This window comes from Aquarana catesbeiana, linkage group LG04, assembly GCF_042186555.1.
Source record: "Aquarana catesbeiana isolate 2022-GZ linkage group LG04, ASM4218655v1, whole genome shotgun sequence".
Taxonomy (NCBI): Eukaryota; Metazoa; Chordata; class Amphibia; order Anura; family Ranidae; genus Aquarana; species Aquarana catesbeiana.
Window position 1 is genome coordinate 153,440,540 of NC_133327.1, and position 72,089 is coordinate 153,512,628.

Consider the following 72,089-nt stretch of genomic DNA (forward strand, 5'->3'; position numbering starts at 1 on the left):
AAAGCCCTCAATTAAGAATTGCGCCATCCCCCGATCTGAGTAACGTTCCAACCATGGGACCATATTTGCTAGCCTCACTGGTGTGAACGCTTTTGGCTTGAAAACTGTCCCGCTGTTGCCCTGACGGACTGGCCCTTTTGAAGCATTTCAAAACTGAGTGAGGACCCGAATAAAGGGAACACTCGTGCCTATAGTTACACGATGCACTCCACTTGCACTGGTTCTCGTTAAACGCATAGCATACACCTTTCCTGAATGGGGAAACATTACTAACGGAATGCTGCTGTTTAGAAAAGGGGGGCTTCTGGGGCACAATCAAGTTCAGCCAGAGGCCTACGTCTTTCATGCCCCATTTTAGATTGGGATAAATGGACCTTTTTTGCCTAAAAGACTCATCGTATTGATACCAACCATTCCCCCAAAAACTCCTGTAAGCTTCCAGCACATTCTCCAAATGCTGAAACAACCCACTACATTTCTCTGGATGTTTTTCCCCTACAATGCTAGAAAAAATACAGTGTGCCTGCAACCAAATATTCAATGACCTTGTAATGGGCCTGCGCCTATCCTCATCCCCTTTCTCTTCAGTTTTTCTATCCGTTTTTGTTAGAAATTCCTTAGAGGAAGGTAAGAGGGACAGCATATCCAAAAATTCACCTTTCCATATTTTCTCTTTCACAGTTGCGGAAAGATGGAAGCCCAGTGGGGATAACTTGCAGGGCAACGCCTCCTTAAAACAGGTTTCAGGCACCGCAGGGTGAACTAACAACATCTGAAAGAGATTCGGCAATAGGGCCAGAATTCTGTACATTCAAAAAATAATTAACAAGAGCAGGTATATTAAGTGAACCCGTTGACATTACTAAGGGATCCCCTGATGCCAAAGGATTAACTGCCGCAGCTGCTGGAGCCCATACTGATGTAGGAGCAGCAGCATTCCATTAGTTGACACACAAATTTTAGCTATATTAGACAATGATGATAAAAGTGTATTAAGCATATGCAACTTGCCAGGAACTCCAGCAGGTGGCGCCATAGCAGCATTGGGATTCTGCTGAGGCTGACTTCCCATAGAGGAATCTGGAGGAGTGGCTACCCATCCATCACAATCTTCGGCTCCTCGGAGGGGCCGCATCACGCCTGGTGCCTCCCCGTTCGGCTCCCCGGAGGGGGCGCATCACATTCGGCTGCTGGGGGCAGGTCCTGGTGTTCTGAAAGAGAGTCACTCCCCCGGGCCTGCCTCTGTCGCATCGGATGGGAGGTGGAGAAAAGGCCTACCTCCTTCTCTTGTCCCGGCGGCCGTGTCTTCCCCAGCACGCTTGCTCTTTGTCACACAGCCTCATGTACTACGGCGCCAACTGCACCAACCTCTGCCGCACCGACCGCTCCATGCTCCACGGCTCTGCACCTTCCACGCTCCTCTGCATCGTCCGCTGACACCACCACTGGACCCACAGTACTCGCACGCTCCAGGGGCCAGCTGCACTGCAGCCTATTAGACTGCCGAGATCCCCCTGCTGAAGCCGCCGCTCTCCTCTGTCGCCTGGCCGGCCATGGGGTAGACACAGATATGCCGACCTCCTCCATAATAGCAACCAGCTGCGATCGTCCTGCTGTTTCTTCCAAACAATGCCATTCCTCTCCACCACTGGTTGCTGCCTTCTCCAAAAGCTGCCTGACGAGTGTCTCCATGTTCTGACGTAGGTGATGAATCTCTTCTTTAACCAGACCTGCAGCCTGTCAGCAAAACTCCTGGGACAGTGGGCCCGTTATATAATGAGCCCCACTGCTTCCAGAGAGTTCCATCCACTCTCATTGGCCCATTCCTACCTGCCCCAGGTGAGCAGGAAGGGCCAAACGTTCCTTGATTAACCTGAATAATCTGACCATCCTAATCAGCTAACACCTGGGGGGAAGGCAGAGGCAACCCCATGCAGGTGCGCCCAAATAATTGTGCCTTCCTTTTACATTCTGTTCTGGTTGGTGCCCCTTATTTACATTAATTGTTAGTACTAACATTGATTATATGTCTAAATGGAGGTTGGGTTTCATTTCCTTTTTCCATTGATCATTTTCATACTATATTTCTGGATGTGGTTTCATATTGTCCGTTGTTGGTCTGTTTGTTTTACAATCTGTGTTCTGCTTGACTCACCATCTCCGTTTTCTGCTACGCTATCACTCTTTTTTCTTTCAGTTTTTCAGTCCTTCTTTGTTTTATGTGTTTTCTTTTGATTATTCTTGGATTATGAGAGACATGCATTTTCATTACATACTGTTGTCATTACCGTTAAGCAGAAAATAATCTTTTTGATATTTATTTCCATTAATTTTTTTTCCCTGTTTTGGCTATACGGCATGATTACATATATGCATGTCTTCTCGTTTGATTTGTAGATAGAGCTTTCTCTTTAAATGTATTTTTTATAGTCAGTTTGTCTATTTTCTGGCACATGTCCACATGGACATTTATATGATAGTTCTTATATACTCAAGTGTTTCCCTCATTTTGAGTATAATGTGTCGATACGTTATATACATTCTATGTTTGCACTTTCTCTTTATATTATTTAGAGTTTGTCCCATAGTTATACCACTAGGGGGTTCTTTTTACACATGTGTTTTTCATATATACGTTTTTATATATGCGACTTTATATATGCGGTTTTCTATATATTGTTTGGTATATATATCTGTATCTATCTCTAGCACTCTAGCTATGACTAAGCACCATATCTGGTGTGAAACGCGTCAGCAGCTGTGCAGTTAGTCTGTGTTGTCCTGTGATTCTTCGATACAGAGCCAGCACCCTGCCTGATTCCAGAGACAGCTGTTCTTAGAAGAGGTGATCACTTTGGAGCGGTGCACTCCCATAATCCCTGTAAATCTGCTACCGTTCCTGTGTTCGTCCTTTGTTGCCGACCTGATCTGCTCCTGACTCTGCCCGAATGCCGCCTGCATTTGATCCTTGGCTTTTTTCTGGACTCTGCCTGCTCCCTCTGCTTATCTGCCTGCTGTTACCGATCCTGGCCTGACTCCTTACTACTCATCTGCTTGCTGTTTTTACCTGATTTGCCAGCTAGTTGCTGACCCGGACTGCCTGACTCTGCTTACGGACTTGCTCTCTGTACCTGAGCCTGTTGATTTGTGCCTGACCCTCACTCCAGTCCACCTGCCAACGAGCATCCAGTGTACCATCCCTGCAATCTCTAGACGCACAGCCAAGCTCATCAGCATCTGCCAGCAGATGTTGGCAGATGCTGATGTCAGGCACTCATGCCACTCTGTGTTCTGGTGCTCCCTGTTACCTTACCAGGGCTCCTGAGCCAGAGCTGTAAGAGAAGCCTACCTCTGCATATCAGACTTCACCACCAGGTACGTGACATCTGCCCAAGGACAGTCAAACCTACAGACTGCCCAGGACTATCTCTTCTCTCAAAAAGTGGTTGTTCTGGTCCCTCTGGAGGACAGGTTCAAATGATTCTCTTCAAATCTCTTAACAGCACCAAAACCCAATGCATTCTATCCTACCTAAACTCCCTAAACAAGTACCTTTGTATTCCCAAGTTTTGCATGGAATCTGCAAGGTCAGGTATTGTCTCTCTAAGAGATGGGCAATACTTGGCATCAGTAAACATTCACATTGCCTATCTCAATATTCCCATTCACCCACCCTCTGTGCTGTGCAGTAGGAGACAAACTCTTCCAATTTGTTGCACTGCCCTTTGACCTATGCTCTGAACCCAGATTATTCACAAAGGTGCATAAATACCCTCTACTCACCCTCCTGTACCTAAACAACCTTCTTCTTAAGGATTTCTCTCTCTCACAACTGTCTGCAAACATCCAAAAGACTTCTTTCTCTAAGATCTCATGCTCAGACCTAAAGATTCAAAAGACCTCCCTCAGAGTCTCCATGAGAGTCTTAGGCCTTATGGTTGCCTAATTTGAGGCAGTTTTCTTCACTCAGAGCCACTCAAGGTCCCTCCAACACAACATTCTGTTGACCTGGAACAAACGCACTCCATCTCTTAATTTTCCCATGCTTCCTGTCAGTCAAGCAAAAAATCCTTAGCTTGGTGGATTGCCAGTCTAACCTTTGTTAAAATTTTCTTTCCTTCAACCGAGCTGAGCTATTGTATTCTGACAGTAGGAGGTTTCCCCACCTTCAGAATACAATGATCAGTAGTGATCATACAAAAATAAAACAACAGGCTAGTTGTACTGAAGCTGAACGATAGATCGACCTCAGTACAACCATCCTGCCCACAGATGGATGAATATCCAGTTGGTTCCTGCCGAAATGGCCTAATTTCGATTGTCTATGGCCAGCTTAAAGTGGTTGTAAAGCCTAAACATTGTTTACCTTAATGCATTCCTTGCATTAAGGTAAACAATGTTTAGGTGTCAGCACCCCCCCTCAAACCCCCTTTTTACTTACCTAAGCCCTCATTCAATCCAGCACCGTGCACATCCGCAGCTCTTCTCTCCTCTTATTACCAGGTCTCGCTGGCTTTGCTGGGGCACCGGTGCTCACGGGGCTGTCAATCAAAGCCAGTGACAAGGAAGCGGGGTGCTTGGATGCAGCAGCGGGGTTCTTGTGCTAGCACGCATGAGTGTCCCCATGGGTAGCGGCACTGGACAGAGGGGAGGGACCAGGAGTGCTGGCGGGGGACCCGAAAAGAGGAGGTTCGCGCCCGCTCTGAGCAGGTAAGTATAGACATGTTTGATATTTTAAAAAAATACCTTTACCATCACTTTAAGTCTAATCATCTCCTGGGCATTGTCCAGCATCCGAGTCTGGCATTCGTGTCTATGGACGCAAATGCTGGACTTGGGAGCCTGCCCGCAAGGTAACCCCCCAGGAGAGCGCTTCTCCTAGGGGGTTATCTGATGCAGGAAGGAGCCTCAAGAGCTGCCGGGGGACCCCAGAAGACGAGGTTCAATGCCACTCTGTGCATAACGAGTTGCACAGTGGAGGTAAGTATGATATGTTTGTTATTTAAAAAAAAACAAACCTTTACAATCACTTTAAGATGTGCCTTCCCTAAGGCTCAGATTTCTTATCAACTGCACCGCAAAATAGAGGAAGAAGAAATCAGTGATTCTCATTGCACAAAGCTGGCCCAAAAAAACCTGGTACACCAACATACTCAAATGTCTAGGACGCGAACATTTGCCTCTTCCAAACAGACCTGACCAGACCTGCTGTCTCAAGGCCCTCTGTACCATCCTGTTTCTCAGTCACTGACTTTAAAGGCATGGCTGTCAAAGCCCAGGTCTTGAAGAAAAGGGGTATATAGGACTGTCATTTTCGCATTATTCAAAGCCAGAGAAGCTAATTTGAGAAAAAACTACTACCGTATCTGGAGATTCTTTTTGTTTGGTGCGAACCAGACATTTAGACCCCAGACACTACTCGATACCTTGTTTTCTGGCTTTCCTGCAGTCAGGACTTGACTGAAACATAGGTCAAAATACTCCTAATGCAGAACCAAATCCTTTTATGCCGCATACACACGAGCGGACTTTTCAGCATCAAAGGTCCGACAGTCTTTCCGACGGACTTTCAAAGGAGTTACGACGGACTTTTGAACTACTGGACTTGCCCACACACGAACGGACTAAAGTCTGTTCAAAGTCCGTTGGTTTGAACGTGATGACGAACGAAGGGACTAGAATAAAGAAGTTCATAGCCAGTAGCCAATAGCTGCCCTTGCGTCCTTTTTTGTCCGTCGGACTAGCATACAGACGAACTGATTTTTCGACCGGACTCGAGTCTGTCGGAAAGATTTGAAACATGTTCCAAATCTAAAGTCCGTCTGATTTTCGACAGAAAAAGTCCACTGAAGGTCCGATGAAGCCCACACACGGTCGGATTGTCCGACGTATTCATTCCGTCGGAGCAGTCCGGACGAAAAGTCCACCTGTGTGTACGCGGCTTTATGCCCCGTACACACGGTCGGATTTTCCGATGGAAAATATCCGATCGGAGCGTGTTGTCGGAAATTCCAACCGTGTGTGGGCTCCATCGGACATTTTCCATCGGATTTTCCGACACACAAAGTTGGAGAGCAGGAGATAAAATTTTCCGACAACAAAATCCGATCGCGTCAATTCCGACCGTGTGTGGCCTGTTCCGACGCACAAAGTGCCACGCATGCTCAGAAGAAATTCCAAGACGGAACAGCTCGTTCTGGTAAACTTAGCGTTCGCAATGGATACAGCACTTTCGTCACGCTGCAATGTTAACAATGGTTTAATACAGCGCACTCTCTTCTTCTTTATAATGTGACAAGAATAAAGTAGTTTTGCTGCTCATATTCACACACACTTCTCACAAACTTATTTCGTTACTATTTATCGTGATTCCCTCAATATATTTTGATTTCTCACATCTGACAACATATTTTTGTATATTTTTTATATATTTTTTGGCTTTAATGTAGATTCTTTTTTTGTGTTTGTATTTTTTTTATGTTTTTTTTTTTTGGGGGATTTTGATTTGTACTCCCGAAAATGTTTGTGTGTGTTTTTTGTGACAAGTTCTCACAACACCATTGATATGTTGTTATATTTAATCTGTAGGAGATTGTTAGGTGTTGTTGTCCCTTGTTAATTTCACATTTTATGTTAGAAATGTACCTGAATCGTCACCAACAAACTGTCCTTTTTGGATGAAAACACACACAGGAGAGTATAATTTCCCTAAAAAAATTTTATTAAGGGCTCACAACTAAACAAAGAGGGAGGCAACGCTGGAGAAACTGCAGAAGTGGGTGAAGCCTTGTACCCCCAGGGCAGAGATCAACTATTTTTACGCAAAATTGGTGGCCTGAGGAGTCCTTATCTAAGGGAGGACAGTCTGGTCCAGAAGTCCCAGAGATCCGGAAAGCAGCAGATGACATGTGCGTCCCCAGGCTTTGGTCATATGAGAGACTGCAGCTTTTGTCAGACCAGACTGAACCCAGGGCCATCACTCTCTTGCCTTCCTTCCACGCTTCCTTACACGCGGTGGCTCTGGTGGTGGAGTTGTGGCAGCAGGAGGAGGAGGATGGTCCAACTCAACCACGTCGGTCTTGGGTGTTAGTTCCCCACTCACCCCCTTACGTAGGACTTTGTACATAAGGTCCTCACAGAGCTTGCGTTGACCCTCCTGCATGCCCTGCAGTTTGGTGGCAACCATGCAGGCAAAGGCCTCTTCAGGAGTTGGTAAGGCTTGTAGGGACGCCGAAGCCTCCTGGATCAGCCTGAGCGCAGAATCCTGCACGGGACTCGGAGTGGCCTTCCTGGCTCGTTTATATGGCAGGCGGAGGGGAGGGACCTGAGACTCAGTCAGGCTGCGACTGGTCCCTGGCTTCTCCTGGCTGACACTTAGCCCCGCCTCCTCCTGGCTGCCACTAATCCCCGCCTCCTCCTGACTGCCACATTCCACAACCTCCTCCTGGCTGAGGTCTTCCTGTGTATGAAAAAGGGACATACTTTTAGTATTTTAGTCATCAATCACACACAATTTTCACCTCCTGACTGCTGCAAATTGAATGTTAACAAATATAACAGACTATCCTTCTGAGCCCAGGATTTTTCATTCTTGTCCCAATTTTGGGTGCCCACTACTGTCTATTGATATGTAAAACACTTTCAAGCAGCAATTAGTGATCAATAATGACATCTAGTAAACATCATTTATTTATTGACCAGAAATCTGTAGAAGAATTCTATACCTGACTCCAGCTGGGCTCCTCCACTTCTTCCTGGCTGGAAGGCCCAGGTTGGACATTGGAAGCCTCAGCTGGGGTGGAAGGAAGAGTGGAAGGAAGAGTAGAGAGGGATTCCCTGACTTCAGTGTGGTCTGACAGAAATCGCAGTCTCTCATAGTACCACAGTCTGGGGACATAAACGTCATCTGCTGCAGCTCCGGATCTCTGGGAATCTGTGACCTTCTTGCGCTCCCTAAAATAAGTGCTCCTCAGGCCACCAATTTTGGCTTTTAAATAGGGGATGGTTGCTGTGGGGACCACCGGCTTCACCAACTCCAGCAGTTTCTCCAGCGCTGCCTGCCTCTTCTATTTGTGATTATAGTGGGGGTGTCTGACCTGCCACAGACAGGGCAGCTCCCTGTATTTGTCAATGAACAGGGGCAGGAAATTGTGGTCGTTGAACCCATCCATTTTCTCTGCAAGACACAACACAAGACAAACCCTAATGTCAGGCCAAACTCCCCTAATCTTGTTACAATATAGGCTTCCATTTCGAAGCAGTATAGGCGCAAGTTTAGATCTTACCTTTGTTATCACGATCGGCGTCTCCGATGCTCCTTCCTCCGCTCACAGATCGTACGTAATACGCACGTGTGTTACGCTTTATACACACTGCGCATGCGTATAACTCCGCCCCTGACGTTCTTTCTAGTCTATTCCCCACCCCTTTTCGTTCGGCGCAGTGGGGGAAGAGCACATGGCGGATAGACAGCAGGTGCATGCTAATTGTAGCAACGAGGACGAGGAGGAGGAGGAAAGGCCAGATCCGGACACGTCCCGATCCAGAAGGAGATTTAAGGACTCAAATATGTCCTTTGGGGAGATGTTGGAGATGGTGGACAACCTGAAGAGGGCCGACTATGATGGAAAGTATGGGCCTTACCCCAACCCCAATGTCAGAAAGGCCAAGATCATGGCGAAAGTGGTCAGGAGTCTGCAATGGAATTTCGGGGTACGACGATCGAAAGATCAGCTCAGGAAGCGGTGGTCGGACCTCAAATTACGAGAACATGAGCAGTACAGAAAGATCCGGAGAGTGCTGCAAAAAAGTAAGTAGTTGTGCTGTGTTCCTATTCTTTATGTTTATTACGTTCGTGCTGCTCCATGTGCTTTTAGGAACTGTTGTACAGTTTAAAATGGCAACTTTCATGTTCATGGGCACATTATTCGTTCGGATCAAACATTTTTCGTTCAAACTATAAAATACCATTGTTTAGCCCATATGCATTTGGCCACCATTTTGACGCCCTATACTTGTCTTCAAAGAATTGGGTTGTGTAGATGGCTTTGTTACTAGAGTGAAATGCAAAATAGATTCTGTGTAAGGAGAGGACACTGAGCAGCTGTTTTCACATCTGGACACTGGAGCACTAGTGTGGGACAAAAGAACACCCTTTTTATTAGGGGGCCACACAGGTGCTCCAGTGTATACTATAGGGGGGGGTTACATCTGTGATGCTTGGACAAAACAGGTAAAGTATTGCATGTTGACAAAGGACACTAAAAAAGCTACATCTTGGAACTCTGCTAAAATTGACAATTGTACCCCACTTCCAAGCAATGTTTCATCTTTATAGTTCTGCCATCAAATATCTGTGTGCTAAGTATACCATTTTTGGTTTACATAGGGGATAAAAGACTCAGAGGACACCCCTCATCCGAGGAGACCAGAGCCCCCCCCTCTGGAAGAAGGGGAAATCCCCCCAATACAAGCTGAGCAGGAGGAAGAAGACGTGGTGGAACTAGTCACCACAACAGGTGAGTGTCTGCGACCACAGGCTCAGATAAGAGATGGATGGCGGCATTTTTTTGAAACCTAATTTATTTTGGGGTTCCTCTCTTTTTAGGTGATCGTGAGGGTGTGGATCCAGATCCTTTCACATCCGAAAGTGCCCAGATCCTGATCGGGAGATCATGGGGTGTAATTTACAATTGGAAATCATCAAGCAAAACATCAATGATGTTATTCCAAAAAATAAAAACATCATTGATGTTTTGGGGCCAGTTTAAAGCCCCTCCAAATCACTTTCTTCTTTTGTGTGCTACAATGTGCGAAATGTTTTTGTGATTTTTCCCAAAGCCAAATTTGGAGGATGCACACAGTGTGTCAACATGTGCTATCTGCCATCACGGGAGATCAATGGAGGCGTTTTGGGAGTGCAACCCTTTCCTCAATAATAAAGTAGCTGAGAGGAAGGGCTTGCTCCCCCAAAACACATCCCTTGATCCCCCATGATGGCAGCTAGCACATGTTGACATTCGTAAATTGGTGTGCATCTTCCAAATTTGGCTTTTCCAGGGGTGATTTCCCCCCATCTGAACGCAATATCAAACACAATTCCTAAATACTCATGTCTGATATTGCCTTCAAATTCGACCAAATGTGACGTTTGTAAGTTCAAGATTTGTGTCTTTTCTTGTTGGTTTTACACATGCCTGTTTTATCTAAAATGGACATTTTGAGTTTGGATAATGCCACCACAAAAATTGGTATACCACAAACATGTTGGTTTGTTTGAAAAACCTTTGGTAAATGCACATGTGATTGTGCAGGTATTAAAAAGATTGTTAATCAAGAATGTGTGGATTATTGTCTCAACACTACAACACTTTTGGGGTGATGTAATTGTTGTTTTCTGCGAAAATGGGGGTTATTTCCTAAGGGCAAATCCGCTTTGCACTACAAGTGCAGTTTCAGTGCAGTTGCAAGTGCACTTGTAGTGAAATGTGTTTTTGCATTTTGTAAATAACAGCCAACAGTGCTTTGTATAAGGTTACACAATCACGCCATTTTCTGCACTCAAAACATTTCTGTCAGGGTCAGCTAAAACAAACACAAGCAGTAAATGTCCACAAAGAATTTCTTTTTTTTTTTATTATAAAAAGGCTTCACAGATTGTCTGGCATATTGATAGCCCCCTACCCGCAAAGAGCTCCAGGTAGCGTAACCGGACATCACGGGCACTCAGGGAGGGCAAGCCAGGACGGCCACTTTCAAGCTCCGTCAGTGTGGTTTGATGTATCATTCCGGCCTCAGGCCCAACAGAGCCAGCATAGTTGGCCGAATGTTTCCTTAAAAAGTTATGGAGAACACAGCACGAAAGTATAATATGGTTCAGTTTATACTCTGCCATATGGATGGGTGTCATAAATAGGCGGAACCGGCTGGCCAGGATTCCAAATGTGTTCTCCACCACTCTTCGGGCTCTGGCCAGCCGGTAATTAAAAACCCCTCTGTTCCAGGGTGAGGGTCTTCATTGGGAATGGCCGCATCAGGTGGTCCCCCAGCGCAAACGCTTCATCAGCAAGGAACACAAATGGGAGTCCTTCAACATTGTCTTCTGGAGCTGGCAAGTCCAAGCTGCCATTCTGGAGACGCCTGTAGAACTCCATCTGGGCGATGACTCCACCATCGGACATCCGGCCATTCTTCCCCACGTCCACATACAAGAAGTCGTAATTAGCCGCCACCACCGTCAACATCACTATACTATTGAACCCCTTGTAATTATAATAGTACGCCCCCGAGTTGGGTGGTGGAACGATGTGGACGTGTTTCCCATCAATTGCCCCTCCGCAGTTAGGAAAGTCCCACCGCTGGGCAAAGTGGGAGGCCACAGTCTGCCATTCCTGTGGCGTGGAAGGAAACTGTTGAGGAAAAAACAATAAACATTACTATTTTTTCACAGAAACATGGCAAGCAGATTAGACACAAACATTATGGGGCAACCTCCAGATAGCATTTAGTAAGCGGAATTTAACAAGGCCAAAGTATAAGGTACACCTATCATACTCCCCCTCCCCCCCCTCTCATGGGCCATTTCTAACATTATAGGGGGGGGAACTCTTGGACAGGTAACCCTCTTCACTTCATTGAGAGATGAATGCCTAAATAATGGGTATTACTTGGAACAGCCCCTCCTTAGTTACACTATTGGCAGACCACTGGACAGGTAAGAAGTGTCATAATACAAAGATATAAATACACATTTTACACATTTGAGGACATTTGGACATTCTGCTATTACCTATCAAGATAATAATAGGATCCAAAAACTTGAAACAATACCATTGGAAAGTATACAGGCAGGCCCTTGCACTACATGCTTTGGGGAATTCATCCATAAATCTGAGCAGAAAAGAGATGGGTATAGTGTGTATGGGTTTGGCAAAGTCAGCAGATAGATGATTGAGGATAGCGAATTGGGATCAGCTGACTTAGCAGTTGGGGGAGGGAGGGTTACTAAAAATTATTTGGGGACACCAACAAAAAAAAGCCTCTGGCACTCTGCCAGAATTTAAATCAAAAATAACATTTCCAAACATTTTAGGGGGTGTTTGGGGTAAAGCACTACTATGGAGCTGATAAAATACATTGTTAAGTGACTACATGAGGTGAATATAGGCCAGGAGACACCATGCTGGGGAGGTTAGTGAAGGGCAAATATGTATGAAGGACCTAAAATAATAATGACATAAAAATCCAGCATGCATGAGGACAAAGGGGACATTCACAGCATATTACAATCATGGTAATTAGGCAATGAGGAAAGAAATACAAGATATTAGGAAACATTCAATACAATAAAATGTGATATTAAAGGATAAAAATCTTACCTTCATATACTCCTTCTGTAGGACCTGTATGATGGCAGAACAGGTCTCTGGGATAATGAGCCTGGGGGGAGATGCCTGTCGAGAACTTCAAGTCCTGCAGACTTCTCCCTGTCGCCAAATACCGCAGGGTAGCGACCAACCTCTGCTCCGGAGTGATGGCTTGCCTCATGCAGGTATCCTGCCTGCTAATATAAGGGGTCAGCGAAGCCAACAGACAGTGAAACACGGGGTCCGTCATCCTGAGAAAGTTCCTGAAATCATCAGGATTATTCTCACGGATCTCACGGAGCAAAGGCATATGAGAGAACTGGTCATGCTGGAGCAACCAATTCTTGGTCCATGAACTCCTCCCCACCCTGTTCATGGACTGGACTTGTGTCGAGGTCAGGACCCCAACACCAAGCCCCCGCACAGCACGAACTCTACGAGGAGTACACATACGCAACATGGCTAGAAAACGGTCGGCTGCTCAGAACGAAGTAACAGAACGCACTGAAGAACAGCAAGGCCTGTGAAGAGTGACCTGAAAAACAGTAATGAACGAACAAGAATACAATGACTACTTAAAGTCACGCGGAACTTGCTTGCACGCACTGAAGAGTAGATACAAACCCACAAGCACAAACGATCTGAAAGCTACGAGTCTGAAAAAGCGCGAATCGTCTCTCACCAAACTTTTACTAACACAAGATTAGCAAAAGGAGCCCAAAGGGTGCTGCGCTTGGTTCTGAACTGGCCTTTTCTAGTCTCGTCCTACGTGGTGTACGTGACCGCGTGGTTGGCGATCGGAAATTCCGACAACTTTGTGCGACCGTGTGTAGACAAAACAAGTTTGAGCCAACATCCGTCGGAAAAAATCCTAGGATTTTGTTGTCGGAATGTCCGAACAAAGTCCGACCGTTTGTACGCCCTATTAGTCTACATTGACTATTTTAAGTCCTTATGATGCTAGCATTAGTAAATAGATAGGAAAGTAGATCATCTTTAAATATTTATTTATTTATTTTTACATAAAAAAGCTATTTTTATTGAATTAATTTAATTTTATTGAATTAAATTCCATTTTTTTAACATGTGAAAATACACCAACTAAATACCAGTTTATAATGTGTGTATCAGAGGCATGACTAGAACCTTTAGGGCCCTGGTGCAAGAAACCATGAAGGACCCTCCCTCCCCCTTTCATCCGAGCCCCTGGCTTCCAGTTCTGGGAGGGGCATCCATGGACATCTTTACAGAGCCCTGCCTCCCACGTGCCACCTGGGGGACTGTCAGTCCTGAATATAGTGCTCAAAAATAAAGTGCACCTTGCCCTTTAATTTGGGCTTCAAACATCCATGGGACTCTCTGGATGTATTAACAACTGTCCTCTAAGCAAATTTGACTGCAGACTCCAAAGAACACCAACACGTCTCTTCCTCAATCCATATTGCTCAGAGAGAATGAAAAACCTCATCATGTAATATGTTTTAAGAATAATAATCTTTATTGCCACAAACCCAATAAAACCAATGGAATTACACTCACAAAAAATTACACAAATGTCCTGTGCACTGGGAGTAATATGCTACCTTAATAATACATTGCATCCTTAAGAGACATCCTCGCCCTGGGGGTGGAGCTACATGATGTTATTACACAACACCCAGAAACCGGAAGTGTTTTTACACATTTTATGATGTGCAGTTGGCAGTTTGTGGTACATAGGAATAAATTGAGGTACTCTACCTGTAGTAAATGAATATAGAGGCTGTTATTGCTGACTTCCCATCTGGAAATGCCCATTTCCTGGCTGTAGAGTAAGTTACACTTGCTTCATTTCCAAGTCACTAATCTGGATCAAGAGTTATGGCTTTGTTCTGTTTTTGTAACCGTCATACTTGTTCCCAGGCAATGATAAATTATTGAAACCAAGCAGCTAGTATACTTTAAAGGAGATCAGTAATGACAGTCCCTGTATTTTTTCCACTACAGGCTTCCTTTAAAGAGGAGGTAAACCCTGATGGGTTTTTCTTCCTCTTTTGTTCCCTGCAAAGTAAAAGCATAATGGGCTAGTATAAATAGCATTCTAGCCCAGTATGTGGCACTTACCTGCAAACGAAGCCCGCGCTGTCCCCGCTGGAGGCTGCATCAATCTTCGCCCCTCTTCCTTCTGGTGATGCGGACTCCAGCTCTGTGACTGACCAAGGTCACATGACGTCACTCACATGCATGCGCGTGGGAGCCGCTAGTCACAGCACTCGCTAGTGAAGAAACAGCGGCGCAGTAGAGAATAAATATCTCCTAAACGGCGCACGTTAAGGAGATATTTACTGTACCTATAGGTAAGCCTATAATAAGGCATACTTATAGGTACAAATTGAAAATGGAGGTTTACAACCACTTTAAAGAGTCATATCAACATTTACAACTAATCATTTTAAGGATCTTTCTATCCTTACACCAATTTTTGCATTAAACGATACATTATTTAATCCCTTCTTTTGCTCTTTAATAATATAGTAGTCATTCAAAAAACAATGTTCCATGGACCTTGATGGACCACTATTTTCATTTCTTCCTTTCACCTAGTGTTATATAGAATACATTGCTTGGCATAGAAGCAGTTGTCTTATTTGCTCATTAGCATTTGCAGTTATGATGAATGCATGCAGCCTTTTTTGGTAAAGAGATTGCTCTGTTAATTGGCCTTGGCATGTGATCAGTTCCTTTTAGAAATGCCATCTGCCCGTTTCTAGTCTAACTTCCTATGTGTTCTCCTTTTCTTTCTGTGACGCTATGAACTTTCGAATGCATCAGTTTTCCAACTGCAAGCCATCTGCCAAACCTTGATTTAATGCTCACAGAAATGTTGCGGTCTCAAATACTTGGAATGTTCTTTTCGTTACTGTCATTTGAAACAGGAAAAGTAAAGATAACAAAACATAGAAATGAAGCTGTATATATGAACCAGTAACTAAACAAAACAGAGGTGGGCCTTATTTCCTGACTATTAAGAGAAACTAAAAAGATCTTGCGCCCAGGAAAAAATAAGATAAAGTGCATAAAATGTGTAAATAAATAACTCCTGTGAATTTAGCTTCTGCGGATTAAAACAAGTGCTATATAATCCAAACACTGAGAAGAAAATATAATAATATAATAAAATAAAAATATAAAAAAATATAAATTTAATAAATAAACTGCCCTGCTCTAAACCTTCATAGATAAAATATAAAGCATGACCATAAAAGACATGCTATAGCAATGCCAAATAACATTAAGCTAAGTATTCATATAAACAGTGAATAAATCCAAGTAAAAAGTCCCAGATAAAAAAGTGCTCGCGCAGCTGTAAACAAATTGTGAGCTCTATTCCTCAGTGCTTCCAGTGTTCCCATACTGACATACTCACCACAAGTTGTTGACCTACTATTGCTAGTCAGGTTAGTAGCGCTTTTGTTTAGGGATGTACCCCTAAGTCTCCAATAACTTGTTCCTATGGGTTCTTCTCAGATGGTGTACCACCATGCATGCAAATAAAATACCAAGGATGATCTCATAGCCTAAAACCATTCCATTTTTTTTAAAACACACAGAAATATTGTAAAAAATTCACACTCACATTTGTAGGTGCCTATAAGAACTGGTACTGAGCATGTATGGATTGCATAGGAAGGGAAAAAATTATGTGGTTGTGTATGTATAGGAAACCAGCATGTGCTCCAAAAGAGAATATGATGTCACCGGAAATGATGTCAGCGTGTAGACCACACCTCCTGATTGGATGTCTTCAGGAAGTTGGTCTACAGCCATTTTGGTGATAGTATTTATATCCATAACTTTAACCCTTAATGTACCAAATAAAGATTAACCCCCTTAAAGATATATAACCGTTGCCATATACATTAATACATGGTGCATTAAGCATACAATGTATATGTGAAATAGACCTCATGGAGTTTACAATTTAAAATTAGTTAAATACCTATGCAGTTAACAAAATCACAATAAGCCTAATTAAATTGTAAAATCAGTGTTGCTACCAGGGCTTTTTTTCTTAAAGAATAGGTGCTGGAACTCACCACGATCCCCTAAAACTCCTCCACACACGCCCACCAAAACACATCAAATGGTGGGTGTGGTCAGTCAAATTTCACAAACAGTAGGAGAGTCTTAGAAGGGCATTAAATACCAGGATTGCATTACATACAGAGTGCATCAGCGGGGTTACACACAGAGTGCAGAGCTGTCACTTGTAAACACAGAAACCGGATTTCTGTGTTTACACGTGATTGTGGTGACCAGACCCCCCAACCCCAAGGGTTTGAGCCAGAGGTGGTGGAACTGGGTTCCACCAGTTCCCCCTGAAAAAAAGCCCCGGTTGCTACCCTCTGGTGATTAAGAGGTATATGTGCTGCGGTGCAGCAGCTGGTATCCCCAGGTGGTCCCCCATACAAGTACTAACCAGGCCAAACCCTGCTTAGCTTCTGACCCAGGGGAGCTGCTGTACTAGCTATGCAATGTTAGTACAGCGATCTCCATGCTTAGCTATTGCGGGCTGACAGGGGGACAGCCACACCGGTCTGCGCTCTCAGCCATTGGCTGAGAGAGCCGATCGGATGCCGGTCGGCAGACCTTTTTCGGGCATGCCCTGTTCGGTCGGCTTCTGTCTGACCTGTTGCTGTACACGTGGGTCGAATGTCGGCCGGTTTCTATAGAACCGATATTCTGCCCATGTGTACAGCCCTTTATATAATAGTCTAATTATAATACATAGTCACACTATTAATTGATGTAAGCCTCAGATGCTATGGGTTATTTAAACTGGATAAAAATGTCAAGGGTCAGCATTGGTTGCCTGACAGAAAGAAAGATGCAAAAACAGTTAATGTTTTAAAGTAGCATAGGGCTAAGTGCACAATGCAGTGCTCATAACAGCCAATCAGAATGCGCTTTTGACTGGTCTGACTTAAAGTGAATTCTGGTTGGTGGGTTATTGCACTTAGCATTTAGTGCTTTGCACTGTGTTGTTTATAAAAGCAAACCTATGCTCACGTGTGCATATCCAACAATCCTGCTGGGATCCATAAATACAGTATACTGTACAAAAGGATGAACTAATCATATCTTTCCTGGAGGAAGTGCTCTTTTCTGGATCAAAGTCTACCTTAATTCCATACACTACAATTATAATATATTGTATATGTGTATAGTGTATTGCTCTGCGTTAGCTACCATCTTACACCTGCAGGCAGAGCTTTCTCACAGCGCTCTGCCGGGGAGCTGCTGTGCAGAACAGCATTTGGTGTCAGATGCACAGATTATTCCTGAAGATTATTCAATCTTTTAGTAGCAGTAATTGGCAGATTGATCTCCTGCCTGATGGTGCCTGTGTAGTCCTGGTCATGACACCACAGTAAAAAGTGGCGTGGGACAAGGAGCCTAGACAAATAAGTGACCTCTGAACACCAATGCCAAGGAGGTTTATTATTACTCCCACTGACACTAATGCTGGGGGATTTTACTACCTCTACTGATACCAATTCTATAGGAACCTTTCTGAATCCCACCAGTATCAATGATGGGTCACCATTCTTTCCACTCCATTTGATGGAGGGCCATTTATTATGTCCCATGACTACTGATGCTGGAAGCATCTTTACTCCTACTGGTCAAAGACATAGGGGTATTTTTTTAACTCCCACTGTCCTCCAATGCTGGGGCATTTTTAATCTTACTGGCTACAGTCTGGCCCCCAAACAATGTGACGGACAGTGAATTAGTCCTTTGATTTATAAAGGTTTTGGGCTGCTTTTCCATATGATAGAGCCAATGGTGTATTCAGGGAAAACTTGAGGTCTGCAGAATTGAACTCCTGACTCCAAAATCTACAGGTTTGATAACACTAACCTCTATCATAAGCACTATAATAACAACCTCTAGCAATATAAGAGTATCTTCATCCACCAGAACCAAATTATTATCTCCCATTTCTACTACCAGAATAAAATCCCCAAGCAATAAAATAGTATTTCGAAACTAACCTAAAAATATTCTGAGTCTGATATTTAGTTCATTCAGTTTCATCCCCATTATAATAATGTTTATAGTCTGTTCTTTTTTGCAGATGGGTCAGTGGTAATCAGACAACTTGCTAGTCAGCTCATCTGTCTATCATCCTATGTTCATTTATGTCCCTGATGTGTCAGCTGGTTCTAATAAGCCTGTTAGCCAAAGAAAACCATTTGTTCTCTTTTGCACATCATTCTGCTTTTCATCTATCTGTCTGTGTCAATAAAATTGAGTCTGTCTGTCAATGCCTATCAGTCTTCCCTTCTGTGTCTGTCTATTCCTTTGCTGATCAATGAGGGTCTGCAACATGTGAATAAGAAAGAGAAATAGTGAGAAGATGGAGCGATATGCAAAGGAACAAGAGAGGGTGATATCTGAAATAAGATAATACCGGCTTCATATAAATGTTTTTTTCCTTGATATATGGATGGCTGAAATGTCCCTATGTTTTTTTTTTGCCTTAGTCTGCATTCAGGGAACAGTCTGCATCTCCAGATGTAGTTCTTTGAGCCTTGGGCACTGGTGCATTACTCACACTTACTGGGTCACTCCTTTGGAGTTACTGTGTTTATGGCTTTCATTGGAGTCACTGTGTTTGTACACAGTTTCCAAAGAATTGAAATAGCACAGAATGTTGGATTCCTATTTAAAAATTGCATGTACAAATTTTGCAATAACTACTGTAAGTAAAAAATAAAATGAGGAAACTGGAAAAGAACAGAAGTCTTAATTTAGTCCACTATCATCAGTTGACATGAGCCTTTCAGAAACTGTACAGTTCATTTAAGGAGCACGAGAACAGAATCATTGTTGGTGTCTGAGAGAGGACCTTTTAACCAATGCTACTAATCACATTGGAAAAAAGGAAGAATAGATGCTATCTATCATCATTCAAGGTAGTCTAGTGCAATGTTTCTCAACTCCAGTCCTCAAGTACCTCCAACCGGTCATGTTTTCAGGATTTCCCTCAGATGAAAAGGCTGTGGTAATTACTAAGGCAGTGAAACTGATCAAATCGCCTATGCAAAATAATGAAAAGCCTGACACATGACCTGTTGGGAGTACTTGAGGACTGGAGTTGAGAAACATTGGACTAGTGCTATTATGTGACTTTCATTTAAAGGAAAACTAGATTTTTTTTTTTTTAGTTATGTTTAAATGGATATATGTTTTAAACTATTTTTTTTTCTAATCTGTTTTTAGTATTTTTTTTTCTATTTTTTTTTACAAATAAATATTGATTACAAGGTAAAGGATTCCCAGAGAACTATGGTCATAAATCATGGGTTTAAATCAGGTGGTGGAGAGGTAACATATCATCTCCTCACCACCTGTCAAGCACACTCGGCTCCCTTTTCAGAGGAGCAGCAGTGCTGCACTTGTGAATGAGCCCTCAGTTGCATTCCGCAGCGGCACCCTTAGGGCTCGTTTGCACGTAAATTTGGGGGGGTAGTAAAACCCTGTGCTTGAGTTTACCTTCCCCAATCCTTACCCCCTTTAGCTGCTGTACACATGCTGCAGCAGGAATTAAACCCCCTGTTGCTTTTGGTCGGTGCTACCGCTTGCAAATCGCAACCCATTTAAGTAAATGGGGCCACTCTGCAAGCACCCCACAACTGCAAGTTTCTGTGGGGTCCAAGGGGTTAAAGCAGGTGATGAGAAAGCCACACAATGCTGCCTGCTTTAACCCCTTGTTTGCTGTACTGCACAATGTTGCAGGGCACTTGTAGTGACCTCTTTCACTTGAATGGGTCATGCTTGGTTTCTGCTGCAACATGTGTACACCCCTGGCCACTACAGCTAAAGGGGGTGCGGTTGGGACAGGGGTGGTAAAAACACATCCTAACTTTGGCATTTTACCAGCCCCCAAACTGCAAATGTAAATGAACCCTTACTTTTCTGAGCCCCCTATAAGGCTGCTTTCACACTGATGTGCTGTGGGTTACCTACACCGTGGGTGCAGCTCAGTGCATTTGCAACTTTCCTGGGTTAGCTGCGCTTTGCCATAGACTTCTATTATATCCTGCAGGTGTGGTCCACTTTCTGAAAGCGCGGCAAAACTCCTGCATTCAGAAAGCGCACCAAACCCGCAGAATATATTAGAAGTCTATGGCTAAGCGCAGCAAACCTGCAGTAAAGCTGCAAGTACACTGCATTGTCATTCATCCGCTCCTCCTCTATTTACAAAACCTGATACATTGTGGGAAAATAGTAGTAAGAGGTCTCTGAATGGTATGGGCAAGATGCAAGACTCTTCATGCTAGAAGTGGCTGCTGTTAACCCATACAGTACTGGAAGATAGCTGTTCAAGGCAATATCCAGCGGCTATGAAGGCTGCATAAAGAGAGGGATTTTACAGGAAACAACAGCCTGCAGGACACAGGATACATACTATTACACAAAACTAATGTGTTTGGTGCTGTATTCAAAAACAAATACTATACTTGAGCTTTAAATATTATGAACAAATAGCAAAAGCACCCTTTAAAACATGCCTTCATTCACCTCTTAACCAATAGATATTGTGGAGAAATTCATATTTAAAGCTAAATGTATAATTACATAGGCCCAGCTTAGATCAATGTAAGTGAGCCTATGCCATACCCATGGAGAACCATTAGAGTAGTTACGTCTACTACAGTGATTGCTACTCCTCTTCTGGATCCTGTGCTGTGGTGAAGAGGTGTTCTCCACCTCTTCCAATCACAGAGTGTCTTGCATTCATTGAGAAGGTTTTCTGTAAATGGAGCCTGTACCTAGGAAGTGCCACCCTGTGGTTACTATGCAGTAGGGCAGTCACTCGCTACAAGACCTGAGACTACAGCAATCATTGTGGTACTGGCAACTACTGCAGTGATTTTCTGCTTCCACAGCAGTCCCACAGATATGGCATATGCATACTTACATTGGTCCAAGCTAACTATGCAATTAAAGTGACTGTAAGGGTTCGTTTAAAAAAAAAAATATATATATATATCATACTTACCTCCACTGTGCAGCTTGTTTTTCACAGAGTTGCTCCGAACCTGCTCCTCTGGGGTCCCTCGGCGGCTCTCGCAGCTCCTCCCCACATCAGATAACCCCCTGGGAGAGCGGGTGTGCTCCCGAGTCCAGCATTCGGCGTCCATAGACGCCGAAAGCAGGACTCAGCAACGCCCCCCGGCGCCTGCATCTTTGGATTTGATTGACAGCAGCGGGAGCCAATGGCTGCGCTGCTATCAATCTATCCCAGGGATCCTCAAACTATGGCCCTTCAGCTGTTGCAGAACTACACATCCCATGAGGCATTGTAAAACTCTGACATTCACAGACATGACTAGGCATGATGGGAATTGTAGTTCCTGAACACCTGGAGGGCCGCAGTTTGAAGACCCCTGATCTATCCAATCAAGAGCCGAGAACCCCAGCTAGAGAGACAGCTCGTCCTGTGGGTCAAGTTCTAGGGCTCAGGTAAGTAAAACGGGGGGGTTGGGGGGCTGGTCACTGGCAGGTGTTTTTTCACCTTAATGCATAGGATGCATTAAGGTGAAAAAACACGTAGGGTTACAACCCCTTTAAGTCCATACCTGGAGTTCAGGAGCTTAAGGCCCCTTTTACATAGGTGGCTGTTCTGCTGCTGTTAAAAGCATGTTTTGTTATTTTGAAATTCAGAGAATCCTGGCACAGCATTCACTTGCAGTTGTACATTGCGATTCGCTGTGTTTACGTGCGTTTACATGCGGCTGCGTTTAGCTGCGTTGGAACATTCTTGCCATTTCTGATGTGCTTCCTGTTGCTTTTCTTTCCTTGTTGCCGCTGCTATCTGCAGGTGAAATAGTACACTGCAATTGGTTGCAGTTATGTACAGATAGCTGCAACAAATCGGTCCTGGATGCAGGCAAATTTATTTTTTCTAACTGCACCAAACCCCATGTAACAAAACCGTTGCTAAATGCAGTGTGTGAATGGGGCCATAGGAAAGCATTGTGTCAGTTTAAATTAAATAAAGTCATTTTGCGCATACAAACTAATCACTAAAAAAATACTGCGATGGGATGTATACACTAAAAATGAAAAAGTATCTCCTAAAAGGAGTATATAAGTGAAAAAACAGCAAAAAGAGGTCAATGGGCAAAATGCAATAAAGTGACAGTGTGCAAAAATTACAATCAAGTGTCCAAAATGCAAAAATAGCTGAAAAAATTAGGAATATATGTGCAAAACAACTAAAAGTGTCATAGTAGTTCCTCCAAAAACGTTAGATAATAATACATCATATATCCACACATCATAGAAATGTGAGTAAATCCCCCCAAAAATATATATATATAGATGATGTTGATAGATAATGCTACATAGTTCTCTGACTAAGTGAGTGAAAAAATAGCTAATGCCATCTTCACAGCCTGCAGGTATCAATAAGCATGTTAAAAAGGAGAAGTGTCCATATATATTTCTGGATGTTTTATGAATGGCTTCTTTATGTTAAAGTCTCCCAGAACTCTCACCTTAATGATGAAAATAGATAGCATTCAAATTGGACCAGAGATCTCCACTATCATCCATAGGTAGGCGGATCCTCCGGTATTCCTCCAATGGGTCTATAAACTGTTCGATTATCCCAGTATATTTAAATGAATTGCCCCAGTGAGCTTTGGAGGAACTGCTGGATGAATCAGGTTCTCTACTATTGTGTCACACCTCTTCAAACAGCTGTGTGTCTTCTGATACTCTTGGCTGGTTAGAGAATTGCTGAAAAACACCGCATCTGTGCAGCCAGTCACAGTGTCCCTGAACACTGTCTCACCAGTCCCAGTGTCACTATAAGGCCTCTTTCACACAGGGCGTATCAATGGCAAAGGGTGAGGGAGGGCTGAGGCCGATATGGATCCATCGCTGTGCAAGAGTCTCTTGCACAGCGATGGATCCATATCGGCCTCAGCCCTCCCTCACCCTTTGCCATTGATACGCCCCTCCTTTTAGAAGATACTTTTTCATTTTTAGTGTATACATCCCATCGCAGTGTTTTTTTAGTGATTAGGTTGTGTGCGCAAAATCACTTTATTTAATTAATTAATTTTATCTCGTGTTGTGATACACTTTTAGATTTTTCTGCGTTTGATTTATTATTTATCACTTCTGTTCTACCACTAGTCACATTTTATTACTCTCATTAGTGCGAGAGACACATACACATTTTAATTGTGTCAGTTTAGCTGCGGTAGGTAACTTGAACCATCCGTAGCTAAAAGCTGAATTCTATGCGCCCGTGTGAAAGGGGCCTTAAAGTTCACAACAGAAGCAGTGAAATCACAGTTCCCTCTCCCCTTTATAACAACAGAAGCTTGGCAACCTGCCAGCCTTCTAATGTAAAACAAACAGGTGCTGTTAGCTACTATCAATAATAAGTTAAAATTGCTGCGCTGTCCCTAATGGTATGTGACACAAATTTGTGATTAATAACAAATTGGTGAATATAGACGGCTGCGACTTCTCTGTAAGATACACACATCAATCAACAATTCCCAATATCAAGTCGCGCTATAAAGTGAGTCCGTGCTGAAAAATAAGATACTTTAACCTTACTGTAGTAAAAAAATGAAATTGATCAAATTATACATTATAAATAGTTCATTCAAATTGCTAGTTGATCTCCACTGTGAAAGTTACACACAATACACCCGAGAATGGTGATGAGAGTATAGGTCTGCCTTCCACCTCCACACACACTCTGCTGCTTACCGACTCCTGTTGATCTCTTAGTTATAGGAGATCACACGCGCCTGTGGCTTGATACCCAGCCAGGGCCTTTAATTACACACAGCCAAGATCCCAGCATCTTCACAGGAGTTGCAACTCATACAGTTGTGTTTTACCAGATGTTTCCCAAAAGAGAGTAATAAAAGGCTACCATAGCGTAAAACCATTGGATATTTATTTCATTAAAAGTTAAGAAGTATTGTACTTACATTTGTAAAAAGCATCACATGCGGTATAAAACATCGAGCTGGCCGTCTCTCGATAGCAACCCGTGTTTCTGGGACTTGCGTGTATTGCGGTGACGTCAGCACATTGCTACTCCCTACGTGTTTCGTCACACCTGTCGTCGTCTTGGGGCATGGGCGGCATGCTGATTCACCACTTTCTATATCAATCCAATAGAAGGCCACACCTTATTCTGGCCTTTGGAAAACATTTATCTGAAACCGTCATTTTAAGAGCGGGCAAATGCCCACAGTATACGGGACAAATTTGAAAGCAAGACAAAACCAAGATTAATGATGAAGAGTGAATTTCACCCAACTAAATGTAAAATACCTAATTAGACGAGAGATAATACCAGCAAATTGATAGCCCAGTAAGCTGAGCGACTGAAGCCAAATCTTTGAAATTAAACGACTGCTATCTCTTTCGGGATTGGACAATGATTAAACATTAAACATCTACAGGAAACGGGATAAATAAATGTAAAACCCGTTTTTTCAAATTCTAGGTTACGGCATCAGAGATTATCTGACTGAACCTAAAGGGAATAAATCATGCTGAAGGGCACACCCATTGTTTAATTGCAACAGCCCCTAATACAAAACAGAAATCATTTTTTTATTTCAAATCCAACAATATTAACGTTAAAGTTGATCAATGAACCCGGAAGGAGATAAAATCTCCTTCATGGGGCACCTACATGAATGCAGCAGCGGTGGTGAAAATGTTTCCCACACATATATTGTGTTAGAAATTTAACGGAGTCGCGTCAAAGGTCACTCAACTTGTCCTATAAGCAACAAGTGTATAACCTTCAAGGGGACTCCTCTCAATCACTTAAGCGGCCCCTAATGAGAAACGGAAAATGTAAATCCACCGAAAATAGGACCAATATATACAATCTATACAACCGGAAGAGAGTACAGTCTTACTCATGGGGACACCCATAGTTATAATACAGCGGCTCCTAGTGGTGACAGAATTTGTTACACATATGCTGTGTTAAAATTAAATAATGTCGTAATAAAATAATGAAATTTCTACACAATGTCTCAAGATTCAGAAAGATCTCTAGTGGTTAAAAAAGAGGCAAAAAAGGGCCACAATAATATTAATTCCCAATAAAGGAAATATATTCAGATATGTACTAGTATAAGTTTTACCTCAATCCCAACTATCTTAAAAGCTATTGGGATCAAATATCAATATGGCTTAGAAGGTTATGATTACTCTCTAAGTAGATAATGTTATTAACCATGTAGCTGTTAGCTACTAGGCTAGGTTTATGCCATACAGGCACAACAGGTGCACGCTTTTCTGAACGTTTTCCACGTGTCGTGTGTAGGGCAGCCCATTGATTTCACTGGGTTTCCCTACTGCGGAAAAGAAAACCTTGACCCTTTTCCAAAAACGTGTGGGGGTGCAACTAACAATTAATGACACTGCTGCATGTCTGCTAAAAGGCAGTGTAGGGAAAACATGCAATTTTTTATGTGTTCCTGACCAGTGGCGGCTGGTGGTATATTTTTTTTAGGGGTGGCAAACAATCCACCCCCCACCCCCGGTTGGTCGGTCACCAGCCCTGGACTTTTCCCATGTAGGTCACGGGCAGCACTTCCTCCGGGCGGTGGGCAGCGTCTCCTCCTTCTTGTGCTTCACATCAACTTCCCCTGTGTCTTCTCCCTTCTTGGCGGCCAATAGGATCGCTTCTCCTCTCGGCCAATTGGACCCGCTTCCTGATTGGCCGGGAGGAGAATCAGGAAGACAATAGCCAATATTAATTCGCTATTGTCACACAACTGGGTGGGCTCGGGGGTACAGTGCTCTGCGCAGCCTTTTTTAAAGCCTATTAGAGCCTATGGCTCTAATCAGGTGCTTCTAAAAAAAAAAAACTCCATTGGAATCCATGCGTCTGGTGCCCTGCATGTAGATTAGGGGGGTGGCACCCGTAAAGACGGGCCGCCACTGTTTTTGACACACACAAAGTGTGAACCTAACCTGAGAGACTGCCTGAAAGAGTATCTGTTGTTATCATTGAGGATGAATTGGTTCACAGTAACTTCAGCTACAGAGGTCAGGTATGTTTTTTTTTAAATCTTTTTACTGCTTGTTAATCATATTTACAAGCATAAAGTGACAACCAGTGATTCCTTCACTTTGGAAGAATTTCCTCTCACTTCCTGTTTTTGTCTGTGGGACATGAAGTAAAGTGAAATCCCCCAAATTTGACACAAAAGGCAAATACATTGACAATGTTTATAACCCTCCCTTTAAATTTTGCTTTCAGTTCTACTTCAATGTCCATAGTCAAGGCATAGGTGTACAGGTAAAGTGTTACTGATGTGTTCTAATTCTTGTAAGAATTTCTAATGCTTTTTTTCCACCATGCTGTATATATACAATGAGAATACCTAAACTTTTAGCCCTTCACTGTCCCTGTGATGCAATTGAACTGGCCCCTTAAGAAGTGTAATGCCCTGTACACACGGTTGGATTTTCCGATGGAAAATGTCCGATCGGAGCGTGTTGTCGGAAATTCCGACCGTGTGTGGGCTCCATCGGACATTTTCCATCGGATTTTCCAACACACAAAGTTTGAGAGCAGGCTATAAAATTTTCCGACAACAAAATCCGTTGTTGGAAATTCCGATCTTGTGTACACAAATCCGATGGACAAAATGCCACGCATGCTCAGAATAAATAAAGAGATGAAAGCTATTGGCCACTGCCCCGTTTATAGTCCTGACGTACGTGTTTTACGTCACCGCGTTTAGAACGATCGGATTTTCCGAAAACTTTGTGTGATCGTGTGTGTGCAAGACAAGTTTGAGCCAACATCCGTCGGAAAAAATCCTAGGATTTTGTTGTCGGAAAGTCCGAACAAAGTCCGACCGTGTGTATGGGGCATTAGAGAGAAGGCGAAAATTAAGGTGAAGTACCATTTATTTAGTTAGCCTACTGCCTGCATCACATGTAGGGAACATGCTGTTTGTGAAATGTAGCTGTTTACTGTATCAATATCAGGTAAAGTTGTCTATACCTAAATGGCAGCCAACTAATGTCACTTGTTAGTTTAAATTAGTAAACAATGGGGTGGTGTAAAGGATGCTTGTTAGCTAATTACATTGCAGTAGCAAAAAAAAGGTTGCTTTGATAAAAACAAAATAGCTACACGGTTATTAGACATGGGGTTCTTATTTGTGTAAAACTACATCATAAATACTGTACATCAGCAAGCAAAAAATTGTATAACCAAATAACATTACTATGTGACTAAGCAGTTCTGTCTAAATATGCATTTTTTAAATTATAATACTTTTTTCAGCAAAGAAATCCTCAGTGTATTAAAGGGGTTGTAAACCCTTGTGTTTTTTCATCTTAATGCATCCTATGCATTAAAGTGAAAAAACACCTGGCAGTGACCGGCTCCCCAGCCCCCCATTTTACTTACCTGAGCCCCGAATTTCTGTCGGCAGAGAGGCGTTCTCCCTCTCTCCACGGGGTGCCGGCTCTTGATTGGATAGATTGATAGCAGCGCAGCCATTGACTCCTACTGCTGTCAATCAAATCCAATGACGTGAGCCCCAGGGGGGCGGGGCCGAGTCCGGCATTCATGTCTATGGACGCAAATGCTGGACTCGCGAGTGCACCCGCAAGGTAACCCCCCGGGGGAGCGCTTCTGCTAGAGGGGATATCTGATGCGGGGGGGAACCGCAACAGCCGCCGGTGGACCCCAGAAGACAAGGTTCGGGGCCACAGTGTGCAAAATAAGCTGCACAATGGAGGTAAGTATGATATGTTTGTTATTTGAAAAAAAAAACAAGCCTTTACAATCACTTTAGGTAGGGTATTGCATAATTTAATAAGTCTTAACAAGTATTTTTCTTTGTTGCTTTTTGTCTTCTTCCAGGTAGGTTATTTTCTCAAGTTCTAAAGACCTAGAGTGCTCTGGATAAATTACTTCCAGCAAGTTTTAAGTTTTAAATGAATATATAAACCAACTCTTGCACATCCACCTTCAGACTAATAAAAGCAGACGAGCATGACCTGTATTTTTCAACCATCTCCTTAATTCAGATCATATCCATTAAAATTGCAATTAACACCTGAAAGCTTGCAAATTATCTGACTCACTGATTTGTACAGTTAAGTGTCAAGATTTTTTTTTCTCTTCCAAAGGCTAAAACTCATGTAACATGAAAATCTAATGTCCTTAAATTGTGCTTAGAAAGTGAGCTTGGAGAATTACAGTGGATTGCTTGTCATAATAGAGTTCATCTATCTATAGCCCGGAGATTGAAAGTGTTAACAGTTTAGCTCCTTATAAGACGTGGATTACATAGGGCTTTTAGTTGGCTTAATAATAATTCTAATTAATCTTGAAAGATGCATTACATATTGTATACTGGATTATAGTTCATTAACCTGTGACAAACATGCTGACCCCATTATTTTCCATGGCCGTGTATTTACTACAGTCTTTATGTACATCCACATTGACAAAATATTGATTCTTTCAAGTGTTGAATATATTCACGTTTCACTGATAATGGAATATCCAGTGGTTTATAATGTTATTAAACTGTAACTTTAACCTTTGACTCTATTGTTTTCATGCTCTTGGAAAATAAAAAAAAAGCATGACAGATACATTAAAATATAGTTGACTTGAATATTTGAATCTTGGCACTGTCTCAAGACATCCTGGTAAAAGAATTGATTACAAATCACTTCCTAGTGTTGGAACCAAGGTTGGTAGGCTGTAAAATAAGGCACATTTTTATTATTATTATTATTATTATTATTATGCTCTGTTAGTACCAAAATAAACAGGCATCGACTGTTAGTGCTAGATATCAATAATTAATGAAACATCTATTTCTAAAGCAATTCATATGATGCCTCCATGATTCAATCCTTCTAATCTAGTTGTGTTTAATTCTGTTGCATTGTATTTTGTAGGTTTGTCAACCTATTTTTGCAAAAAAATAAACAGATCCCCTTCTCCGTACAAGATACCAGCGTAGGCGTCAAGTATATTGCATGGTACTTGAATGGCTGAGGGAGTGCAAGCATGTGATTTATTCTCTATGCTGGTGCCAGCCCAAGCGCCCTTTATCACTTGGTAATAACTTAAGGAAAGGGTCCCTAAACACACATCAAACACCTGCTCCCAACACCCAGGGTTCAACTCCTTCTCTGTTCAACTAGTAAAGGGGAGCTTCAAACCTCTTACCCAATCACCACAGTGTTAAAAAAAAGTGTAAAGTAGGTTTCAAAATAACATTTAAAATACTGCCATTTTCCAATCTATTAAAAATGGAATGGTCTTTATTAAAAATGGAATGGTCTTCTTTCTTCCATTTCTTTTTTTTACCAGTAATGGACATAAAATGACCCCTCAACGTGGTCTTAAAGGCCTCCCATTCTATTAGCGGGTCTACTGTGCCCAAGTTCTCATCCCAATAACTACTAATATCCTTCCTGCACTCCCCTTGTACCACCTCATCCTCCAGCCAATGTGAATTCGTACACCACACAGTCAGGCCGAAACCTGAAAGAAGAAGAAGATCCACAGACAGGGGGTATGGTCTGATACACCCCTAGGCAAGTATGACACATCAGAGACAACTGGGAGAACATCCTGCGTACCAAATGCCAGATCTATACGAGACATTGTGTGAAAAGAATCCGAATAGCAAGAATATTGGCATACGTCCAGATGTTTCCAATGCCATATCTCAGTGAGCCCATAAACCTGAGCCCAGTCATTAAAGGAGGTAAAAGATCTACCAACACCCCCCCAAGCTGTCCATGGCCAGGTTCATTACAGCGTTAAAGTCTCCCACATAGAGCAGGGGGCCTGGGGCCCTGGATAAAACCATAAGTGACAATTTGGTTAGCACATCTGCGGAAAAAGGAGGGGGGATATAAACATTCACCAAGGTGAACGTCACAGAAGCAATTTGTATTATAAGCACAATAAACCTCCCATTGGGATCTAATTTGATCTCTAAAATCTCTGCAGAAAGAGATTTGGCCAACAAAATAGAGACCCCTCTAGAGTAAGTCGTATGGGTAGCATGATAGGACTGCACTAACCATGGTCACTTAAGGGCCTTCACCTTTGAACCAGTATGATGCATTTCTTGGCAGCAGATGATATGGTGGCAACATTTTTTCAAAATTGAGAACACCAGGGATTGCTTCTGGGGCGAATTCAACCCTCTAATATTCCATGAAATTATCTTTAACGGTCCTGCTATAGCAGGTATAGGAACAAATAACATAAATGGAACATTGTAGGTCATGCCACACAGTACACATAAGAGCATAGACGTATGAGATCAAGTGTATGGCAAAATTCAAATAAAAGGAAGCAAAAACCAAAGTGTAAAAAAAAACCCGTCAAAGGCAGCACAAACAGCAAAAAAAAAGAAGGAAGTCCCTGAGAAGCCCTATTCACCTCTCCCTGCTCAGCCATCCCAAACACAGCAAATCTTGGATCCCTAAACCAAAAAAAAACACTCAAATGATGTTAGAACTCTCCTGTAGCCACTCCACCAATTGGTATGGGGGTAGTGTGTAATTCGGCTTGGCTCTCAAAATAAAAAAACTGAAAAATAACAGTAAAGAGTCCAGTGCCAGGATAAGGGTCTATTTTAGATATGAGGATATGCAAAGTACTCCAGGCTTTCCTCAAGTCAGTAGGCACAACAATTAAAATTATGAAGAGATCCATTCTGTAAAGGCCTGGTATAGTAGGTTATCATCCCTATAGACTGTAGGGGAAGAGGCAGCAATCATCCTGAGTGACCTAAGCAGCATATGTAGGCAATGTATGCAAATCATAGCGCCCGTTTACCTATGCAAAAGGTACAGGATTCATAGTGAGGTATCAAAAGGGGGTTCCAGGGAGCATTTGCCACGATCATTCACCTTTTCGCCTGTGCAAAGCACCATAACAATCATTTAGCCACACCGTGGCTTCTTTAGGGTTGGTGTAGAAGTGAGCTTTGCCATCATGAATAATGCACAGAAATCAAAAATAATAATGCGCCAACCAGAGGGCAAAGCAGCCAACACCACAATCAGACAAATTGTAAGGAAAATAAAAATAAAAATAAGTGTGGCGCTAAAAGATGTCCTTTATTGGGCAAAGCCAAACAGAATGGTGTCTGGAGGGCAATATGCACAACAAAGAATATTAATGAAAATAGGTCCTATGAGGACTGTTAGTTGACACCAACAGAAACAGATAAATAATCCGAACCGCAAGGTATATGGATAAGCTATATAAGTGAATCATATATAAACTCTTGTGGCACCTGAAGTGAACCAGTAGACAAAACAATATATATTCAAAAAAAAGGAAACAATATAGGAGGAACCACAAATCCCAACAATAGGGAGGAGTAGTTCTATACATAAGAACCGAAAAAATGTGAGGGTTTTGCATGTCACAAAAGTGTATTGCACACAAATAAAATTAATCGTGTAAAGAGAATGAACTGAAAATAAAATAACTTAGAAATACTGGACTGCTAATACAACAAAAAGTCCATCCGGAACTCATATGTAAATAAAAATGATGACTCAAAGTCCAAATAATGCAATAGAGAACGATCAACAGCCGCCAAGATCAATGATGGGGGACCAATGGATCCAAGGATGGCATCCACAAGATACAGTAATAAACATCTGTATGAAAGGTGTAGGCATAAATACCCTTACCGGAGATGGTGGACTCCCAGACAACGACTTGAGAGTCAGACGGGCTTGTATTGGAGCAGGGGGAATAGCTCCTGGTTCCCAGCGGCTGAAGATGATGGAGGAATGGCAACTCTCACCGACTCGATCACTCAGATCTCACCAACCTATCACATCAAAGATGTCAGTGGTAGGTGCTTGTTGTAGATCCAGCTTGATAGACAGGATGTCAATCCTCCAATCATCCCAGATCAGGGACTGGATCCAGGACAATCGTCCCCAGGAGTAACCAGTGTGTGGAGAGATCCGATGAGGAAGGCACAAAGTTGGGAGAACTAGTGAAGAAAGTCCAGCATCCGCCGCATGAATAATGCACAGCCTAGCAGGGAAAAGCATAGCGTATGGTAAGCCTTCAGTTCGCAGTCGAGCTTTCACAGCCGCAAAGGAGATGCGTTGGCGTTGGACATCAGCTGAGAAGTCAGGATAGACTGAAATAGTATTGTTGTATTTAAGAGGCCCTTTCTCCCTTGCAAGGCGTAGAATGGCGATATCTTGGAAGTTAAGGATCCATGCAATTAGGGAGCGTGGGGGGGCTACTGCAGGAGGGGAATGTGGAGGGGTACAGTGTGCACATTCGATAACATAGGAAAAAGAAGGGGCATCTGTACTAAAAATGTCCCGTAGCCAAGAATATAAGAATTTCTCAGGGTGAGAGCCCTCCATGTGCTCAGGAAACCCCATGAAACTGAGATTATTCCTGCGTGAAGCGGTGTTTCTATGCGGCCGCCCACTCCACCATCAAGCCACGCCCCACGGTCTTCTGTCTTCTAATGCATTTAGGTTGCACACTTGCTCTCTCCATTCCTTTGGACACAGGTGATGCAGATTATGATGGCACATAAAAGCAGCAAGCTGGTGTTTTAAAGGGCATCAATTTTACTAACTTTTATAAGAAAATTTACTGTGACAAATTTGGAGTCTGCCATTTATGATCAATAATGCAAATGCTACATGCTTAAAGGGGTTGTAAAGGTAAATTTTTTTTTTTTTAAAAATAACAAACATGTTATACTTACCTTCACTGTGCAGCTCGTTCTGCACAGAGTGGCCCCGAACCTGGTCTTCTGGGGTCCCTCGGCGGCTGTTTCAGCTCCTCCCCGCAAGCATTCACCACCTTAATGCGAGCTCCCTCGCATGGTGGTGAGTGCTTGCGGGCGCGCTCCCGTGATACAGCCGGCGGCTATAGCCGCTCGCTGTATCACTCGGCCCCGCCACCCGGCGCGCCGCGTCATCGGATGTGATTGACAGCAGCGCGAGCCAATGGCTGCGCTGCTTTCAATCCATCCACTGCAGCCAATCAGCGACCAGGCTGAGCTGCAATGGAGATGACGAGAACGAGCAGCGGAGATTCGAGGCGTCAGGTAAGTAAAACGGGGGGGCTGGGGGCGGCGGTATTGTCAAAAGTTTTTTCACCTTAATGCATAGAATGCATTAAGGTGAAAAAAATTTTACCTTTACAACCCCTTTAACTGTTATGCTAATTTTCAGGCTTAATAGTTTTTAAAGCAGATCTTCAGCCTCCTAAACAATTTTCCTTTACTTCACCCCTCCTTCCATCTTGTACATGTATAATGCTGTTCTTTTTTTAGCTTTTTTTTTTTTTCTCTTTAGGAAAACTGTCCAGCCCCACGCCCATGCATGTTATTTGCCTAGGCGCATGTTCTGCACACTGCCCGCTGTGATGTGCATATCCCAGTAGACACAGACTTTCATTCATTAACCCTTTCACTGCCTAGTCTGTATGCCGTACGTACCTACAAACTTCCTTTATCCCTCTCCTGGGGATAAAGGAACTTATGGTTACCATAAGTTTATATCAGAATTGTTCAACAGACTCTGCTGAACAATTCTATAACTCTGATCAGCGGATTACAACTCGCTGATCAGAGTTATTAACCCTTAATGTGACCGCCCCCCTGCCTCTCCACCCCAGCTGCACCATTCCATCTAAAACTGCCCCCGCCCACTCTCCTCTCCTATCCCCTTCGCCCCCCTTCTTCCCCCAGCACTAATTACCCCCCTCCACCCGATCTGACCCCCCTTTGCAAACCCGCTCCCACCATCATTAGCCAGCATCCCTCCTCTTCCACTCCTGCCAGCTTCAGGTGCTGCATGGTGCTTAGGGGGGGTCCAGATGTGTCCCCCCGCCAGGCAGATCACCCCCCAAATGCTCCCGCACCCCCAATCCATGGCCACTCTGAGCAGCATCTTTCCTTCCCCTCACTCCACCTGCAGTTTCTGCCTGCACTGATCTCTGTGATCTGTCAGGCTGGGGAGCGCAGGGGGGGGGCAGTGTGGGGGGGGGAGTTGGAGCTGGGGGGGGCTTAGTAAACATGTTTTTACTAAGCTCCCCCCTGTAGAAGAGAGGGCGCATGCAGCAATCACTGCTGCAACCGCAAGTGTTACAATGTATCATGCTGTCATTTGAATGAATGGAATCTCTATACAGATTCCTCTATCATCCAAGTAAAGTGATACAGAGAAAAGGCACTATCTTCAGTCCCTTTCTCTGTCTCAAAAAAAGAGATATGGCGGTCTGTTTAGACCTCTGATATTTCATCAAAGACCCTAAAAAAGCTAAAAAAAAAAAAAAAAAAAAGACTGTAAAAAAATGTAAAAAAGTGAAAAAAAAAGAAAAAACCCACAAACATAGTAAGACCCCCCCAGGTCCGCCCACACTCACCCCTCCACAGTGATGGTCCCCCCCCCGCACTCACCCCTCCACGGATACCTCAGCTTCTCCTCCCGGCCAACCCAATCTGTCCTGATTGGCCAGGAGAAGCCGGAAGATGATAGCGAATATTATTTTCGCTATTGTCACAAGTGGGTGGGTTTGGGGTGCAATGCTCTGCCTCAGGCTCTAATCATGTGTCTTTAAAAGAAAAACTCATACAAACGTATGAGTCCCGCACCCTGTAGGGCGGCGGCACGCCAGCGTCCCCAATGGACCGGCCGCTCCTGGCAAGACCCCTTTCACATAGAGCGGACTCTGTCAAGCAGATCCACCTGCACAGTAGGGGATCTATCTCCTGATCCCTACTGAGCAGGCAGATGACACTTCAGTTTCCGCTCCACTCATGCAGAGCTGACATGGACACAGCTTGCTATTCTCTATGAGACGGTCAGATGGAAATGGACCGCCTGTCCAGTTCCATCGAATACTATCCGACACAATCTGCTAGAGGGATGGGGAATGGAATCCCCATCCATCTGTTTTCAGCGGATTGGATCATATGCAGGCAGGTGTATACGGACACATTTCCATTTACATCAGCCTCTCGATAGAGAACAATGGGTGGTCCGATTGGACCTGCCTGAAAAATGGACAGGCAGACCCGATCGATGTGCTTGTGTGAAAGGGGCCTAAGGCCTTGTTCACACAGGGCATACACAGCGTAGCTATGCCTATGAAGCCGTTGCATCCCAATTGACATAAATGGGACTGCCTGTACGGGGATTCACGGAACACCTGTGCATCCCTGTGCGGGTAAACATGGACCCCATGGACATACACTTTAGTATGCCACGTGTGAATGATGCTTTAGTACTAATTTAGCAGGAATTTTGTAAGGTGCGTTGTGTTTATGTGCAATATTAATGATTTTAGTGTATTTTTGGTGAAAATAGCGATATGATCAATTATTGCGGGGCCCAAAAAATCAGTAGCACTTTTTTATTCTGCAGGTCATGTGCTTTTAGAAAATGTCTAGTTTGAGGGGTCTTTTTAAATCCTGAAAGCTGTAAGGGAAAAATGAAAACTTCCAGATTTTTAGAGAAATTTTTGGGTACGTTCGATTTTCACCATTTTGCAAAAACACCCAATTTAAAATTTACAAATATTTGTTATTTTTTAACTCCATACAGGTTAAGCTTTTATATTTAGTAGGGATTTAGCATTTTGTAAAATTAGCTGTGTTTTATCTGCTAATAATGGTTTTAGTATATTTTTTGCCAATATATTGGTTTGATAAACATTTGCTCAAATACCGCGGGGTCTAAAAAACCAGTAGCACCTTCCATTTATTCTAGAGGTCATATGCTTTCAGAAAATATATGGTTTTGTGGTCTTTCACAAATCTGAAAGCTGTAAGGGAAAAATGAAAACCTTCAAATTTTTTGAAAAATATGGATATTTACATTTTTGCGTACGTTTGATTTTAACCATTTTGCAAAAAGGTGCAATGTAAAAATTTTAACTTTTTGTTATTTATTAACTCCATACAGATTACGCTTTTATAATTAGTGGGGACTTAGCAGGAATTTTGTAAAATTAGCTGTGTTTTTATCTGCTAATAATGGTTTCAGGGTATTTTTTGCAAATATATTGGTTTGATAAAGATTTGCGCAAATACTGTGGGGTCTAAAAAATCAGTAGCACCTTATTTTTATTCTACTGATCATGTGCTTTCAGAATATATATGGTTGGGGGGGGGGGGGGGTATTTCACAAATTCTGAAAGCTATAAGTGAAAAATAAAAAAGCAAAGGAAAAATTGTAAAAATGGTCTGGCCACCTGAGTGTACAAAATGGAGCACAGGGCCTGGCAGCAAAGGCGTTAAAGGAGGAGTGGGAGGGCCTATTGGCACGTCATTGGGAGGCTCGCTCACTGAACCTGGAAGAGCCAGTTGGCTTCTCGATAACGTCAGAAAGAGCATGGTGGCAAGGGACAGAGCGGTGACAGGGCATGAGAGGATCTCAGTGGTGCAACACTGGATCTGCTGGATTGATGAGTATCTGCAGATACCACCTGGGGGGGGGGGAGTAGGTGGAGATTCGCTTCAAGTCATTGACCTGGAATATGTATGACATTCCACAGATCAGACATCACTTTGATTTTACTGGCTGCATACTCATTTTGTGTCATGACTAACTGACGTCAGAGACAGCCAGGCAACCAATGTTTTTGGAAGGAAATTAGCAGTCGCATGGTTGAAATTGGCCTCAGTACCAGTTTCCTTTAAATCCCAATCCTTGATGTAATCACTGGTGTTAAAAGGTTTAAGGCTATTAGCAGGCCCAGACTGGCCATAGGGCAGCCCGGCATTTGCCCAGTGGGCCGCCCGTTCCGTGGCCTGTTGATGTTCAGGCCGCACAGCGGGAGGTAAGCGGCGACCATGGCCTGGACAGGGTTAACACAGGCCACGGCCGTCGCTCGCCTACCGCTATGCGGCCGTGCCTTTGCCTTCTCCGGCGGAACTAGCGGCTGCATGGGCTGAGCTGCATGTCTCTCACACACAGCTCAGCCTCAGAGCCACGCTGACAGTTCCGCTCTGGGCCCCTCGTTCCTCCTCCTCCTCTGGGCCGCTCTTAGGATGTCCCCCCCTCTGCCCCTTTCTCATGTCAGGCTTGTCGGCAGCACAGGACGGGAGAGAAGAAAGCTTCCTGCTTGTTCTTCTTCCCTCCCAGTTGGCCACAGCGGAGGGCCAATCAGAAATAACTAGTTGGGGATCATGGGAAATGTAGTCCCAGAGATAGGATGCCCAATTGATCTCAGCAGGGAGACAGCTACAGTCCCCAGCATGCACTCTGCTGGGGGGGGGAAGAGAAAACCCGGAAACAAGCAGGTACTACAGGAGACATGGAAAAAGAAAGAGGACTGTGCTGAGGGAACTAATAGCCCCAGCACCACCAGATAGAGCCACGCTGTACCCACACCACCAGAGAGAGAGTGAGAGCGCCACGCTGTACCCGCACCACCAGAGCACCATGCTGTACCCGCACCTCCAGAGAGCCACGCTGTACCCGCACCACCAGAGCGCCACTCTGTACCCACACCACCAGAGCGCCACGCTGTCCCCGCACCACCAGTGCGCCGCGCTGTACCCGCACCACCAGAGAGCCATGAGAGTCACGCTGTACCCGCACCACCAGAGCACCACGCAGTACCCGCACCACCAGAGCGCCATGCTGTACCCGCACCACCAGAGTGCCATGCTGTACCTACACCACCAGAGAGCCACTCTGTACCCGCACCCCCAGAGAGCCACATTGTACCCGCACCACCAGAGAGCCATGAGAGTCAAGCTGTACCCGCACCACCAGAGAGCCATGAGAGCCACATTGTACCCGCACCACTAGAGAGAGCCATGAGAGCCATGCTGTTCCCGCACAACCAGAGTGCCATGCTGTTCCCGCACCACCAGAGCGCCACACTGTACCCGCACTACCAGAGAGAGCCACGCTGTACCTGTACCACCAGAGAGAGAGAGCCACGCTGTACCCGCTCCACCAGAGAGCCACGAGAGCCACGCTGTACCGTACCACCAGAGAGAGCCACGCTGTACCGCACCACCAGAAAGAGAGTGCCATGCTGTCCAAGACCACCAGAGAGAGCAGGTCAGTGTCACTGGGCAGTGTGGGCATAATAGGAGACAGACAGTACTAGCACTGTATGGCCACAATAGGACTGGGACACTGTAATATAAAGGGGACTGCACTGTAAAGGGGCACTGTAATGATTACAGTGCTCCTTTACAGTGCAGTCCCCTTTATATCACACTGTCTCTGCACATTACAGTGTGGAGGACCGACACCAGCCACCCCCACGAATTTATACCGACATCTCTCCCCCCCTGGTCCCTGGAAAAGTTGGCTGCTCAGTCTAAAATGGCCGGGCCTATTTTTTGTCCCAGTCCAGGCCTGGCTATTAGTATGGCAGAGGGACATGGTGGCTCTTAAGCCCCGTACACACAAGCCGAACATCAGCCGAATGTCGGCCTGTTCAAAAAAAAAAAGGCTGACATTTGGCCCATGTGTAAGGCAGCCGGTCCAACAGAAGCCGGCCAAACTGTCGGACGAGCATGCTGGAAAACCAACAGCTGACCAGCTCCCGATCAGTGCCAATGGCTGTGAGCGCTGACCAGAATTTTCTGGCATGACCCCGCTGTCAGAACACAAAAGAACAGCAGGGGAGATCGCTGTACTAACGTTGGATTGAAAGTACAGCGGCTCCAAACAGAACCATCAGGTTTTTTTAGTTCAACCCAAAAAAAACTAGTGGTGTGTACCAGGCTTTACTGTGGGGATGAAAAGCTGTTTGCCTGGTTTCCTGGGCTGCTTCCTTTTAGAGGGGGGATTGGACTGTGCATACTTTATTTTTTCCAAAATAAACTTAGTTTTAAAAATATGTTGAACAAAAGGAAAAAGCTAGTAATGATGAATCAGATAATATCTGTGACTCTCTGCCAACTGTGAATTGGCCTAATCCAGGTCAGTTTTGGAACTCTGCAAAGCCTTTAGTCTTTTAGTTTGGAGCAAACTGTGACTGTATATAAAAGATTGTTTTTTTAGAGTAGACTTGAATGTTTAAAGGCTCATACACACTATAAGAAAATCAGGTGAACATCTTAGTCCAAAGAATTTTTGTACGATTTTCATATAGTGTGTTCACAACTTTCGACAGCCGATTCAAAATTTTTGTACAAAAATTCTTTAGGAGACAAACTTCAAAATGTATCTTGTACGAGACCAGAACGAACGATTGTCGTTAAATGTGTACCTTTTTCATACAAGAAAAATCAGAAAAGAAAGACTGCGCATGATCAGAAACAATAAACAACCAAAAAAAAGACTTTGTCGTATGAGAATTTTCTAACGAATTTTCGTTCATCGGTTCCGATTTGCTGTGAAACATTGGGATGAACGTTCACCCGATTTTCTTATAGTTTGTACCCTAATTTACGCTAGAGTTTTTCAAGGTGGTCTTCAGCTTTCATCATTCCACTAACTGCAATGAATGAAATAATCACTGAGATAGCACTACGACAAATGCTTCTGAGTGCCATAAGTGCTCATTTTGCATGCTAATATTTTCCAGTGTGATGGAAATTTTCTCTCACTACTGATTGTTGCCTTTTCTCCATAGAATAGTGAATGATCCACTCCCCATGCATGTACTGTTTTTACTGTATATGCCAGTGTATGACTACCCTTAGGCTGGAATCATGCCTTTGCATTCTTGATGCGCAACCGACATTCCTCACAAAGTGCGTTGTAATGCACATTGAAAACGAATGGGACATTCCTCCTCTTCATATTTAATATTTTAATTAAAATAAAAAAAAAATAGCATTTACATACAGTTTAATATCTAAACCCGAAAGCAAAAAATGTAATACAATGTAGCTTACCAGTTCTTACATGTGGAGGCTACATTTATTTATTTTTTTATTCAGTTTTTTGTCTTTTTTTTCACCTGGTAATCCTGTGAATAACACAGTTCCTATGGCTACACTCACTCCTCCAGTGTATGGAGGAAGACATACTGGTCACGCAGACTGGACTTTAAATACATATATCTACAATTGTTTATCTCCATCATAAGGTGGGGGGTTGGGGTAAAGAGATTAGTAGTTTACATAAATAAGATTGTTTTATGTTTCCAGTTTATCTCACAAGAAGTTACAAGGACTCAAAGAAAACTGTTTTAGCTACCACATTTAAAGACTGGCCGAGTGCAATATATTATGTTTTTGATGTTGGGTTTAACTAAAGAGGGATGATGCTATAATATACAGTTGTGCTCATAAGTTTACATACCCTGGCAGAATTTCTTTGGCCATTTTTCAGAGAATATGAATGATAACACAAAGACTTTTCTTTCACTCATGGTTAGTGTTTGGCTGAAGCCATTTAATATAAATCAACTGTGTTTACTCTTTTTTAATCATAATAGCAACAGAAACTACCCAAATGACCATGATCAAAAGTTTACATACCCTGGTGATTTTGGCCGGATAGTATGCACACAAGTTGCCACAAAGAGGTTTGAATGGCTATTAAAGGTAACCATCCTCACCTGTGATCTGTTTGCTTGTAATTAGTGTGTGTGTATAAAAGGTAAATGAGTTTCTGGACTCCTGACAGACCCTTGCATCTTTCATCCAGTGCTGCACTGACATTTCTGGATTCTGAGTCATGGAGAAAGCAAAAGAATTGTCAAAGTATCTGCGGGAAAAGGTAGTTGAACTGTATAAAACAGGAAAGGAATATAAAAAGATATCCAAGGAATTGAGAATGCCAATCAGCAGTGTTCAAACTCTAATCAAGAAGTGGAAAATGAGGGGTTCTGTTGAAACCAAACCACAGTCAGGTAGACCAACTAAAATTTCAGCCACAACTGTCAGGAAAAATTGTTCGGGATGCAAAGAAAATACCCACAAATAACTTCAGGTGAAATACAGGACTTGAAGAAAGATGGGCTGCATGGTCGAGTCGCCAGAAGAAAGCCATTACTACGCAAATACCACAAAGTATCCCACTCACAATATGCCAAACAGCACAGAGACAAGCCTCAAACCTTCTGGCACAAAGTCATTTGGAGTGATGAGACCAAAATTGGGCTTTTTGGCTATATCCATAAATGCTACATTTGGAGAGGAGTCAACAAGGCCTAAGAAGAAAGGTACATCATTCCTACTGTGAAACACGGAGATGGCTGTTATGTTATGGGGATGTGTGAGCTACAAAGGCACAGGAAATATGGTCAAAATTGATGGCAAGATGAATGCAGTATTTTATTAAAAAATACTGAAGGAACATTTGCATTAATCAGCCAGGAAGCTGCGCATGGGACGTACTTGGACATTCCAACATGACAGTGATCAAAAACACAAGGCCAAGTTGACCTGTCATTGGCTACAGTGAGTGGCCATCTGAGTCTCCTGACCTCAATATCATTGAGCCACTCTGGGGAGATCTCAAATGTGCAGTTCACGCAAGACAGCCCAAGAATTTCCAGAAACTGGAAGCTTTTTGCCAAGAGGAATGGGCAGCTTTACCATCTGAGAAGATAAAGAGCCTCATCCACAAATACCACAAAAGACTTCAAGCTGTCATTGATGTCAAAGGGGGCAATAAACGTTATTAAGAACTGGGGTATGTAAACTTTTGATTAGGGTCATTTGGGTAGTTTCTGTTACCATTATGATTTAAAAAGAGTAAACACAGTTGATTGATAATAAATGGCTTCAGCAAAACACTAACCACAAGTGAAAGAAAAGTTTTTGTGTTATCATTCATATTCTCTGAAAAATGGCCAAGAAATCATAAATTCTGCCAGGGTATGTAAACTTATGCCGCGTACACACGGGCGGACTTTTCGACGGACTAGGTCTGACGGACTTTTCGACGGACTTTCCGAATGAACGGACTTGCCTACACATGATCAACCAAAGTCTGACGGATTCGTACGTGATGACGTACACCCGGACTAAAACAAGGAAGTTGATAGCCAGTAGCCAATAGCTGCCCTAGCATTGTTTTTTGTCCGTCAGACTAACATACAGACGAGCTGACTTTTCGACCGGACTCGAGTCCGTCGGAAAGATTTGAAACATGTTTCATTTCTAGGTCCATCGAACTTTTGGGAAAAAAAAGTCCGCTGGAGCCCATACACGATCGAATTATCTGACGGAGTCTGGTCCTCCGGACCAAGTCTGCCTTAAAATCTGCTCGTGTGTACGCGGCATCAGGAGAACAACTGTAAATACGTGGCTTTTTTTGTTTCATGAAATTAACTGTGGTATAAAGTTCTAGCTTATTTTCCAAGACATATTGCCTGATATAATTTCTACACCTTTCCATTGCATTCTTTTATGTGTATTTGGCTTTGAAAAGGGTTAATTGCCATTCCACAGGCGAGTTCCTCTTTCCTGAAATGTGTAGAAATTAGCAGGAAAGCCTCCTATAAAATCATGAACCCCCAAGGCTAGCCTGCCACCAAGATTATCCGTGAAGACTTCTATACCTATGGGGCTGTTTAACTCAATACCTAAAACTAATTAACAAAACTCAACCCGACACAGGATTTCCTAGATACATTAGAAAAAATGACTTCAGGGTAGCAGGTTCTGTGAGTAGAGACAGGACTTAAGTATTTCATAAAATGAACAGAATTTTAGCATATTAATAAGATTACAGTTTTGCATACTTAGGGAGAAGCTGTCAAAATTCTTAATACCACTTGTATTCTATTTATATAATATATAGGAAGCAGATTTGAGTATATTATCTATTTTTGCACATTGTTCCCTTGTGATGTCACAACTTTAATAGTATATTTCCTATTGACAAAGAATGCTAATGAAGGATAGTTATCCAGATCCTCTAACATGGCCTAGTCCAGCCTTTCTCAAACTTTTTACCATGGAGGAATCCTTGAAATAACTTTCAGGTCCCAGGGAACTCCTACTAATAATTTCTATATTTCTAGAGTACATTAACGTGAGGAGTAAACTAAAATGTAAGAAAATAAAAAGAGAATGAATTTGGCATAATTAGTGTATACCCAGGACTGCTCTATACAACAAAATGATTTTCAGCAATAATAATGACATGGATAATAATAATAATGACCACAAAGAAATGCAGACAGTAAACATTTTAATATTCCCTTACATTGGTGGTCAGAGGAGAAGCTCCCCCTTACATTGGTGGCCAGTGAAGAAATGCCCTATTACATTGATAATAAGTGGAAAAGTGCCCCTTATATTGCTGATAAGTGGAAACAAACTCCCTTACTTTGGTGGTCAGTGGAGAAATGCCCATTACATTGGTAGTGAGTGGAAAAGTGCCACCTTCCATCGGTGGTCAGTGGAAAAATGGCCCTTACATTGGTGGTTTGTGGAGAAGTGCCCACTTACATTGGTGGTCAGTGGAAAAGCCCCTACACCCATGCATTAGTGATCAGTGAAAAACTGCTATTCTACATTGGTGGTCAGTGTAGTGCTCGCTTACACTGATGGACCTCTAGCGCAATCTAGGGTTCTACAGAACCCTGTTGGAGAAAGGCTGAACTAGTCTTTGGATAAACACTCTATTCCCTATTTCTGAGCTTTCTGATTTACTGTGTAGTGCCCTCAACTTGTTGGGCTCCTAGGCTAAATTTAGCTTTTGGCTTCACTGTGGTCAGTGGAGCAACAATTGATTGTTTTGTCTGGTCAGGGTTTTCAAACTGGGTGTTTGCTTTCTCTCACCTGCTGGTGGCTGGGGGGTGATAAATGTTTGGGAGGCCTTCCCAGAGTGTTCTTTCCTCTCCAGCGAGGGTTCCAGATTTCCAGTAGCTGTTGCCCAGTCTGGGCCTTAGCAAGAGCTGAGATGAGGGCTTGGGAAAGATTGCTAATGGATTTTGCTGGAGAAAACTGTCCTAAAGACCTGGTCTGGAGAAGGATTTTTTAACTCCCTCACTGAGGAATTGCCTGTGGATGCTTGGTGGCAGACAGCTCCTGGGACATTGTGAGTAAGAGCTGATATGGGACCGTAGTGTGTGCTGCTCTTGAAAACATTTTTTCTAGTAAGAAGTTTGTCCTCACATTGATTTGGAGGACAAATCAATGTCCTCCCATTGGTGTGTTGGAATATCCTTTGACCCCAAACCCCTCTCCTGTTTAAGTTCTACAGCGATAAATTCTAAAAAGACATCTCCTAGACTGAACCTGTATTGTCAGTGAGCATGGATCTGTACATGTGGCTGGCAGCCTCTATACTATTCTGGGAGAACATGGGCAGATTCTCAGCCCCTCGGGGGGTAAGCACCTCATCTGAGATATTGAAGGTCTGCGTAAAGGACCCTTTGCAACAACACTTGGCTCAGGTGCCTCCCATTTCTCTTGATCGTTTCTGATATGTTGCTACACCTTGATTGGAGTCCACCTGTGGTAAATTAAATTGATTGGAAATCATTTGGAAAGACACACAGCTCCCTATAAAAGGCCTCACACCTGACAATGCATACTGTATCAGAACAAAAGCCAAAGGGTGAGGTCAAAGGAACTGCCTGCAGTGTAACATATGGAATATGTTTTCTTGCATAAAAAGCAGCATAAAAAACAAATAGCCTCTTGTGGGAAGTTGTAGCTATGTTATCAAAGATATTATCACAGATATCCAAAAGCAAAATTAAGGGATCCACTGTAATCATCAAAAATGTAAAATTTAGAGTTAGGACTGCAGATAATACTGGGGTGCCATGAAAGTGGCTCTACAGCTTATGCATGTATTTGTAAATGTGTGCAAACTAAACTCCTGTTTTTAAAACATACTGTTAGCTGTTAGACAGTATGGATGGGCCGAACACCCCCCGGTTCGGTTTGCATCTAGAACATGCGAATGAACCGAAAGTTTGCGTGAACATTCGAACACCGTTAAAGTCTATGGGACTCGAACGTGAGAAATCAAAAGTGCGAATTTTAAAGGCTAATATGCAAGTTATTGTCCTAAAAAGGGTTTGGGGACCCGGGTCCTGCTCCAGGGGACATGTATCAATGGAAAAGAAAGTTTTAAAAATGGACGTTTTTTCGGGAGCAGTGATTTTAATGATGCTTAACCTCTTCAGATCCGCGATATTGCCAAATGACAGCAACAGCATGGATCTACATTGCCGGGACGATGTCTATTGACGTTGTCCCGTGCACGAGCGGCCTGCGCGCCCCCTGCGAAGCGCATGTGGCGCGCTCGGTGGTCAGCGAGTCTATGAGACTCGCCTGATCACAGATCAGAGTAAGGGGTCGGTCCCGACCCCTTACCACATGATCAGCTGTCAGCCAAAGACAGATGATCATGTGATGTAAACAGAGCCGGTAATCGGCTATTTTTTCTCCTCGCGCTGACAGCGTGAGGAGGAAAAAAAAACCCGATTACCGGCGGCCGTGAAAGGGACATCAGTCCCGATCACGGCGATCATCTGCCCCCTGCCAGTGACACAGCAATAGGCAGCAGTGCCGCCTACCAGTGCCCACCAGCGTCACCCATCAGTGCCCACAGTGCCATCCATCAGTGCCATTCATCAGTGCCCACAGTGCCACCCATCAGTGCCCACAGTGCCACCCATCAGCGCCCACAGTGCCACCCATCAGCGCCCACATCAGTGCAACAACAGTGCTGCACATCAGTGCCACCTATCAGTGCCCATCAGTGTCACCTACCAGTGCCCATCAGTGCCGCCCATCACTGCCCATCAGTGCCACCCATCAGTGCCCCCCATCAGTGGTACCTATCAGTGCCCATCAGTGCCACCTATCCGTGCCACCCATCCATGCCACCCATCAGTGCCACCCATCAGCGCCCATCAGTGGCCATCAGTGCTGCCTTATCTGTGCCCATCAGTACCGCCTTATCTGTCCCCATCAGTGCTGCCTTAACTGTGCCTATCAGTGCCGCCTTAACTGTGCCTATCAGTGCCGCCTTAACTGTGCCTAACCGTGCCCATCAGTGCAGCCTATCAGTGCCCACCAGTGCTGCCTCATCAGCGCATATCAATGAAGGAGAAAAATACCTGTTTGCAAAATTTTATAACAAACTATAAAACATGATTTTTTTTTTTTTTTTCAAAATTTTCCATCTTTTTTTGTTTGTTTAGCAAAAAATAAAAATCCCAGCTGTGATTAAATACCACCAAAAGAAAGCTCTATTTATGGGAAAAAAATGATAAAAATTTCATTTGGGTACAGTGTTGTATGACCGCGCAATTGTCATTCAAAGTGCGACAGCGCTGAAAGCTGAAAACTGGTCTGGGCAGGAGGGGGGTTTAAGTGTGCAGTAAGCAAGTGGTTAAAGTGAAAAAATAAAAGTGAAATATTCCTTTAAATATCGTACCTGTGGGGTGTCAATAGTATGCCTGTAAAGTGGCGCATGATTCCCATACTTAGAACAATCCCTGCACAAAATGACATTAATAAAAGGAATAAAGGTCATTTAAAACTGCTTGAGGCTTTAATGTAATGTCGGGTCCCGGCAATATGGATGAAAATCAGTGAGAGAAATGGCATGGGTAACCCCCCAGCCCATTACCAGGCCCTTTGGGTCTTGTATGGATATTAAGGGGAACCCTGCACCCTAATTAAAAAAAGAAAAGTTGTTGGGTCCCCGGGCCCTATATACTCTGAACAGCAGTATACAGGCGGTGAAAACAGGTTTGTTCTTATGTAGAATCTGTTTGTAATTTGGAACAGGTACATTTTGTAAGTGTAGCTCCAGTCAAAAAATCTATTTTAAAACTTTTTGGAAAACATAGGGAAGGGTTATCACCTCTGTGACATTTGTTTTGCTGTCTGTGCCCCTGTTCAGAAGATTTCACCTCACTTTCTGTCACAATGACAATTGGATTTTGAAAATTTTGGGTTTTTAAGGGAAACAAGGATTGGTGATAAATCAGTAGAGACACCTTTTTCCCATATTAACTCTTACAGGAGAGAATTTCCCTTCCTAGGGGTAGATTTCCTCTCACTTCCTGTTGTCTTCCTCCATTTGTAAGTAGGAGTCGTTTGTAAGTCGGATTTTTGAAAATAGGGGACCGCCTGTATATACTATACGGCCTGCCCTATACACTCTGCGGAAAATTGGGCCTTAGGTGTTGGTGGTACCAGAACACTGTAAGCCCTCACAATTACTTTTGGTGGGCGCTGGAACGGGCACTGCTGTGAAATTTTATATCAAGAATTGTAATTACATGCCCCTGTTAAACAGGGGCAGAAAAATTGGGCCTTAGCCTTCCCCCCTCGCCTCCGCCCCATGTGAGCGGCTTGGTCTGGGGGATCGGGTGGGAGCTCACGGCGCATCGGCGTCACGCATTGCCTCCCTCACGTGATGTCGTTGATTGGTATCATGGTGGGGGCGTGCTCTCTACCATCATTACCGATCCAGCTGGACATGGTGGCGTCGGTTTCTGGGTGGATTCTCTCCGCCCAGGCTGCGGCCCCGCCCCACGCTATGTCGGCTCAGCGTGACGTTGGCGGCGATTGCCGGCGCAGGTGGGATCCATATCCGGCGTACCCCCGGGTGCAGTCCTCACTTCCGCACACGTGCAGACACTGCAGCTTTGGCAAGCTCCTGTCACAGCACACCAAGGTAACATCTTGTGGCTTCTTTACTCAGTTTTTATCCCCTATACCTCATTGTCAGCAATACAGTATATCTCAATGGACTCTTCATCCATTTCAGATACCTCCTTACTATCCTGACCAACTAGTGGCTACTTTGTGGAAGTGATGGGTTGGACTGGGGGGACTATGCCGGTGTGTGTCTGTTCTGTGCTGGATCCTTCACTGCCTCAGCTCCGGGGAAGAACAATATTTCTGGCTCAGTCATTACCCTTTACCACTGCTGGGGATGCACCGTGAGTATCCAGAAATTGACATACTGTCCTTTCTGGTTGCAGTTAGTCAGTTTTTTGACGTCCCTATACTTTGTTATTTCAGATTTCCTATAGCATCCGCCCCTGAAGAAGTGTATTCACAGAAACGCGTTGGGCACCAAGGATGCAGCTACTTTGCGTTTATAGGATTTTACTCAGAATTACTCTTTTATGTACTCATACTCCCCTCTTCATATCATGTTGTCATGTGCCCCCTAGATGCATATATGTAATATCCTTATGTATTTATTGCTCAGATGTTATGTCGATTGTTTTACAATTATGCATTTATGTAGGTTATGTTTTTGTGGTCATGCACATGCAACCTCTCATGGGTGATATGCACTGGACTTTTTGATGCAATAAAATTTGAGAATTTTATCATAACTCCTACCTGTCCACTGTCTCACTCAAAGTCCCAATGTCCCCCCCCCTCTCTCTTGCATCTGGGATGGAGGCACCGCCCCATGCCTCACTTAAAGTCCCAAAACTTCCCATTAGCCACTGGTGGTGGTGCCCAGAACCAAAAATGTTCTTAGAAGCTATCAACATGAACATTGAGGACGAATAGGATAGTCACTCAGCATGACAGGATAGTCACTCAGCATCAGCATAGGCAGTGTTCAAGGGATCTCACATTCATAAAAAAAAGTCGGTTACATCAGCATCAGGTGCTTGGTAGCTGGTGATCCAAGACAGATTCATTTTTATGAAGGTGAGCCAATCAACCGAGTCGTTGGACAGGCGCACTCTGTGATCGGTTAAAAAGCCTCCAGGAGCACTGAATGTGCGTTCCGAAAGAACGCTGGATGCAAGATAGGCAAGTAGCTCAATTGCATACTGTGCAAGCTCTGGCCAGTGATCCATCCTCAAGACCCAGTAACCCAGTGGATTTTTGGTTGGAAAGGTCTCCAAGTCTGATCTTGCCCCTAGGTATTCCTGCACCATGTACAACAGATGCTGGCGATGGTTGCTGGAACCGATCAGACCTCGGGGCTGCGGACTAAAAAATTGTCTGAACGCATCAGTCAGATGGTCACCTTCTCCACCGCTCCTTCTGGGACTGACCGAAGCCTCATCAACAAGTTGTCCAGGAGGACCAGGAAATTGTAACCTCCTAGGCTCTGGAAATGCATTGCACAAACCTTTCTGCAAGATCTCCTGAAAATGTTTCATCTTCTACTCCCTCTGCGATGGCTGGATAAGTTCCGCCACCTTACCCTTGTAAAGTGGATCAAGAAGGGTTGCCAGCCAGTACTGATCCCTCTCCTTGATACCAGAAATCCGAGGGTCCTTTCGCAGGCTTTGCAGGATCAGGGAGGCCATACATCGTAGGTTTGCTGAGGCATTCGGTCCAGAGTCCTCTGGGTCACTAAGGACGACCTGATCTGTAGCCACCTCCTGCCAGCCACGTACAAGTCCGTGGGTTTCTGGGGCCTGAAAATGATCCCTTGAAGACTGCTGCTGATGCTGAGTACCAGGCTCCACCTCCATGCTGACACAATCCTCCTCCTCCTCCTTTTCCTGTGTGATAGGCGGGCCTGCAGGAATACTGTCTGGATAAAGGGGGCCTTAAGAGGTAAGGAAGTCCTCCTCTTCCTCCCTCTGTTCAGCCTCAAGTGCCCTGTCCATTATTCCAAGCAGCGTGTGCTCCAACAGGTAGACAAGAGGGACAGTATCACTGACGCATGCACTGTCACTGCTCACCATCCTCTTGGCCTCCTCAAATGGTGACAGGACAGTGCATGCATCCTTGATCATAAGCCACTGGCGTGGTGAAAAAAAGCCAAGCTCCCCTGACCCTTGTCCTGGTGCCATACTCACACAGGTAGTCATTGATGGCCCTCTGCTGCATGTGCAGCCGCTGCAGCATTGCCAACGTTGAGTTCCACCTGGTGGGCATGTCACAGATGAGGCGGTTTTTGGGCAGGTTGCATTCCTTTTGGAGGTCAGCCAGCCGAGCACTGGCATCATATGACCGGCAGAAATGCACACAGACTTTCCTGGCCTGCCTCAGGAGATCCTGTAAGCCCGGGTACCTGCACAAGAACCGCTGCACCACTAAATTAAGGACATGAGCCAAACAGGGTGCATGGGTGAAGTGTCCCCGTCGGAGGGCAGAGAGGAGGTTGGTGCCATTGTCGCAAACCACCATTCCTGGCTGAAGCTGGCATGGTATCAATCACCTCTGAGCCTGCCCCTGCAGAGCTGCGAGAATCTCTGCCCCAGTGTAGCTCCTGTCCCCTAAGCAGACCAACTCAAGCACTGCATGGCATCTTTTGGCCTGAGTGCTTGCGTAGACCCTAGAATGCCTACAGAGCACTGCTGGTTCCGAAGACAAGTCTGCACAGGAAGAGGCCATACAGGAAGAAGAAGAGGAGGGGGTGGAGGAGAGAGGTGTGGCAGAATCACCACTACCAGCATTTTGGAGGCGTGGTGGTGGAACAAGCTCCAACAATACTGCACCCTATCCTGCATCCTTCCCAGCTGCCAGCAGGGTTACCCAGTGCGCCGTGAAAGAAAGGTAACATCCCTGTCCATGCCTGCTGGACCATGAGCCAGCTGTAATATGCACCTTACTGCTGACTGCCCTGTCCAACGAGGCTAAGACATTGCCTTCCACATGTCGGTAGAGAGCCGGAATGGCCTTCCAAGAAAAAAATTGGCGTTTGGGAACCTGCCACTGAAGTACCGCACATTCCACAACATCTTGAAAGGGGGCAGAGTCTACCAGCTGAAAAGGCAGCAGTTGAAGTGCTAGCAATTTAGCCAAGCTGGTATTCAGCCACTGAGCATGTGGATGGCTGGGACCGAATTTCTTTCACCGATTTAGCAACTGGGGTAGGGAAATTTGCCTGCTACAATCGGATGTTCGTGTACCGCTAGCAGATTGCCCGCAAGTGCTTGGGACACCTAATTCTAAACCTTCATTCCTCTCTGTGCAGGTCTCTGAGAGGACTGAAGTTATAGTGGGGTTGGAGATCCCAGCTGATGAGGAGCAAAGAGAGGTCCGCCTTGTTCTTTGGTGTGGGTCTTTTAAGTACTGTTGGCAACGGACTGCATGGGAGCTTGACATATGTCTGGTCAACCATGTGGTGCCCAAGCGGCTGCTGTTTTGGCCACGCTTGATACGCTTCAGACATATGTTGCAAACAGCAACGGTGCGATCTGCTGCACATGTCTCAAAAAAGGCCCACACCAAAGAACTTTTGGAAAAACGCGCGGAGTCAGCAGCGCCCTGCACTTGCGGAGCTCTGTGGTGTGATGCATTCGGTTGCCTGCCCTTAAGCTGGCCCCTGGAGGGCATCCTGCCTCGGAGATGTGCCTCCTCCTCCTCCTCTCTTCCATCTGGCACCCACGTAGAGTCAGTGACCTCATCCTCCCCTCCCTCCTCGCCACTGGAGCAAACCTGGCAGTATGCTGCAGCTGGGGGAACATGACTGCCAATTTCTTGTCCTTCTTGGGCACCCCCTCTCTCTGGGCTCACGTTACTGCCTTCATCCTCAACCTGGGTATCATCACCAGAGCCTTCAAAATACTGCGCATACTCCAGCAGCATGTACCGTACACTGTGGTCGAACAGTTCGATGGACTCCTCAGGGCATGATGGTGGAGCTAGGGATGGAGTGACTGATGACATTGAGCCGATGAAAGAGGCCGCTTTGGCTGCTGCATTGGCAGACAAAGTACCCTGAGCCTGGGTGTCAGAGGATGAGGAGGATGAGGATGGCTTGGTCATCCACTCTACCAACTCTTCTGCATGTTGTGGCTTAACAAGGCCAGCTGCTGAATAAAAGGACAAGCGTGCCCCACAGCCACGTGCTGAGGACGCACCGTGTCCGTGACCAAAACCTGCTTGCTCTCTTTTAGAGGCCTGTGAGTGTCTGCCTCTCTGTCAGAAAAGAGCCTGTCAACATCGGAAGGTTCCTGTGCGTTTGCGCGGCGGAACCGCGCTTCGGCGCATGCGCGTTAGCAAAGTAGCGGCACACACGGGTTCACTACACGGCGTAACGGCGTAATGGCGTACGAACGTTCGCTCGTCAGCGTCACGCCCCCTTTCTGGCCTATATAAGGACTGACTTGTGCCCTGTTTAATTGCTGGTTTGTCTTTCAGCTTCCAGTGTTCCGTTCCTGATTCCTGCTTCTTGTGTTTACCTGTTTGACCCGGATTTGCCTGACCTACCTTGTCTCTCTCCAGCATTTGACCTCGGCTTGTTTAAAGGACTTTCCCACGATCTGCTTCCAGTGTTTGACCCTCTGCCTGTCTCCGGATTCTCCTGCCTTCTCGTGTATGACCCCGGCTTGTTTAAACGGACTTCTCTGCTGACATCTCCAATCCCCTACCTCTGGCTTGCCTTCAGGATTCCTCTACTTACCATCTGCTGTGTTTGACCCTCGGCCTGCCTCAAGGACTTCCTCATCTACCAGTCTCCAGTATTAAGTTATCGGTCTGCATCATAGACTCTCCACTACTGGGTTCTCTGTGCCCGATCTCCTGCACTTACCCCAGCTCCCATTGTGTTTGCGGGTTAGAACCCCGGCCGGGTCTTCTTCTCCAGCTCTGGGTCAGAGCCACCGTTGCTCTCATCTCTGCGTGACTGAAGTCCTCCTCTCAAGAAGCTTCCTGCCTGCAGGCGACCCGTGCCTCTCTGTGCCCTACACCCTCTGTACCACTACCAGGGGTGTGGTGCGCTTAGCCGCAAGGGAAGCCACTCCCAGCATCTCGGCCTCGGTGAGTACCCGTGATAGTACAAACCAGCCAGATGTCTGAGGCCGACAGAGTGGGTTCCCCTCTCGAGGCTCTATGCCAGCAGGTAACGACCCTTACGCAAGCAGTCCAGAGGCTACAAGATGGCTATTTCCAACTAGAAGGTCGTCTCCAGCACCTAATCTTATCTCCCGGGGATGCAACTTCCACATCCCCCAGTGGGGCCAGCTCTTCACAAGATCACTCCAGCACAGCTCCTGCAGTCGTTATGACTCTCCCAGAACCTAGGGTGCCCACACCCGAACGATTTTCCGGAAATCGGAAGAGGTTTAGAGCATTTAAAAACGCCTGCTTGTTATACCTGGCTCTCCAACCTAAGACTTTCAGCTCTGAGACAGTAAAAGTAGGGTTCATCATTTCCTTGTTGTCCGAAGAACCCCAAGCTTGGGCTCACAACCTCCTGGAGCAGAAAAGTCCCTTACTAAACTCCGTGGAAACCTTCTTTGAATCTATGGGAAGATTATATGATGATCCCCAACGCATAGCCACGGCCGAGTCCATCTTACATACCTTAGTCCAGGGAAAAAGACCGGTGGAGGACTATACGGTCGAATTTCGGAAATGGTCAGGGGACACTGGATGGAATGAGGCGGCTCTCAAATACCAGTACCGCCAGGGACTCTCAGAGACTCTCAAAGACGAATTGGCACGTGTGGATTCTCCTTCCACCCTGGAGGAGTTGATCCAGCTAGCCATAAAACTAGACAGACGTCTACGGGAACGACGTTCTGAACGTCTTCAATCTCCTCGGCCTACATGGATGCTACCCAGGGTCCCCACAGGTCATCCTCTTCCTGCAGTTCCTTCCTCCTCTACCTTGGAGAGCGAGCCAATGCAACTGGGACTGATCCGGGCTCCACTTACACCTGATGAGAAACAACGCCGGCGGGAGGCCAATCTCTGCCTATACTGTGGAGGGTCAGGCCACTTTTTGCGCAACTGTCCTATAAGACCCAGTAAGTCCCAATTACAAACAGCTATGAACTTTCAAGTCAATGGTTCAAGTACAACTCATCTTGTCCTTCCTGTCTCCCTACAGGTGGCAGGCGAGGAGATCCGGCTACCAGCCATTATTGATTCTGGCGCCTGCAGCTGCTTCCTGGATACATCCCTATCTCGAAGTTTACGCATCCCTCTGCAAAATAAAAGACAAAGGCTCCAAATCCACCTGGCCGATGGATCATCCCCCTGTTCCGGGCCTGTTACCCAAGAAACTAAACCCATTCTCACCATCACAGATTCAGGACATCAAGAATTTCTGTGCTTCGACATCATCTGCTCCCCCATGTTCCCTATCATCCTGGGACTTCCATGGCTGCAAGCTCACAACCCCCATATCAGTTGGAGTGAGAAGAAGATCTCCTTCTCTTCGGCTTACTGCTCCCAGCACTGCTTCACCTCTGGTCCTGTCTGCACAGCTTCCTGTCTAACTGTCCAGCCAGTTCCTGATCACCTTCAGCACGTCCCTGCAGCCTACCATGAATTCCTGGACATTTTTGACAAAAGGAGAGCTGACAGTTTGCCTCCTCACCGACCATACGACTGTCCCATTGATCTCTTACCTGGTTCCGAGATTCCTTTTGGTCGTATATTCCCTCTATCAGAAAAGGAGTTGGAGGCTCTACGGTCCTACATCAACGAAAACCTTGAAAAGGGATTCATTCGTCCTTCCTCTTCTCCGGCTGGAGCAGGGATTTTCTTCGTTGAAAAAAAAGATGGTACTTTAAGGCCTTGTGTGGACTACAGGGAAATCAACAAGATCACCATCAAGAACCGTTATCCACTTCCCCTCATCCCAGAACTGTTCCAACGGTTTCGAACCGCACGAGTTTTCTCTAAACTTGACCTAAGGGGCGCCTACAACTTGGTGCGGATACGCCCAGGGGATGAGTGGAAAACGGCTTTTAGGTCTAGGTTCGGACATTTTGAATATCTAGTGATGCCATTCGGTCTGTGCAATGCCCCAGCTACATTCCAACACCTAGTAAATGATATTTTTCGTGAATACTTAGATGACTTTGTGATCGTTTACCTTGACGATATTCTGATTTTTTCTACAACCATTGAGCAACACCAGGTCCATGTGAAGAAGGTACTCACGATCCTCAGGAAGCACGGACTTTACCTAAAGGGAGAGAAATGCGAATTTGAAAGAACAGTAGTCCAATTCCTAGGGTTCATTATCTCCACTGAAGGGGTCTCAATGGATCCTCAGAAAGTGAAGTCTATCCAAGAATGGCCAGCCCCTACAGACAAAAAGGGGGTCCAACGATTTGTGGGCTTTGCCAACTTTTATCGCAGGTTCATAAAAGGATTTTCATCGATCATTTCTCCCATAACCCAACTGACTCGCCAGCAAAGTCGATTCCAGTGGTCCTCAGAAACTCAGGAAGCATTTGATAAACTGAAGAATCTATTTACTTCTGCCCCGGTACTACTGCATCCAGACCCCGCTTTTCCCTATGTGTTGGAAGTAGACGCCTCAGAATCCGCTTTAGGAGCAATTCTATCCCAAAGACGAGGCCAGAAGGCCCTTCTTCATCCTGTGGCATTTGCCTCCCGGAAACTGTCCCCGCCGGAAAGGAACTATGACGTGGGGGAGCGTGAACTACTGGCCATCAAATTTGCTCTTGAGGAGTGGAGATATCTTTTGGAGGGCGCTTCTCACCCCATTATGATCTTCACAGATCACAAGAACCTGGAGTACCTCAGAACAGCAAAACGCCTCAGACCCCGGCAAGCCCGCTGGGCTTTGTTCTTCTCCAGGTTCAACTTTCACATTTCCTATCGGCCTGGTTCCAAGAATGGGAAAGCGGACGCCCTATCTCGAATGTTCCCAGAAACCTCTCAAACAGCAGAACCTGGTACTATTCTATCCTCACAGAATTTTCTTTGTTCAATCCAGCCAGATCTAAGAACTGCCATTGAACAGGCCTCCAGCCAATGCTTAAACCCTGAAGTACCCACACTGAGGAAACAGGATGGTTTACTATGGGCCCAAAACAAAATATTTGTTCCAGCGCAAGTAAGACCCTTGGTACTAAAGACATTTCATGATAACAAATTTGCAGGACATTTCGGGGTACAAAAGACCTCGGAACTAATACATCGTTCCTTCTGGTGGCCAGGGTGGAGTCAGGACTGTAAGAACTACGTAAACTCTTGTATTATTTGCCAGCGCAGCAAGGGATCCAATGCAAAAGCCTGGGGTCTATTAAGACCATTACCCATTCCAGAGCAACCCTGGAAGGAAGTGGCTATGGACTTTATCGTTGACCTACCACCTGCTGAAGGATTCTCCACCATTCTGGTAGTGGTCGACCGCCTTTCAAAAATGGCCCACTTCTTACCCATGAAGGGCACACCCTCTGCCTCAGATACCGCGGATATATTCATCAAGGAAGTGGTTAGGCTACATGGAGTACCCGTTAGCATTGTGTCTGACAGAGGAGTCCAGTTCACCTCAAAATTTTGGAGAGACCTTTGTAAATCCCTGGAAATCAAGGTATGCCTATCCTCAGCATATCATCCTCAAAGTAATGGCCAAACGGAGAGGACGAACCAAACGCTGGAACAATATCTGCGCTGTTTCTGCTCGTGCTCTCAAGACGACTGGGTTTCACTCCTCCCCTGTGCAGAATTCGCCTATAATAATTCCATACATACAGCAACCAATCAAACTCCTTTCTGGGCTAATTATGGATTTCACCCTTCTTTTTTGCCTAATTCTTTTTCAGAAGTATCAGTTCCCGCGGTGCAGGACCGAATAAATTCCATTCAAGCCAATTTTCAAATAATTCAGGAAACTATGAAGAAGGCTCAGGACAGCTACAAGAAATACTATGACAGGGGGAGGAGGAGCAACCCAATTTTTAAGATTGGGGATGAAGTCTGGCTATCTGCAACAAACCTCAAACTTTCTTGTCCTTCACGCAAATTAGGCCCAAGATTTATTGGTCCCTTCAAGATAAAGAGAGTAGTGAACCCCGTGGCCTTTGAACTCTCTTTACCCAGCTCTTACAGAATTCATCCTGTCTTCCATACTTCCCTTTTGAAACCAGTAACTCCCAGTTCGTTTCCAGGAAGGGAGAAGTTGCCACCTCCTCCAATTAATATTGAAGGCGAAGATGAATTCGAGGTTGAGGCTATAATGGACTGTAGAAGGAGGGGGGGTCATATCCAGTACCTGGTCAAGTGGAAGGGGTACCCCCCAGAAGATAATTCTTGGGAACCCTCCTCCAATATACACGCCCCACGGTTAATACAAACATTCCACAAGAAATATCCGGGAGTACTGGCCAGATTGGGCACCCGGAGGTTGCCCTTTGGGGGGGGGCACTGTCAGAAAAGAGCCTGTCAACATCGGAAGGTTCCTGTGCGTTTGCGCGGCGGAACCGCGCTTCGGCGCATGCGCGTTAGCAAAGTAGCGGCACACACGGGTTCACTACACGGCGTAACGGCGTAATGGCGTACGAACGTTCGCTCGTCAGCGTCACGCCCCCTTTCTGGCCTATATAAGGACTGACTTGTGCCCTGTTTAATTGCTGGTTTGTCTTTCAGCTTCCAGTGTTCCGTTCCTGATTCCTGCTTCTTGTGTTTACCTGTTTGACCCGGATTTGCCTGACCTACCTTGTCTCTCTCCAGCATTTGACCTCGGCTTGTTTAAAGGACTTTCCCACGATCTGCTTCCAGTGTTTGACCCTCTGCCTGTCTCCGGATTCTCCTGCCTTCTCGTGTATGACCCCGGCTTGTTTAAACGGACTTCTCTGCTGACATCTCCAATCCCCTACCTCTGGCTTGCCTTCAGGATTCCTCTACTTACCATCTGCTGTGTTTGACCCTCGGCCTGCCTCAAGGACTTCCTCATCTACCAGTCTCCAGTATTAAGTTATCGGTCTGCATCATAGACTCTCCACTACTGGGTTCTCTGTGCCCGATCTCCTGCACTTACCCCAGCTCCCATTGTGTTTGCGGGTTAGAACCCCGGCCGGGTCTTCTTCTCCAGCTCTGGGTCAGAGCCACCGTTGCTCTCATCTCTGCGTGACTGAAGTCCTCCTCTCAAGAAGCTTCCTGCCTGCAGGCGACCCGTGCCTCTCTGTGCCCTACACCCTCTGTACCACTACCAGGGGTGTGGTGCGCTTAGCCGCAAGGGAAGCCACTCCCAGCATCTCGGCCTCGGTGAGTACCCGTGATACTCTCCTTGGTGGCCTTCCAGACATAGTGTACAATTAGATTAGCAAAACAACGCCTGAAGTTTACTACTAAAAACAGTACACCAGGAATGGCCTACAGTCTGGTATAGGCTTGGCTAGACTATATATATATATATATATATATATATATATACAAGCCTGTGTGTGTATATATATATATATATATATATATATATATATATATATATATATTTATATAAAATAAACTGCAGCTCACTGAGTCTCCAGGAATGGCCTACAGTCAGGTATAGGCTTGGCTGGACTACAATGCAGTGGATATATATTTTATGAACTGCACTTCACTGAGTCACCTGCCTAAAAGTGTATTTGAACACGTACTCCAGGAATGGCCTACAGTCAGGTATAGACTTGGCTAGACTATATATATACACAAGCCTGTATATATATATGAAATACACTGCAGCTAACTGAATCAACTGGCTACCTGAAGTATATTAGAAATAGAAACAGTACAGCAGAAACGGGCTGCAGTGAGATCTAGCTAAACTGGATACAGTGGATATATATATATATATATATATATATATATATATATATATATATGTATATATATAGCAGTCTGACTATATATATAGAAATACACTGCAGCTATCTGAATCAACTGACTGCCTGAAGTATATTAGAAACAGTACAGCAGGAACGGTCTGCAGTGAGATCTAGCTAAACTGGATACAGTGGATATATAGCAGTCTGACTGTATATATATAGAAATACACTGCAGCTAACTGAATCAACTGCCTGCCTGAAGTAGATTAGAAATAGTACAGCAGGAACGGTCTGCAGTGAGATCTAGCTAAACTGGATCAACTGCCTGCCTGAAGTAGATTAGAAATAGTACAGCAGGAACGGTCTGCAGTGAGATCTAGCTAAACTGGATCAACTGCCTGCCTGAAGTAGATTAGAAATAGTACAGCAGGAGCGGTCTGCAGTGACATCTAGCTAACTGAATAAACTGCCTGCTCAAAGTAAATGAAATGACACACTCTCTCTATAATGCCAGCAACACACTACACAGGGCCGATGTGCAGGGGGCCTTATATGGTGTGGGGCGTGTACTTAACCCCCTGAGCCATAATTGGCCAAAGGCACCGTGCCTTTGGCAAATTATGGCTCTGTTTGCTTACAGAGCTGTGATTGGCCAAAGCGTGCGGTCATAGAGCATGCTTGGCCAATCATCAGCCATCAAACCACTGCGATGACACAGTGCATTATGGACCGTGACGCGCCGATCGAATTTGGCACGAACGGCCAATAATGTTCGTTCTTCGGCGAATGATCGTACAGCTGATGTCTGAGTCAAACTCATGTTCGACTCGAACAGTCAGCCCATCCCTTTTAGACAGGATAATCCAGTTGGTTGCAGGCTAGTTGGTAAGTTGACCTGAGAAATTTCTTTGGTTTTGTTTGACATGCATCGCCCTTCCATGTGCTCTTTGCTGCAAAGGCCAGTTATAGGTGTGGCAGTGACCATTTGTTTTTACTGGACACTCTTTCCTCCCTGGCCATTGTAGCCATCACATTGACAGGGTCATGTGTGATGAGTTTTGTAGTAAGATTGGGCAGAGCCTGATGAGAAACTGAAAGACTAGTTTCTCATCTTGGCCTGGCTGTTAATTGACAGGGCAAGATAGTGGGCAGATCCATAGCAGATTCCCAGAATCTGCCCACTGCCGTGTGCTGTCATTAAAAAGTAAAGCAAACCTGGAGAACTAGTCTCTCAGTTCCCCATCAGGCTCCACTCCCCCTTTTTCCAGATATGGACAATGCCATATTTAAGTAATGACATCACTGCTATCTTTTGCCCCATTGTATAGATATAGTTTTCGGCCAGGGAATCTCCTGACCTGACAGCTGAATGAGGCTGGGGCAGTGCTGTGTCTTGGCCTAGGCCGACAAGGCCCAGGCCTAGGGCGGCACTTTGGGGGGGGGCGGCAGCTGCCGCCCCCCCCCGCTCCTGAATCAGCCCATTCATTGAGAATTTGACAGAACACGCAGCGTTCGGAGAGCGTCTCTCTCTCATACAGCGTGTGGTGACAGTTCCCCCCTCCTCCCCCCCTCCTCTCTAAACAGACGGAGAGCAGTGAGAGAGGAGGTCAGTTTCTCTTCCTGTGTTGTGACCCCGAGTGCACATGGAGCAGCGGACCGGCTACTGTGTACATTCTTCATATCTGACCTGGCTGGAGGGGTGAGAGGAAATACTGATCCTCACTAGGTCTCCTTGCAAACCTCATAGAACTGCTTATCTGTGCTCTGACTTTCCCACTTTGTTTCTCCTATCTCCTGTTATCTGAAATAGAGTCTCTCTAGTAATTAACCCTCTATGTCCTTGCTGGGGGAGAACTGTGCTTTTCTTTTCTTCTCTGCTTCAGCCCAGGTTCACACCAGTGTGATCAGACATTGCATGTGATTCGCACCCGCACCAGTGGTACCGATTACATGCAATGTCTGTGAGATGCGAGTTCAGCCATGAAATTGTATGGCTGAACTCGTATTGGATTGGCACAGAAAAAAATAACAGGGACTTGTTTTTCCCAGCACTAGAATCAGATCGCATGGGTGTTCTCACCTATGCGATCCGATTCCTGTGCCAGTTAACAGTTCGCACTGCGATCTGTGAACTAAGCTGGGGGTGTCATTAACATTGTATTGACACCCACAGAGGTTCGCAGAGGGTGGTGTGATCTGCCCACGGGAGAGATACAATGCGGCAACTGGCGCTGGAATCGCACTGGTTCCCACATCACATCAGTGTGAACCCGGGCTTAATGAACACATGTACACTGCTGCTTACCCCTTTCACACTGGCGGCGTTTTTCAGGCACTACAGCGCACCTGAAAAAAGCCTGAGTGCTTTCACACTGGGGCGCTGCGCTGGCAGGGTGTTACAAAAAGTCCTGCCTGCAGCTTCTTTGCAGCGGTGTAGGAGCGGTGAATACACTGCTCCTGCCCATTGAAATCAATGGGCAGCACCGGCAAAGCGCCGCTGCAGCGGCATTTTGCAGGCGGATTTAACCTTTTTTTGGCCGCTAGCAGGAGTTAAAACCGCCCCGTTAGCGGCCGATTTCGACGGTAAAGCGGCGCTAAAAATAGCGCCGCTTTACTGTCGACGCCCAGGTGCTTTCAATGTGAAAGGACTCTAAATGGTTAAGGCTGCACTCATACCTGAGCGTATTTCTTTCATGCAGAAAGTCGCACGTTTTTACCATGATTTTTGCCACAATTTTGTACAGGTCAAAAGGTCACCAAAGAAAAAAAGCAGAAAAATGCCTATAATCTGCCTATGAAGAAGTTCATGTACTTTTTTGAGCTCAGGCTCTGTTTACACATAGGCGTTTTTGGGCATTTGTTTGCTCTCAGCCTCAGCTCTAAAAATGCCCAACAAGACTAATCCCATTCATTTCAATGGCCCCTGTTCACATCTGAGCTTTCTGTCACATAAAGCAAAACGGCCATCGCTCAAAAAAGTACATCAGCTTCTTTTTTGGCAGATTACAGGCGTTTTTAATTCTTTTACATTGGTGACCTTTTGACCTGTACAAAATCGTGGCAAAAATAGCGTAACTTTCTGCCTGGAAACGATACACTCAGGTGTGAATGCAGCTTCAGGCGTTTTACTACAGGCGACAAAATGCTCAGATGTGAACAGGGGCCATTTAAATGAATGGGATTTTGTTTGTTGGGCGTTTTCACGGGTTTTTGATGGCATTTTACGAGCTGAAAACGTTCAGGTGTGAATGCAGCCTGACTATTTACAGCTCAACATCTGCAGGCAGGTGCTTCTGGTAAAAAATGGCATTTAACACCTTAGTGTCTGCTTGTATATATTGGTTTAACCTTTCATAGCTACCTGTATGGTTCATGCTGCCTTCTGACATACGAAGAAAAGTGTCATTTCTCATTATAGATCAGTCTGGATTTTATTGTCCATTCTACTAACTACATTTAAGACTGACGTATATTTATTTTTCTTTCTTTTTTCTTTTGTCTCTATTTGGAGTGAACGCAGTTTGCTGAAAAGGCCAATGATTTTGCCCCGCCTCCTTATGATCTATCCAATCTCTGTTGTGCCTGCCCCATCAGCTATGTCCAGACTCCACCCCCTGATGCACACACAGACACACTTTCTGTGTGTATGTTAAGGTGTGCAGGACAGGTGGCAAATCAGAGTACACGCATACTAGAGGCTGGAAAATTGGTTAGTAAGTTTAAACATCACCTCCTCCTAGACAATTACACTAATGTCCCCCTCTCCTGCTCTGATTAAAAAAGACTGTCACGCCTCTGAAAAGCAATACACACAGATTTCTTTTCAGAGGCAATATGCGGCCTCCTCGCCACTTGTGTGGGCACTGGTGAGGCTGCACTTGGTACCCACTTTAAGCCCACAATCACATTGGGCCGATTTGGCATGTCAAATCGCATGCCAAATTTACAGCTATTGCTGACAATTACACAGTTCAAATCGGTGCGACGCTGCCTTTGCGGAGCCGAACCGATTCCCAAAATAAGTTTCTGTACTACTTTTGGTGACTTTGGGGGCCATTTTAATAGACATCTGTGCATGAACCCACACAGATGTCTGTCAAATCGTCCCCGAATTCGGACTTCATTGCCGGTTTGAAATCGTGCGAGTTCAGATTTCAAACCCTCCCTAATGTGAATGTAGGCCTAATGTACAGAGAGGAAGAGGTGGAGCCTAAATAGGAAGGTGTGGTTTACAGATGACAGGGCAGGCCTTAAACATGAAGGGGTGTGGCATCGACAGGAAGGGGCGGGTCATATTTAAATTTGGGGGTGCATGAGTTTAGTCAGGCCTAGGGCAGCACAAAACGTAAATACACCACTGGGCTGGGGATAGGGCCCTTTGTGGTAAGCTGTCACATTAATGAATCATGAGATTTTGCATTAGAATATTGCTATTTCACCAGGTAGTTATACTGATGGCCCAGGATTTTTTCTGGAAAGAGATAGTGAAACAAACAGCAATTTCTTTAGAACAGAGAAAGGTCTAAGTAATGAACAATTTCAAAAGTAAAGGTTAGCAATGGCAGACCTCATATTTCCTTGCTGCGGGTTCCCTTTATTCTTTGGAATAAAGGGGATTAAAGACATTATTGATGTTACTACACTTTGGAACAGTAGTAAATACCAGCATTTAGTTCAATTTCAATGAGGCAAGAGACTGATCTAGCTCAGATCAGCTTTAATATATTATAAAAGATGCCATCAGAATTTCCAGTAGGAAAAGCTCAGAGTCCAACAACAAGCACATTCTTCTCATCATCATTCTACTTCTCTTCCAAAAACCCAGAGTACATCACCATCTGCTGATACTGTTATCTAGTCGTTTTGCAGCCAGTACTTCCTTATAGTCTGCTGAAGCAGTGATGAATTGGTGGTGCATGGTCTAATTCAGATTAAACTACACCAGCAGCCATAGGTATACTTCTCCTTCTAGTTTCTACAATTACTAGTCATTCATCATGGATTATGAGGAAAGGAACTAAAAATGCACACCTTAAATAGTACAGTTTGTTAGCTTTTGTATGGAGCCGAAGGTCATGATATCCAAACTTAATACAAGTAACTGAAGGATTTTTTTTTTAAAGGAATCATCATGAATAATCTGCAAGAAATGATAAGTAATTGTTCTGGATGAACTACCAGTGGGGAAAAACGATTCTACTTGGCAGTATTTTTATAAAAAAAAAAAATAAAATAAAATGAATGTTAATTTTTCAAGCAAATATATTTTTACAGTATGTTCGGTTCTTTTCCGGTGTGCAAATTGTGTTAATTTGAATTAACGGCATATCTTGCATGAAAGTCACCATAGCAGGGGCAAATTGCATATAAAATCATGCTGTCAGGCCATCTAGATATAGGCCTTTATTAATTTGCAACAATTTATGTACAGACAATATATCCTCCTCAGTTATTGATGCATCAAATCATCCAACTAAATTTTAGACAACATAGGGGGAAAACAAACGTGTTAATTTGGAGGTCTGATGGTAGATGTAGCTTAGGGTTAAATTCTGTAAAAGTATGGAAATCTCCATGGAATTTCTTCTTTAATAGTACCTGAGGCATTCTGTATTGCATAAATTAGGTCACCAGCAGCTTGTTTCTGTAACTGACAGGCAATTGTGGAGAGCATTTATTACCATAAAGATAAAAGCGCTGTTTGGACCACACAGTCCCTCTCTCTGCATCAGACAATTGACAGGAGGAAAGGAATTGTTTGACTCCTGTAGTTTTAGCTGCTAATGTTATAGTAGGATTTCTTTGATTTTCTACTTCATAGATTCTCAGTCTCAGTTTAAAAAATATATTTTTCTTTCTTGTGTCTGTAGGCAAGCCAATTGTCCTCTAATGACAGTTTTAAAAGATACTCACACTATGGAAAGGGTGGTGGTGGTGGGGGCTTAAAGTGTTGTTTATGAGGAAATAGTTATAATTAAGATGATCTTGACTCTAGTAAGTTGATAGATAGGCCAGCTCAACAGGGACAATTGGTCAGCTCATGCACTTTATACAGTTGATGCATCTGCATATGTCTGTCTAGGGGTACGATTCCTGGGTAGATGTCTTTTGGGGGCTAAAGGGGAAGTAAACTAATATCTACACTCTCAGTGGGAACTCATGAAGGGTTTCTGAAACACCCTTTAGAATTATGTCGGGCGTCTGCACTGAAATTGTTGATGTCTGCACCTGATTCATTTAGCTGTCAGAAACAGGTGCAAGCAATCATCTGTTGAAGCCATAATTGACACTCCCTCCTTAGGCTGGCCATACACTATACAATTTTCTTGTTCAACTTTCCTTTAGATTTACCAAAACCATATAACATGAGGTCACGCCTAAGCCCTTTCGATTTGTATGCAATCAGGCAGGCCCGTGTACTACAGAGTTGAAGGTAAATCTAAAGGAAATTGAATAAGAAAATTATATAGTGTATGGCCAGCCTCCTAAAGCCTCGTACACACAATCAGATTTTCGTCAGGGAATTGTGTGATGACAGACTGTTGGCCTAAAATCTGACCGTACAGTACGCTCCATCAGACAATTGTTGTCCAACTTTCTGCCAACAATTGTGTACCATTTGTATGCAAGACAAGTTCCTGGCACACGCCCTTCAGACAAAAGTCTGACGCTTTGTTGGCCAACAATCTTATCGTGTGTACCAGGCTTAAGTGTGCTCCCTCCCTTCCCAGCCATTTCACCCATCACACAAACAGGTGCATGGCTGTGGGATTTTGTATTAGGGATAGATGGATCCTGATGGGGAGCTGGGAGATTAGTTTGCCATCAGCTCCACCTTGCTATTGAATAACAGGGCACAGTAGTGGGCAGACCCAATAGGGGCTTTCATAATTGCCCACTGTTGTGTGCTGTCAATCAAACGTAAGACCATGCGCTGTCAAAAGTAATGCAAATTTAATGGGGAACTTGTTTCTTCCCATCAGACTCTGTCCACCTGGTGACACAAGTCATTTCCTAAAAATGGCCATTTTTAAATAATGACATCACCACTGTCACCAACCCCTTTATTCACATTTAGCTTTCACTGGTGAATGGGGCTGAGACTAAAGCTTTGTGTGGGAGACTGTCACATTAATAACCTTCCCACCACAGCAATGCCCCACTCTGTGCACCAGCATATCTCTGTACCCGAGCTCAGAACTGGTCTTTACTACTACCAGTTTATTAATCTGCAAACTGATGGTAATTCTTTAATAACATGTTGCTGCCACAGTTACAGGTTCTTAAAGTGGTGGTAGACTGAAGTACCTGAATGCATTGTCTGTGTCGGTAATGCTACAGAAACTGGCACAAATGATTACTTGAATTAGGTAGTTGTAAATGAACTCACTGGTAGAAAAGTTATGTTAAGACATTGTTAAATCTCCCAGTCAATCCTTTTTGTGGCAGCTTTTACAGGAAAGATGAAGTCCCACTTCTGAGGATGAAGACACTCTTCACAGTTAATCCAGCAGATATGTGACCTCTACCAGCTCTAGTATGTCTCTTCTGTATTAAGAATTCTGCCTGTTGCATAGTTTTGTTTTGACTAGAGTTTTACTTTAATCACATTGAGTTAGACTTATGTAACGTGAAAAGCATTTTGCTGCTTATCAAAGCATTTTCTTCTGTTCTAATGAATGTCAGGAACATGCCCCAGCATTAGGGATAAGAGAATCGGCCTGTGTTTGCTTCATGAAAAATGTTGCTTGCACTTTGCAACAAACCTCTCCCCACCTGTGAATGGTTTTGAAATCAGAATTAACCCTCCTATTGTTTAAAGCCAAGAAAGCTGCAATCTTATGGCAGGAATACACGATAGGAAAATCGGGTAAATATTTCCGTTCTGCAAACGATCGGCCGATCTTCTACTCGATGCCCAGCAAGTAATACCTGATATCGATGTTGTGAACGAAAAAGACCGATTGAAATAATGGAAAAATGGTGTTGTATTGTTTGTGAATGAATGATATTCTATTTGTTGGTGTGAAGGCCGTCAAACATGTAAAACATCTCTTGAACATTATCACGCATGAGCGGAACTAGTAGATGACCCCACTTGTACTTGAGACATCAACATTACGTATGAAATCGATTGCTCTTTTAAAGATTTTTTTTGATTGGTTAATGTTGGCGACGATTTCGACCAACGAACGTGGTTTCGCTGGTCGAGCGATCGGTCAATTTTCTAACCGTGTATTCCTGATATTAGTCTATTTGAACTGCAGTTGCCATGCTGCAGGTGATCACATGTGATTTGATGGCTTCAAAGTTTAGTTGAGAGCCAACATAAGCACGCTAGTAACTGTTATGCCCCGTACACACGGTCGGATTTTCCGATGGAAAATGTCCGATCGGAGCGTGTTGTCGGAAATTCCGACCGTGTGTGGGCTCCATCGGACATTTTCCATCGGATTTTCCGACACACAAAGTTGGAGAGCAGGAGATAAAATTTTCCGACAACAAAATCCGTTGTCGGAAATTCCGATCGTGTGTACACAAATCTGACGGACAAAGTGCCACGCATGCTCAGAATAAATAAAGAGATGAAAGCTATTGGCCACTGCCCCGTTTATAGTCCCGACGTACATGTTTTACGTCACCGCGTTCAGAATGATCAGATTTTCCGACAACTTTGTGTGACCGTGTGTATGCAAGACAAGTTTGAGCCAACATCCGTCTGAAAAAATCCTAGGATTTTGTTGTCGGAATGTCCGAACAAAGTTTGACCGTGTGTACGCCCTATAACTGTTTTAGGAAACATCTAAACTGGTGGGTTTAGCTTTTGCTTTAAGGAAGCTGCAGGCTTCACAGCTTACAGCCTCCAAGCAGACAGTGAGGCTGATAATAGGCGGATCCTGATGGGGACGTTGAGGCTCTAGTTCCTCATCAGTTTTGCTCTCTCTTTGTGATTGACAGCAGGCAGTAGGCAGATTCTAGTAATAGCTGGCTGTCTGTTGGCTATGGATTCACCCACTGTCTACTGTCAATTACAAGCGGAGAGGATCTGATGAGGAACTAGTGTTTCTGATTTCAGATCAGGGTCTGCCCCACCAACTTCAAAAATCCTTTGTCTGATGTGCTGTCTTTGTGACAACTGGAGCTGCACTGAGGACAGAGTGTTTGTATGAATATTTAGGTTTCAGTGCGCCGCCACATGTGGTACTTGCCCCAGATTCATGCATCAGGTATAATAAGGTGTAACTATGTGATAGTGTGCGGTAGAAAAAAAATATACAATATAAAAAAAGGAGGGGTGTATGGGTAATGTGTCTGTCTGCACAGTATCCTGTGATAAAATCCAACGGTGTAAAGAAGTGAATATCTATCCTGTATCTAATGTCAGGACTGTAACGGTGCAGTGTGTGCAGGGAACCAATAGAAATAATCCTCTTACACACCTAGTGCTGATAAAGCTTGTGCAGATGAACCTTAAAGTGCTGTAGTGTCACTATGCAACCCGTATCAATAAAATATAATCATAAAATATGTGTATAAAAGAATCAAATGGTAAATATCACAGAAATAACATATGCAAAGAGTAATATATATGGACGAAGAAAGTGCAAATTATGCAGGGTAAATATATATGGACACAAAGTGAAAAACTATAAAAAATAAATATTGTGCAAAAAACGCATCAGTGCAACATAGGTGTGTGGCATCACTCTATACGACCCAGGTAGAAAATGCCACTAGAAATATAGCTGCGTGAAGTCCAAACCAAGTCTTTGCAAATACAATGAAGCATATGTGCCAGTGCAAACTCAAAGGAGATATTCAGTGATCCTTTAAAAAATCAAAATGTGCAACAAATAACCAGTGGGGTGCCGAAAGAGAGAGGGTGTCTATCCTCTTTGTGCTCAAACACACACAGATAGGTAGTGGCCCCTTACCTTGCGGCAATGGGACAACCACATAGAGTGTAAATGGAGGAGATGGTCTCTCTTTGGGGTCCCTGGACCGGAGCCGATGGTCCCTGTACTTTAATCCCTCAGTACCAGCATCAACAATAGCAGGGCCAACATAAGGAGGAACAAAAAGGATGCTAGATAGTGTAGTATTTTGAATAAGGCGGTACTTTTATTCAAGTTAAAAGCATGTACTTACATGGAATAGATGTACATCACATGTATATCCTACGAGCGGCGAGCTCGTCAATCCAGATCTGTGTCAGTGTCACTGTGTCACTGACACAGATTATTAACCCCTTAAGTTCCACAGTGAGTATAACAAGCATGCTATGCTGCATATACAGACTGATTTTACTGTTGTGGGTTTAGATTTCCACTGCAGCCTGTATACACTCCCACAGGTGTGATGCCAATATCATGTGACCTGGCTAGCTCTGAGAACAAGTAAATGTTCTCTCCTGCATAAAAGACACAACTGAGCATGTGCAGGTTGGCTACTCTGCCTGTGTTAGCTGGCCTTCCCCAGATAGACAGTGCAGGAGGGAAGGATCTGTGCATACAGGACAAAACAGCCTTTTTACACAATGCAGATTATTAACCCCTTAAGTTCCACAGTGAGTATAACAAGCATGCTATGCTGCATATACAGACTGATTTTACTGTTGTGGGTTTAGTAACACTTTAATTGAACAAGCTGAAGATATAAGCTGATTGGCTACATGTAGAACTGCACCAGATTCTGAGTGCTCCAGTTTTATTAAATCTCCCCCCCAGTGTGATGTAATGGGCCGGTCTGAATGGACCCTGAATTTTAGCCAGGAAACACTTCCGGTTATCTCAGAGCATTGCTATTTACAAAAATCTCTGAGATACTTTCTGCACCAAGCACTAAACCACCATGCTTTGTGTCAAAATGAATCCCCCCCCAACATCATTTATTGTACTTTTCTGTGATTCCATTTATAAATGAGTGTTCTGTGCTTCACAGACTTCTAAGCTGAAAATACATTTGTGGAACACCACCAGCAGCTGAATCACCTCTCCGTTTTACGTTTATATTAGACCCATTCCTGATACTTTTGTTTCTGGTGTGTTGTCAGTGAAAATGACAATTCTCGTTGGCAGAACATTACAATTAAAAGTGCTTTTCTTTTTTCATTCCCATCTGAATTGAAACGATGCCCCAGTTTCACTACACTGAATGCCAATATTTCAGATTAGACTTCAAAGCTCCCTTTCTGTTTTGTTAGATGGTAAAGAAAATCACACTAACAGCCCCCTGAACTGGCTGCTTTCTAGCTTCTGTTTCATTTTGCTTTGCCAATCAATTCCAGCTGGTTTATATGGGAGGAGACTTGCTGGTGTCTTGGGTGTTCGCAAATTCATAAACCCAGCAATGAAAAAGTTATAGCTGCACAAAATTTGTGTTGCTGCTTTCCCACTGTGCAGAACTCCTCTATCAAAGCTTGAGATGTTTAATTTTACATTGGACTCCTATTTGGTATTCTGTTTCAGCGCTAGACTTTTCCATTCAGCACATTTTATTTTTGATAAATAGGATTTTGCAGTGGGTTTATTTATTAAGCTGCTGCTTTCTTTGCTTAACCACATACTTTTTCTGCTCATGTGAAACCTTTATATGAAAGACTCAATCCACTTCAAGTGATGGTTCAGCAGACAGGTTGAATGACCCATTGCTCTTTATACATCTCATACCTTCTTGTGGGGATCTCACCACCTACATTCTCATCTTGCCCAGCTATTGCAGCCATTATTAGGTGTTCCAAGCTTCCTTCATTCGCCATCTATTTTACATCATAGAGCAGTAGTAATGAGACTTCTTTGGGTGGCAGAAGATAAAATCTGGGAAATAATCTTGCCTTGAAAGTCCCTGGGAAATTTAAGAAGGTCCCTGGGTAATTTTATCTAATGGCATCTACCATTAATTTGTTTTTAGGTGAACATGGTTTCTTCATAATGTGTCAATAAAATGAGTTGACACCTTAATAGGGTCAGTTTATATATACCTATGGATCCTCTTTAATTACATGCTCTCTTTGGCCTCTCTCTATGTGCAATCTTTTTTCCCCCTAACGCTGACATTGTTCGCTACAGGGTGGATCAGGCGTACCTTGTGAAGGTGCCCTTGCGGCTCTGCGTGTTATCTTTTGGCGTCCCTTCTGTCACCCGTGGACCCCTACAACCAGCACATTGACATATTTTTCTCTGCTTGTCTTTTCCCTATGACATGAGCTTTATTTTGTAAGTATTATGATTATGATTTTTTTGATGATTTTCTGTGATACAAACGATGGCTATAAAATAGACCATTTATATGGTTCTGTTTCTTTGCTATGTTACTCATTGATGTTCACATCTATGTTCTAGAGACAAGAAATATTTATCCTCCACCCATCTGTATGTAAAACAATTCCCCTGAAGAAGGAATATACCAATGTGACTACGGTCCTCTCCGAAACATGTTGGGAAATATGCATCAGCCACCTACCCCCACCAGATCTACCTCATATAGGTGATGGTTCGGGGTTGCTGGCATTGGGTGATAATATTCATGTATGCTCTATATGTCTTTGTCATTATTATTTTCCAAACCTATACTTAATATTGATTGTATACGTCTGTCTTGTCTTTTAGACATTTTTATTCCATTTTTGTATATCAATAAAGTTGGCACTGTTGTTGCCTTTTATGGTTAATACTTTCTCTATTTTGTCTCTGCCTATAAAATCCAAAGGGGCGTCCCCTATATGCACTTTGTTGCAGATCATTTTCTCTAAATATTATGTAGGATGTTGGCAGTATTATTGCACACCAGTATGGTTTCTCATAATTTAATCTCTCAATAAAATGAGTTGCTTTTTTTTGCTGTAAAATTCTTTTATACCTTTCTTGTTTGTTAAATGCCATATCATGAGCTTTGACAGTGAGCCCTATCTCATGGGAAAATTGAGTTCAGTTTTTTCTGGTTCAGGAATCAGGAGTGATTTAAAGCAGAATTGTAGTCAGATACAAAATATATCAACCACTTCCATACCGGGCCTATTCTGGCACTCCTCTCCTACATGTAAAAATCATATTTGTTTTGCTAGAAAATTACTCGGAACCCCCATTGTAAACATTATATGGCAGGAATAAAATGGCAGATACCCAACATGCTTTAAAATTGCGCACACTCGTGGAATGGCGTCAAACATTGGTACTTAAAAATCTCCATAGGCAACACTTTATTTTTTTTTTTACAGGTTATCAGTTTAGAGTTACAGAGGAGGTCTAGTGCTAGAATTGTTGCTCTTGCTCTAACACATGGCAATACCTCACATGTGTGGTTTGAAC